The 72,089-nt window shown below is 37.4% G+C and overlaps 1 protein-coding gene across 4 annotated transcripts; it reads left to right on the plus strand.

Annotated features, from left to right (window-relative positions):
* The first annotated feature begins 13,932 nt into the window (after positions 1 to 13,932).
* GABRA6 (gamma-aminobutyric acid type A receptor subunit alpha6) lies at positions 13,933 to 35,964 on the plus strand. Of its 4 annotated transcripts, none has more exons than XM_057409862.1 (10): positions 13,933 to 14,087; positions 14,282 to 14,400; positions 14,678 to 14,745; positions 15,798 to 16,018; positions 16,120 to 16,202; positions 16,707 to 16,850; positions 17,272 to 17,424; positions 21,891 to 22,150; positions 30,731 to 30,988; positions 35,842 to 35,964. In XM_057409862.1, the coding sequence occupies exons 1-10, from the start codon at positions 14,050 to 14,052 to the stop codon at positions 35,890 to 35,892; spliced, it is 1,395 nt and encodes a 464-aa protein (XP_057265845.1). In that variant the 5' UTR covers positions 13,933 to 14,049; the 3' UTR covers positions 35,893 to 35,964. The 4 variants fall into 4 exon arrangements, with proteins under 4 accessions (XP_057265845.1, XP_057265846.1, XP_057265848.1 ...); XM_057409863.1 differs by lacking the exon at positions 17,272 to 17,424 and adding an exon at positions 17,505 to 17,657; XM_057409865.1 differs by having other exon boundaries at positions 13,933 to 14,047.
* Positions 35,965 to 72,089: the final 36,125 nt, after the last annotated feature.

Below are 72,089 nucleotides of genomic sequence, written 5' to 3' on the forward strand. Positions count from 1 at the left end.
CTTGAGAAGAAATGCTAGTCAAACTAGTATTTGTGGCTGTTGATAAAATGCTACTTGTCAGACAAAGATATCTGGAATTATTTGGTAGTCTTTGGTTGCTGAAACTGACAGACATTCAACAGTACTCCTACAGAAAGGATTTTTGACTGAAATTTAGCTGTAAAATCTGCCACTGACTTATAAAAATCACATTATTGAGGAAAGCTGGCAATTCCCATGAATTATTTGATGAACAATTTCTAAAGCTTCAGTAGATAAATGTTACCCTGTCAACAAAAGCTGTCCTGCAGAAGCACCACAAGATTGAATTGTACTAGGCATTGTAGAAGCTAAGATTATCAACAGACCTCTGCAAGCTAATTAATCTAGATCAGTAAGGCAGACACATAAGAGAAAGAAAGGATAGGGCAGGCAGTACCATCATGACCTAGGAAAAAGCAAAGGTTGTTTGCAATGGATTTTGACATTTAAATCTATGCTGGACAGCAAAACCCAGAAACATGGACATTCTCTGCAAAACTTCCACTTCACTGCAGCTTTCCAAGAGGGCTTTCCTGACCTGTGGATAATGGGAGCCCAGACAATAAGACATGTAAGGTGACCACTCTCACTAGAGCTGCTGTAGGAAGGACAAAGGTTTAGATTTTGCTCCTCTATTTCGCAAACAGCGCGATTGCTGGGACCTGGGTCACAAATGCTTCAAAAGCCTACAGACATTCCCCATAGGAGGAAGCCAGAAGTTCTCTGCAGCCAAGGTAAAACTTAAGAGCTCCTACAGATTATTTATTTTGACAAATGGATTTTAAGATGAAATAATATTAGAGTTTTTTCATCAGGTTATTGCTATAATTTGTCCATCATAAGTGTGGACTTTTATAGTAAGCTGTACACACAAAAAACTTTTACTTAGACCTGAGCCTTTATGAGACTATCCCCATCTTCTTATTTGCTATAATGTTCTCACAAGGCAAGATTTATATATGCTAATTCTCCCTCATGTACCAGTATCCTTGCTTTTATGTGGGCTCAAACATGTACTTGTAGGTTCACACTCAAAAGTGTTCTAATTAGAATAGTACATGCAAGTAAGGGCACAAATGAATATCAGATTTTGGGGTAGCTGAGGCTTCACAGATGTAAAATGATCATGAGTCTGCAGAGAGACAACATTTGCTTGGCATATAAAGGTGGACAGAACTCATTGGACACAATGAAAGCTGGCAAAAGCTAACAGAGTCAGTTAATCAAAAATTACTGCTACAGTATTTTTCAAACACTATTTTTAAATCAAAGCTACCTGGAATAAAAGAGCTTGGTGACAGAGAACTCTAGTCACTTAAACTTTGGGTAGCAATTATACAAAAACTAAGCACCGTAATACGCTGTACAGATAGTGGAATTGACTCCTCTGATGAAAATTTATTGGGCAGAAGCTGTTCTTTCTCCAATCTAGTTTCCATACATAGCATATAACAAACACAGTATTACAGTTTCATCTGTTCACAAATTATACACAACAGTTTTCATCCACTGATCATCAGTTTCATCCTTCGATCTCAAGGCACTTAAAAGGAAATCAATATCTTTCTCCCCATATAATCAAGCACTCGGACTTTAGAAGGCTGAATTTATGTCAGGACCTTAAGGCCAGTAAGAGCCAACACACTGATTAAAAGGAGGGGAATAACATCTGTATCTTATTATCTACAACTGTAATGCTTGCATAAAGAAATCATGTTTAAGATTCAATTAGAAATACCAATACTGTCAGAAAGAAAAGGCTGACATGTCTAAATGGAAACAATGTGCTTACAAAATAATATAAGCATTAAGCAAAACTGTTTCAAAATGCTATGAATGCTTTTGTGAGAAATGGAGAAAGGGCAGCTATAAAAACCGGGGAAAAAAAAAGTAAAAGGATACATTACAGCAAAGGAAAAAAAGAATTAGTATATTCACAGAAGCCTGCATGCAGAAAGGAGGACACTGATCCAGAAATAATTATACTGGGAAATAGGATAAAGAGGATAAAAATAGCTGCCATTAAACTGTTATTTTTCCTCCAGTTGTCCTATAACATTATGCTTTCATCCACTGCCTAAACTATTTTGACTCTGATAAATTACATGTATTATTACATATATGAAAAGATAGCAGAGCTGATTAAGATTATGAATTTATATGGCTATATATAAAAATATATTACCTACTATATGAGAGCTAATAAACACAAAGCTGCCAAAATAATGGAGAAAATGGAAACCTTTTAGGTGATCCAAATGCATACTTTCAGATGGATTTAATTTTAAGTTGCTGGGTTATTTCACAATTACCAAACTTGAATGAGACTAAAATTACCGATGATGAGCTGGAAGGAAATGAACATACTGGGGACAGGCACCATCCCATGAAACTGAAGGTTTTATGGCAAGCATTCTCAGAAATCTGCTAAACTATAACCTCACTTTACTGGAAAAGTATGGAATAGAATGTCCATGCTTATAACTCCTCCCCATTTTGTCTTACTATATGTGACATAATGCAGCTGTTGCCTTATACTTTCTTTCTCCAAGGTTCAAAGTAGCAATCCAGCTCTTTCAGTTACTGTGTACCTGAAGTCGAGAGTTCAGTGCCATCCCTTCATGTTGTTCAGAAAACCCAAGAATCTGTATTACATCTCTTCCTCCATAAGTCTACATAAGACCCAATGTTTAGGATCAAATTTCAGAATCCTTGTCTGGTTTTATTTGCAGAAGTCCTAATGATTATAATAGAAGATGGCAGAGTTCACTAAATAATATGAGCAGGGCTGGAATACTTGCTTGGAATAGCATCTATATCTGAAGAGGTATCAGAAATTCACTTCAATCCAACTGTTGACACTGTGTTTATTTATTTATCTCTCTATACCAAAACTGAAAGAAAAATATTTTCATTAGAAGTGTTAGCAACTTGAGAACCCTCTGATACTTTATCTATTATAATAAAATTATTCTAGAATATATTTCATTCTTTCACCATCTATCATGTCAAAGAACATCTGGCAAGTATCTGAAGCAAACAATTTCTCTATTTTTTCTCTCTGTGTCTTTCATTTCAGCCCCTGCCAGATCCCCTTTCTAGTAAAAGTTATAAATATCTAAAAAGCACTTAGTCTAATTAGTGTTTCTATATTTTAGAACCAGTGACAAATTATTTGTCAAGATGCTCATCTGAGATGCTCATCTGAGAAATACAATTTTATCTACTGTAAAAATAGGAGTAAAGAATAGTATATACAGTACCATAAATCTTTGAAGATAGTAAAAATCTGCAATAAATAAGAATTTTGAATGCTGTTGCAGAAAAGGGACAGATGATACAAAATTCTTAAGAACTGTGAAACTTTTAAACAGCAAATGATTAAAATATTAATAGATTATATGCTTTTTCTGTGCAATGCATCAAAGTAATTTAGGTTAAATATGTAGCAAATAACATGAGCTATCTAATGATCTTTTTGATGCATATAATTTTCTATACAAATAATTCTGCATTAAGTTTTTGAAATAAACCTGCATCTTTAAATTGTTTACTTAGTCATGATTTCATTAGGAAAGAGTACTTATAGTATTTACTGAAAACAATTCATGTTTCTATTGTGGTATTTGGCTTTATTTTTATCCCTACAGCTCTTACTGTTGTTTTGGGTAGTTTTTAAAAAATATTTACATGTAAATAATGCTTACTTTTCATGCTAGGAGAAGGTGCAAAAATAGATATGAACTTGTGTCCTAAAACTGTTTTATCACAGAATCAACTAGGTTGGAAAAGACCTTTAAGATCATGGAGTCCAACCTTTACCCCAGGAATGCCAAGTCCACCAGTAAACCATGTCACTAAGGGCTTCATCTACATCTTTTTTGAACACTTCCAGGGATGATGACTCCACCACTGCCTTGGACAGCCTGTTCCAATACCCGATCGCCCTTTCAGTGAAGAAATCTTTCCTTACATCCAGTCTAAACCTCCCCTGGTACAGCTTGAGGCCATTAACTCTTGACCTATGACTTGTTGCTTGGAAGAAGAGATCAGACACCTCCTGGCTCCATTCTCCTTTCAGGTACTTGCAGAGAGCAAGAAGGTCTCCCCTGAGCCTTCTCTTCTCCAGACTAAACAACCCCAGTTCCTTCAGCTCTTTCTCATAAGGCTTGTATTCCATGCACTTCATCACTAGCTCCACTCCCCTCCTCTGGGCCCACTCCAGCATAGTAATTGATAGTATAGATGGATAGTTAGTGAGGGGTCCAGAACTGAACACAGGATTCGAAGTGCAGCCTCACCAGTGCCGAGTATAGGAAATGATCACTGCCCTGGCCCTGCTGGCCACACAGTTTCTGGTACAGGACAGGATGCCATTGACCGCCTTGGCTGCCTGGGCACAAGCTGCTCATGTTTAGCTCAGTCAGTCAGCATCCCTAGGTCCTTTTCTGCCGGGCAGCTTTCCAGTCACTCTTCCTCAAGCCTCTAGTGTTGCATGGGGTTGTTGTGACCCAAGTGCAGGACCCTGGCAGTTTGTCTTGTTGAACCTTGTACAATTGGCTACAAGCCCATTGATCCAGCCTGTTCAGTTCCCGCTGCAGAGCCTTCCTACACTTCCAACACTCCCACCACTCAACTTGGGCTGCAAATTTGCTGAGGATGCACTCAATCCCTTCAAGATTGTCAGTAAAGATATCAAACAACAGTGGTCCTAGTACCTAACCCTGAGGGACACCACTAGTGACTGGTTACCAACTAGAGGTGACACCATTTACCACCACTTTTTGGGCTCAGCCAGCCAGCTAGTTTTTTACCCAGCAAAGAATCCACCTATTCAGGCTATGAGCAGCCACGTAATTATAGGCTTTATCTGAACTCTTCAAATACATGTGTCAATTGACCGAGATAGCTAGCTCCTCTTTATAGTGCAGCAGTTAGGGACAATCATTACAGAAATATACAGCAAAATAACTAAAAGGTTTATGTTTTCTGAAAGGCTTAACAACAGTTGTTAGAAAAGAAATAAGTGCAGCACATTGGAAGTTAATATATAGTGATTTAACTGCAATGTAACAAAGGTCATAGAGATTTTTGCAGTAAGAGAAATTAGTGTATTCGTTTGCTAGTCCAAAATGTTTGCAAACAGGTAAGCAAAATATTTGAGTATAAAATACCTCAGAAGGAGATTTACAAAGACAGGCTACATTTTTCAAGGCATTTGGAAGGTCACCCTCTTACAACATGGTAAATTTGACGCTACTTCAATGCAAGATAGATGCACAATAACAAATACATTTCAATACTACTGCAAAATAATGTGCAGGTTACGTGAATACAAAGGTTGAAAGAGAGAAAAAGCTGATAGCTCCATGGGTAAAATCTGTGATCTGTCATTTATATTGTTCTTAATGTGTTGGGAAAATTGAGACTAAAACTTTTTTCTTACGCTTTACTAATACAATTCATTAAACACACACCTTAGTGGTTTCTATAACACAACCATAAAGTCTTTCCTAACAGCTTCAAGCAACTGTTGAGAATGAACCTAATTAAGGAACACTTAACCTGCTTATCTTTAAGCAGTCAACAAGAGGAAAGAGTCACATGTCAAATGGGGTAGTCTATGTAAGCATACAAAATCATCTCCAACACAGGAGGTGAAAGAAATTTCAATATTGAGAAGCAAAGGAAAACAAGGAGAAATTTGTAAAGACTAGAAAAAATCCACCAGTAATAATTCGAGAAACCTTACCTCTTCCTCACCATCACCCTTTTGTTTTGGAAGAGTTATAACTGACAGTTATAATTACATGAAAATTATTTGCCACATTATAAGGGACAATTAAAAGCTTTTCATTTCATGTACTGATCTTAATACATTTCTTAAAAATGATGCTCTATAATTGTCAATATTTAAAAGATGTTTTAACTTCTGACTGCCAAAGAGCTTCCGTGAGGTGCTTGCTTTCTGTTTAACTGAGAATGCAGCTAATAGCACCCTCTCAAATGTACAAAGATACAAGCACATATGTTTGGAACTCATGCATTTAAATTATATATTTCAATTATATAACAGTTTCTGAGAGAATATATAAAACAGAGACAAATACAGATGAATTAATTTTACTAAAGTGCTTAGGTGAGTATCTACAGGGAAGTGACATAAATCCAATCTCTGATCACAGTCAAGGAGTGTGAGCTAGAGAGGATATTACTGGTTATCAGTGTATTCCACAGTTACTCTAAAGTGAATCATTAATGCTTTTAGTAGAATAAAATACATATTTAAGACATCCTGCATCTAACATGCATTGATCTTATTCAGAGCTACTGCAATAAATCAACACTTCTGTATTAGTTTGTTAGTTAACATACATTCCCAAACCAGTGAAATGTGAGATTCTGAGAGAAAAAACATGAATTCTCTAGACACGTAAAAGCAAGATAGAAGTTTAAGTGACTCTGAGTAAGAGGCAAACAAGCTCTCTCCTCTCCCCCCTCACCTTTTGTTGTATTTCACTCTTGGGTAAAAGCAAACAAACCTGCCTGAAAATGAAAAAAGAAGTACATTGTTTCACCTTCCTTCAGTTCTAAGAGAAGTTAAAGGTTTTTAATCATACTTTTTCAAGAAAAATCAAGTATAGAAATATCCATATCTGAGAATTAAGTTTTGCCTAAGTTAGAAAGTTAGCTTTATCCAAAAAATCACATGAAACCAGATTAAATTTGACTCTAATTCTCTACAATAAAATAAACCTCATTAAGTAATAGCTTGTAAAGAATTATTAAATACACATCTGAAAAGGGAGTTTATTCCTTTAGGTTGATTTCTAAATGTGTATGCCTGAGGAAGCATGCTCAAGGAGAGAATATTAACCAGCACATTACAATCTTCTGAATTACTTGTGTATTGTGCAGCCTTATGTATTCTTATAGAGGCAGCTTTGTATCAGACGATATTGAATGTGACTATGCCCTGCCTGTAAATCCTTGTTAGTCTACCATTTACACAACTGAACAGAAAGCCATCTACTACCACACAACTATTAAAAGCACAGCATGGACTTACTGAGCTTTATTTCATTGTGCATTTGGGCTGAGCATTTTCTCTAGATAATATAGAAAAGGACTGACCTCCAAAAAAAAGCAGAAATCTTGAGACCTAATAATCTGTGTTCACTGATTCTTGAAAGATGAAGAGCAGCAGACTAGAAACCATGACTGTTTCAGCTCCTGTTCACTGTAAAGAAAGAGCCACTACCATCATTACTATTATATCATCACAGGGATTGCTAATAGTTAATAGTGTTGAATTTACTAGGCTTCACACTAATTCAGATGCAGGAAACCTGCAATTGCCAGGACCTCCTACCCCAGGTGCTGTTGCTGGAGAAGGGTTTGTTCTCAACTGGAGCTTACACCTTACACCTGTGCTGGAAACACACCCAAACAATCATAGGACCAATGCTCAGCTGACAGTCACATACAGAGGCCTTTCGTCTTCTAAATTAGGGCTGGGACACTTGCCAGTGTAATCAAGATGGCCAAGTTTATGCAAGATTCAGAAAAATATAGAACGTAAAGTAGAACCTGCTTTGCCCCTACTATGACTGTCCTGAGACAAAGGATACTATTTTCTTCCTGATATTAACACTAAGCCTCATTTGTTAGTTGTAAATGGCTCTGTAAATATTAGTTATATTGAAATAATAATGGATGATAAACACCAAGTACAATTAACAATAACCTAGTGAATCAAATTTTTGTTTTCCATATAGCACCACTGAAGTATGAGAGAACATCCTCTTCTAACACAGGCTTGTCTTTCAAACACACACTACTGAAATAGCATAAGAAAATTGGGAACCTGACTACATAGATGAGATCATCTGGAGACCCAGTAAGGTTTCAAAAATTGAAGCATTTCTTCCCTTATTCACTTACAGGATGATCACTCAGCCATCAGCTGGTGGTGCTTAAAAAAAGGTGAGTGAAACATGTGGAAGCACAGGATGACACAGATATTACGTTGTATTGCTGTCACTCTCCTTTCTCTCTGCAACTAAGAATGGCAAACAGTTGCTGCCATGAACTAAGAGCCCTCTTGACAGTAAATATTCAAAGGTGGCTGGTACGGCAGATGGCAAAAATGCTGACAAAAGGAAAGGTCTTTCAAGTACTGAGGCAAGGGAGAGTTACACAGCTTATTTCTGTGTGGTTCCTACTATCTCTGTTTTGCAGTTTTTTCACCTCTATACAGCAGGGAAGGAGCCTATGAGCTTCAGTTTGGTTTAGGTTATTTGTAGATGGCATGTGTATGTAGAGAGAGCCATCAACTTCCAAGGAATGATTCAAGGATGCTTCACATTTCCCAGAAAGCTTGAATCCTTATGATGACTGATACAAATCACTAAAAAATAACCCAAACAGGAAACTACACAATATTTTTATCGATCTATACACCACAGAGCCAGTTCTATTTGTACTTCAAAATGTCATTTATATACCTGCACAGTAGGTGGAACAAGTACTAACAACTGAACAGCAGTCTGTCCTATATCCTTCAAAAATGTTTAATGAAGAATTTAATTAGCTACCCAGTAGGTCTGCCAAAAGCAAGCTTTCTTCCTTTACTGAAGTGTTTATGTTAGTCTGCACATTGAATAATGTCAAAGAATCAACCTGAAATTTGGAGCAATATGTTATGGTTTCTGTCTGGTTTTGATTTTTGATTTTCCTAGACATAAAAGCAAACTCAAGTTCAAACTCCTACGTATACAGACTCAAATATTTAAGTATTTAACATTTAACAATAAGAATTTATGTTTGTATATGTGTTTACGGGTGCACAACTCATATTTGTACATATCAATTAGAAAACAACTTTTCCCTGTGGTCGAGCTCTGTAGAGAACATGGATGAGTAGGACAAAGGCACCTTTATTGCTGTGTGCTGCCTCCATTCTGAGAGCTGCTCTGTCCTGTGCCAGCTCCTGTGTTGCAAGGTACCAGTGAGGCAATCTGTGAGCAGATGACTCATCCACACGGTTCACAGTGGCAGGGTGGGGAGAGCAGCATAGGTACCAATATGTGAATATATTGTCCCTGAAGATTTTTGAAGGCAGAGGAAATATACTGGAAGGGTAAACGGGATAAACACTGTCCCGTGACAGAAAGATGACCATGAAGGTACAGCAACCTGGTGTGCATCTCCTATACACAGAATTGTACAAGGATAAAAGTATTTTACCCATATCTCTGCTGTAAATCCCCTACAGAATTAATTTCCTCACCAGGACACAAGTACAGCTAGTAAAAAAAAAAAAAAAAAAATCCACAAAAAAACAAACCAAAATCAAAACCAAAACCAAAACCAAACGAAGCAAACAACCAAACCCCTGAAATGCAAATTTTTTTCATTAGGGCACTTTTTAAAGAAAGTGTCTATAGGTCACTCTAATTAATTTAGCAATTAGATCCACATCATAATAGCTTATTTCTTCTTATCTGCTTTGTAGATGCTGAGGAAAAAGAAACTGAGGAGTTAGGGGGAAATCCCTGTCAGGAGCTGAACTATTAGCATGTATCAGAGTAACTGCAAATAGAAGAGATTTAATTGCAGTCTTGTACCCTTTGTGCCAAATGTGTCACATTTTAACTTGCTATTTGCCACAGAACTTCTATTTTCATTTCAAAATTCCTGTTTCAAGAAGTAAAAAACACCTTTCTCAAGAAGTTTTCAGCTGCTGCAAAACTCATCTGATTTTCAGCAATAGTGTTCCCAAATTCATCAGAAATACCATCTTTCATCAGAGTGCTAATGATATCCCACAAGGTGATAAAATTAGCAGCTGGAAAGTGTAATCTTGCCACCACACTTCTCAAATCGCCATTCATTTTTCCAAGCTGTTGTCCAGTTCATGCCGCTTTCTCATTCAATTTTCAAATTGTTTGTTTATTTAAATGCCCAAAGCATATGTTACTGACAAGTTTTTTGTCACATAAACATTTTCATTATTGTCATGAGGGTTTTGGCTCCCAAGAAACTTCTCTTGCCTTCATGACCATATTCCTTTACAAAGCTTGTTCAGATCACTTACTTAAAAAATGATGATTTCCAAATAATTTTCTCAGCTATGTTTACTGGCCTGATAACCACAGTCTCATTAAAACTTGCTGGTAGTTTGATCTTCTCTGATAAAGGAATTTGCGAGCATTTATCTTCATAATTAGAAAACAAATACAGGAGTACAAAAACTTGGTTCAAAGAACTTCAAAACTGCTGAGAAAGGGAATATATCTGTTTCAGCCTTGAAAATTCCAAACCCACAAAAAGAAAACATGATTTACATAGCTTATGAACTAGATGAGTTATCAGGTTTTGAACTGAAAGTTCAAGTTAAACTAGCTTTAAAAAAAATCTATCCAAAGCCTATTTCAGCTCATGAAACCATTTAGCTCTGTGACAGACAGTAAAGTCCCTTCTACCACCTTTATCATGCAAAGGATGGTTGTAGCATTTTAGAGAGCAGGGCTGGAATATTTTGAATGACTTTTAGATTTTTTTGCCATCTCTGACTTCTCTGCAAATTCCTTACAAATAATATTGTCATGTCATTTTCCTGCAGGGAAATTCCAGACTGCAAATATGCAGCTCATTCAAACACTGCAGTCCACTTGTCCGTCCAAGTTCTCTGCCTTGCCATCTGAGATCCGTTCTGCAATGCAAGAACTGCTGAGAGGTGTTAGCTCAGAGGTGATCTAACAGTAGACAACTAAGGGAGTCCAGGAAGCGTTCAAGCTGATGCACATGTATGCTTTCCTCTGACTTCTTCAATACACACATTAAGCTGGATTTGCTTTAAACTCATATTGATTCCCTGCATTTGGACTCAGACCCAGCTCCCAAACTGCATTCCTTTATTTATGACATTAATTAATTAACTTCAACAGCAGTATAACAACAGAGCAAAGCCCAGGGCTGTGGAGCAGTCCAAAAGCTACTTAGGGACTGAAAGGGAATAGATGTGTAGCACAGAATCCCTTGCTAATTTACTTTGCTACTGCTGTAAATTATCCTTTTCAGGATGCAAGCTGGCATCAGAAGATGTGGACTGTGCTCCTTACAGTTTGGATAATTAAACATGCCACTGCTAGTCCTCACATTTCTGATGGCTGGGATTCAACACAACTGTCCAGTTAGAGGACAAGTGTCACAGTATGTATTTTCATTGTGAAGGCAAGTAGTGAATTGTTTACCTGTTAAAATCATCCCTTTATCTTGCCTTTCCTTGAATGAAAGGATAAACTGAGTACAGTGAACTCCTAGAACATTTAAATTCATGTAGTGGTTCTGTTCTCAGTTTTTTTTCTTTCTTTTCTCCACAGAGCACCTATCTTTCAGTCTAAATAAGTGTTGAAGTAGGCTTCCACAGATGGGCATATATCTAAACGCAAATTTCTTAAACCCTGTACTTACATGGATGCTTTATCTATAAGACAATCACAGATGTTCCAGAACAGCTTCCATACTGTAGGTCTGACCTGGTCCAAAAAAAGTAAATGTATTAATCTCCCCAGATTTCCAAGGGGAAACCCCCAACTATTCCATTTCTCTGACTCACACCCTAGTCTACTCTTAGTGAATGAAACAGACTGTTCGTCTTTATACACAAGAGAAGTCTAATTTGGAACAGGGGGGTATTGAACAAATGGCAGTTGTAAATTATGTGATTAACAGAAACTGTGTTCTTGTCTAATTCACAACAACAAAGAAAAGTGAAGTAAAGGAATTAAGGACTGGTTGGTGGCCCAATGTAACACTGGGCTTTTAATACTCAGGAGATGCTTATTAAAAGAAGCTGCTAAAATAAACCTTTTAAAAGAAGACAAATAGTATGGGTGCAATTAAGATGGGAGATGCTGACTGGACAAAGCATGGGCTTAATTTTAAAAAGTTTGCTCCTCTTGCACATTTTCTGAATGGAATTAAAATACTCCTGCTAACATTATGCCACGAATTCTTTTTCCTTTCATTTGAAAAGGATAGGGACATTATTCCAGCAGGAGATGTAAGGTAAGCTACAGAACACTGGTGTCTTAGAGGTGAACAAAGTGATCCAGTGGAGGCAGAAAAAGAAAAAAAAAAAACAAACCCACAACTTTAAAATGTTTTTATCTAATACTAATGGAAGCATATTTGCAAAAATGGGTATTAGTGGTGTTTATATGCTAACTGTGGTTTTAATGTTCTGAGAAGAGTGCTGCACACAAAAGCCTCAAACATCTCAGTAAGATCAAACATACTTGAAAAATTGGGTAAAGTTTCAAACTGGCAGGTTTTAAATCAGGAGCAGATAGAAGAACATAACCCTCTGAAGGTTCTTATTTGCTGATTTCCTTTTTCTACTGCTCCCTTTTCTACCTAGCATTTCATACAAGCCTTTGATTTTTTCATGAATGCCGCACTATTGTCTGTGAATAAATTCATGCAGATAAATGGTTTCAAGTATCAACAGAAATACATAACACTACTAGCTCATGATGAAGTCACAGAGATCACATTTGTGTATTCATAAAGCACCAAAGCCTCTCAAGAATTTGGGTTCACCACTGTTCAAAGGCAGAGCCAGCACTTTGTCTGTGTGCAACCAGCCCACCTATGTGGATTATATGCTGCTACAGCCCACAACAACAGGGAAAGGGACTCAGTGACAGAGGATAGCCTGTATTTTTAATCACGTTCTTATATTCCTTTGGTTTTGTAGCATCACAATCTCTCTTAAACACAAAACGTGAGCACAGAACCCCAGTGCTGGACTTCAGCAAGTCCTACTACTGAATAAATACATGACTCTCCTAGTTTCATGCAAATAGTTACTTTCCATTGCTGGATAATTAAATGTATTTTCTTAGAAGCTGGTAATGCAAATGTGGTTTATACAACTAAATTTTATGAAAACAATTAATTTCCTTTGGTCTAGTTATGTGTTCCTCTGCATTACCATAAGGAAAGAAAATTCACCCAATTGCTTTGTTTACAGTGTAGCAGAATGACATAGGTGCTACACCATTCATTGGCTTTATAAGAAGTAATAAGGTCACAGGAAAAGCTGGAGCAGCCTGAACTTCTTTTCCTTCAAGGCTGACTACATTAACACACTTACTGAAGGAAGGAACGGTAATGATCCAGTCAGTACTTATCGGGACAAAATTAGTAATGATCTACAATCCCAGTGGTTTAAAAGTAAGGAGCTCCAATTCTAACAAAAGTCCTAGTAATGCCCTGGTTTAAAGTCCGAGTGAAATCTGTGTATGTAACCCTCCAAAACAGCTTAGCGTTAAAAAAATAAATAAAAAATCAAAACAATTCCAAAAACCTGAACCAGACCCAACTTTCACTGTTCGGTGTTCACGTAGTAACGTTTAGATATTCAGGCGCTCTGTACATTTCTGCAGGATTGATGGTGAGAAGCTGTGTTGAGAAAGGTCAATAAAAACAGTAAACTGGAAACTGTAGGTTGTTTTTTGGCTTGTTTTGTTTTTCCCCAAAGTTCTAATGATGCAGAAGCTGCATAATAATCTCCCTGTGAACCATAAACATAATAAAAGCCGAGGCCATTTCTAACATAATCTCTATCAGCAAGATGCCAGCGCTTTTCCAGATTTCCTAACGGGTCCCTGCTAATTCCATGCCAAAACTAGCAGTGGATTTCTTCCTTTTAATCTCCCCTAATGCCTTATTCGATTATTGTCACTGCTCTCCGGCCACGCACCGTCCCTTCAGACCAGAGCTCCCCACCGGAGCAGTCAGAGGAGGCTGGAGCCAAAGGACACCAGCGGCTGCAGACTCCCCACCTCCCCATCCGGGCAGAGGGCGGCCGAGGGCCACGGGGAAGGGCGTAAACCACCTCACTCTGGGCATCCCCGCCCGGCGGAGCCCTTGGCCGGGAGAGGAAGGATGAGCCCCGGCACTTGCTCCAGCTGACGGGTCTGAGGGCACCTGAGCGTCCTGGCACATACCTGAGGTATGGCTCTGCTCATCGCCTGGGTATGCCTCGCTGTGAGGTGAGTGAGCTCCCCCCTACCCCCCTGAGGCTCCCTCAAACCCCGCCGCAGGCTGCAGGAGCGGGAGGGAGTCCTCTCCCACCTCAGCTGTCCCAGAGGGCCGGGCCCTCGACGGGCGCACGCCGGGCGGAAGGGCTGAGTCGCGGGGACGGGGGCCCGAGGGGTCTGACTGCGGGACTCGCCTCTCCCCGCAGTTCGGCGGCGGCGCTGGGGGACCAGGGCGGCGGGGGGGACCTCTACTTGGAAAACATCACTCGGATCCTCGACAAGCTGCTGGACGGTTACGACAACAGGCTGCGGCCGGGGTTCGGAGGTACAGGGAAACTCCCGTCCCCTCGGGGAGCCTGGCAGCGCACGGCTCGGGGAGGGGGGCACGAGAGGGGGGCACAAGCGGGGGGCCCGAGCTGGCGAGGGGAGGAGGGTCCCGTCCCGCATCTGGCAGGAGGGAGGCAGTGAAACCCAACAGCGGGGGGCAGGACGGAGTCCCGCACCCCGCCAGCCCCGAGCCCGTCGTGTCTTGATGGTGGTCCCGGAGCCGCGGTGCCTCGAGGGGTCCCGCTCCGCGCCCAGCGTGTCTCCGTGTCTCGCAGGCGCTGTGACTGAAGTCAAAACGGACATCTACGTGACCAGCTTTGGGCCGGTGTCCGACGTGGAGATGGTAAGGGCCCCGCTTGCCGCCCCTGCTCCCCTTTCCTGGGATTCATTATGGTGCCATCTGAGTTGACCGTCATTAAAGCAGATTACGAGGCTTAATCTTCCTGACAATCTCTCAGGCCCAACAGAGCGGTTTGTCTGGAACTGCATATAGATACTTCCCCAGCAGAGTCAGCCAGGGCAGCCCATGGCCCAGGCCCGAGCACGGAATGCAGCACTAACCCCAGGTGAGGGCACTGCTGGGAGGTCAAAGATGCCTCTTTAACCCCATTAAGAAGATTGTAAGCATCTGTGGCCCAGCACATAGGTTTGCCTGACAACATCAAGTCTGCATGGTAGGAAACAACCTAACATGTAGCTGCAGGGGCACAGTGCCATATCTGAAATAGTTGTTCCTTGTCACGCTGGGTGTCCCCAAAGTCAGGTAGCTGCAGACACAGGTTAAATCTGCCAATTACAGCTTTTTCCACCTCTCTTCATCAGGCAATCTAAGGGAAGGCATAACTTTGCCACCTTACAAAATCTGCTTTCAGCCAAGGTTTAGCTCCATTTCTTAATTGACTTTAGAGAACTCCTTGGACTAATATTAACCTGACACCATAATCTTACTGTGATGTGACTCATATCAGTCCTTTCTTTGTCAATATCCAAAGAAACAAGCAGAAGCACTGAGCATGTCTTTTGTTCCTACCAGTTAAACATTGGTTTTGCACTTTGAAAGGAAACTAAATTAGACATTTGTATTTTCTTAGACCTCAGTCACTTTGAAATAAATTACTATTTCTGAGAGGACAATGATTTTTTTTCCCTTATATAAAATTATTTGTTCACTCACTAATTTGTAGCTATTATTTAAATAAAAAGAAATTAGGGTATGTTTTTGTAGACTACTTTTTTTTTTAATAGCTACTTAATGGTAATAGGATCAAGTGTTTAAGTAGTAAATGAAATGCCATTGACACGTGTGGTAGGTTCTTTCATGGAGTTACTGTATATACAGTAACTTGGGACTGCTGACCCAAACACATAAGTCAACCACCTATTCATTTTCCATAGGAATACACAATGGACGTCTTCTTTCGGCAGACATGGACTGATGAGAGGTTGAAGTTTAGTGGGCCAACTGAAATTTTGAGATTGAACAATTTAATGGTCAGTAAAATTTGGACACCAGACACGTTTTTTAGAAATGGAAAAAAATCAATTGCTCATAATATGACAACTCCTAACAAACTTTTCAGAATTATGCAGAATGGAACTATTCTTTACACAATGAGGTGAGAGCCTGTTCTTTCGCTTTTGATTGACTTTTCGAGTCTTTCAGCAGCGTTCCCACATACCACTTTTTTTCATTGTCATCTACTATAATGTATTCTAGACTAACCATTAATGCTGATTGTCCTATGCGGTTGGTGAACTTCCCTATGGATGGACATGCTTGTCCATTAAAGTTTGGAAGCTGTAAGTTTTTCTATATCTTTCATTTTTTTATAGCAATACTAGAACCTTACTTTCTCTTCTGAGACTCAGACTATTCATAGGGACATGGATTTATTCACTGAAGGGTGACTGTTGTAGAATATTTTATTGTTTATTATTCTTACATATCTAGTTGTCAAAGTGGATCCTTCAGCAAGTCATAAAAGATGTGATGCATTTATTACATTTAGTTTTGCAAATATTTAGTTGATCTGTGGTAATTGATTTCAAAAGTATGTTGTAGAGCTGTGGTAATCTAAGTATGTGCTTCATAGCAAATTAAGAAACAAAAGCTGGTGTCTATCTGGTCCCACCTCAGCCACTCTCTTACTGTTGATTATTTTTGCATTTTGTCATTGATGAGGTTGGGAAATTGTTGGAGCAGGATACATGTTGCTGTAGATATTCAAGCCACACACAGGATCAGGTATTTTTTCAATTGTTTATAAATTACATAATAATTTAATTTCCCCCTCTATAATTCAGATGCTTATCCAAAAAGTGAAATAATTTATACATGGAAAAAAGGACCCCTGCATTCAGTAGAAGTACCACAGGAGTCTTCCAGTCTCCTCCAATATGACCTCATAGGACAAACTGTATCTAGTGAAACAATTAAATCTAACACAGGTAAGACGTAGCCATGTGAGAATTACTGACATTATAACCATCTTCAAAATAAATTTCAGTTCTTTTTCATGTAGAACGGAATTAGTCTAAATATCATTTGCCATTTTAAAAACTAAAATACTTGGAAGGACTCTAACCATTGTCTCTTTAAAGATTTTCAATACAGTCTCTTTAAACATACAGTTTTTAATGCAATTCTTCAGAATTTCCCCTGCCTCCCTTCCCAGTAAAAGCAGTACATAAAATGAATATTATTCTCTTCTGTTTCCATAAGGTCAGTTACTTTTTTTAATCAGCTTATTTTTATTATGCACCAGAAGGCCTGTAAGTGCTTTCCTCAGAACATAGCATGTTGGGTTTAAGCCAATAATTATTACTTATATGTTGCCAAAATAATGCTGACATACTTGTCTCTTAACAGGTGAATATGTAATCATGACAGTTTATTTCCACTTACAAAGGAAGATGGGCTACTTCATGATACAGATATATACTCCATGCATTATGACAGTCGTTCTTTCTCAGGTGTCTTTCTGGATTAATAAGGAGTCTGTTCCAGCCAGAACGGTTTTTGGTATGCTGCGTTAAGGTCTTTGAACAGCTCAGCATCACATATACCATTCATTCATTACTTTCATTGCTTGTTTATTTTAGGCGAATATTCACTTCAGCTGCTCTATTTCCATCTTCAAAGGAAAATAGGCTACTATCTCATTCAGACATACATTCCATGCATCATGACTGTAGTCCTGTCTCAAGTTGTGTTTTGGATCAACAAAGAATCTGTTCCAGCGAGAACCGTGGCTGGTATTTGTGTTTTGTTCTTTTATCATTCACTTCATTCACTGTATGGAATCCATTGCATCAAACAGCTACTGTAATCCAATGGGGACTGGAAAAGACAGCTAGTAGGTTTCAGTGAACAAAAGTAAATACTAAAATTAAACCAAATAATATTCGACCTGCTCACAAGAGTCAAAATTCTTTAATCAGAACATTTGGTTAACCAGACTTGTTTGTGGTGGTTTTTTTCTCCTCAATATATTTTCTGTATGCAGGAAGGGACAATTCCAGAGTAAATGTCAACTTCTCTGTTTTTTTAAGTGGTATTTTTCTATTGATTTATTAGCTTCTGAAACCAATCTGAGTTAAAGCTTTAGAAAAAAATAAACTACATAGGGTGGAATTAACCTCATCTGACATAAGCTACCTGATCTAGCACTTTGAAGTGCTCTCTTTTCCTTGTCTGCGAAGTTATCTAAACAACTAGCAAGGAATTTAGACAAATAAAGTAAGGTGAGATGCATCCTGTCCCTAGCACAGGATGGAGTTGTAACGTGAAAGGCATGTCCACACTGCAAATTCTTTTCAGTGGTTTGAATTAATGCTCTCAAAGCTGTGAGTTTTGTCTCCTTAATTTCTATTGTGTGCTCTGCTGTTAAATGGCACAAACTCTACCTATTGCAATATTGATAGGCTCTGCAACTGCACTCCTTATATTGATAGGCTCTGCAACTGCACTCCTTATATTGATAGGCTCTGCAACTGCACTCCTTAAGAGGTAACTTTCACTGACTGAATTGTTGTTTCTAGAAAAACTACGAGAAAAATACTGAGCAAAAGTAATAAAACTTATCAAAAACTTCATGAGTTCACTATCTATACACAAACATTTTGCAACCCTATGGGCTCTTAAAGTAGTATTTGTATTAAAAAAGTTCCCTTTATGAGACTTGTCTTCAGTGACAAAAAGGCAGCTGTATGTTCCCTAAGCATAAATGATACAAGTCTCATGATTAAAAACAAGTCTATAATTGTAGTTAGCAGGCTACAGATTTTTTGCTAATTTATTTCAATTAGTTTGCATTTCCTACTTGCATGGAATGGTATTCATAAAAACATTGCAGACTTTTAGGAACATGAAGTGAGCACAACTTCCTCAGGTGCCTCTGAGGGAAGATCAACACTTTTGTTCTTGAAATTCTCATTAAGATCTAGGATACAGTTTAGGATCATTAAGCACTTAAAAGTATTATTATCTGGCAATTGGGATTTCTTTAAATGCTTAAAAATATAAAAATATCAGGCAATAGATTTTCCAGGATTTTTTTTGCAGTCGAAGCATAACATATATAGGAAGTTTGTACACCAAACATGATGCCACCTGATTTGGCTTTATATTGCATCTCTGGACTTTACAGTTACATCCTCTCCATTTTGAGTAAAACATATTTGTTACCTAGTAGGCAGTGGAAGTCAGTTCTATATGCTTGAGTAATGTGCAAATACGTCTTTAGGTGATTCAGGAATAAAGACATAGATACCCCAAACAGTGGAATAACAGCTCTTAGATACCATACTGAAGAGTAAATATAGAATTAGAAACGGATTATATTTTATGAAAATAGTAAAATAGACACCTTTCTTGGTATCGTGAAAAATTAGTCATGGTGGCATTTTAGAAGAATATGTCAATCCTTGCTCCATTCTTACTTCTCCCAGACACAGTCTGAATTTATAGTCCTTACTAATTCAAAATCCCATGGATTCTGAATAGCTTCATCTAAGGAAAAGCAGACAAATTCCATATAACAAAAAAGACTTTCAGTCCGCAGCAGAAAAAAAAACAATAAACACCAGTGGTGTTTATTTAAAATGGAGAAGTCAGTATCCTTTCTGCATTATATTGCAATTGCTTGAATTATAAATTTTCAGTTTTACTTCTAAGTTCCCAAACTGTAAGTTTGAGAGAAGAGAAATTAATAGTAGAAGAATAACAACCATGTGCAAAAACCATTTTTCAGAACAAATTAAATTAGCAACATTTACCTCCAAAATGGATGCCAGTTATCCTTTGCAAGTAATATTACAATAAAAACTCTGAACATTTTTGCAAAGATAAATTAATGATCTACTCTTTACAGACCTGCAAGTGAAAAATGGGAGACAGAAATACTTGAAGAGGCACTCTTGTGTTCTTTATAATTGTGTCCTTGGAAAGAACAGCAGATTGCTGGTATTAAGTTCCTTATTTAATGTGGAGCTATGTATGTAGCTATGCATACACATATATATGTATATATATGTGTGAAGTTTTATGAAGCATGGCATTATCAGATATAACTTAGAATAAGAAGCATGTTTATTGGAAGTCTAATTTTAAGTATGCTCTGACTCCAAGTAACAATGGCTATTATTTCACATTTTTATGTGTCTTTATCTAATCTTTTTTGTTGCTAGAAAAAAGTTCATCTGCTATTTTGCAGAAAGACAGTAGTCAGCTTCTACCTTCCCAGCAGGTCACCCTGGGAATTTTAAATTAATATCTAGTCTCAGATAGCAAAGGTGTTTGTTTTTTTTTTTTGTTGTTGTTGTTGTTTCATTTTTTAGCAGGAAAAGATTGCATATTTCAATATTTGCATTATGTAACAGATTCTTCAAAACTTATCGAGAAGTGTTCAAAGTGGAAAGACAAGGGTAAACAATCATCAGTTACACAGTTTACCAACTATAATTTGGCATTCAGTTTGATAAAGTAGTTTTCCACAGTGCAGAGCATTTCATCAATATTCACTCCACATTGAGAGAAGTCTTATCTATATCTGCAATAGAATAGGAGTCCTATTCCTAAGTTTAAATTCCCACTGCAGTAAATTTTTATTCAGACACAGAATATATCATTTTTATTACTAACTAGCACATGGACAGATTCTAATCTAATCACACATCATATTGAAAAGTTAATTCTGGACCTTTGAAATTGAAATGTATCTCGGCACACTTGTATTCATATTATAAAATGAGCCTGGCAGATTTGGGAGAAGCAGAGATCCTACATGTTTTTATACCATCTCCTATTTGCATTTCATTAAAACATGTTAAGTAATGACATTGGGTTGTAGTTAACCTCAGACAGGTGGCAAACTACATCATGTGAAACAGTTGCAGAAAACCCTCTGAAAATAATCAAGTCACCCTGTCTTGATGCTGCAATATGCAATGACACTGCATCCTTTCCACTGAGCATCATTCATAGCATATTGATTCATCATCGCAACATGGCATTATAACATCTTTTACTTTCTCACCTACCCATTCCCAACTGCAGAAAAAAAGCAGAAGAGACTATTCTCCACCTTAATGCCTTTAAATACCATCAGTTTTCATATTCTAGCAGGCATAATTATAAGTAAACATGAGTCACAGAGGCTTATATGTTAATGAGTTTGTTCTTGCGCTTTTTGCTTGTATCAAGCAGCTGTGAGAAGTGGGTATATTTCCTACATTATTAATGTTATACACTTCAAAACAGAAAGAATAAATTAATGAATTCACTTGAAGAACACTATGAGGCCCACAAGCAACACCACCAGCTTTGTGAAAATAGATAAGCAGCTCTAGAGAAGTAGCTTTTCTGTCCTTCCATATTTGTAACTACAAGGGCTTTCAAATCAAGGTACTGTTAATGAATCTTAAATAAAGTATCCAGTGATGAAAGACAATAGCACAGAGAACCAAACTCTTGTTTTTTTTAATATTTGGACCATAGGCTACCACTGATTTTTAATGCAGAATTTGATTGATTCAGTGAAGGTTCTGTAAGCCATGATCTGTCTTGTGCAACAACAGGAGAAAAGAGGGGATCATTTTGGGGACATGGCAGTCTGTTAATTTAGATTTCTGCAAAACAGTCCACTTACTAACCCCTCAAGTAAAGTGTCTTTCATAGTTTGAGCCTGCGTTTTGATATGCCCATGTTTGTCACAAGTCTAAGAAGCTGCACCATGTAGTATTTAGTTATCTTAATTTTCAGTCTGCTCAGTGTATTAAAGTTTGTTCAGAACTTTTAGATGCTTAAGGCAGTGAATTATTCAAAAATACAAAAAGCAGTCTTGTTGTTTAGCTGCTTCGTAGGATGACAGCTAAAACCAAAAAGGAGTTGTTGGATTATTATTTTCTTTTTTTAATATTTATGAATTTAAGAGTAGCAGGGTTGAAGCATTGTTCTAATGCCGCCATTTTCTTTCTCTTCTTCTCAAGGAATCACTACAGTTCTAACAATGACCACCTTAAGCATCAGTGCACGCCATTCTTTGCCCAAGGTGTCCTATGCTACTGCCATGGATTGGTTCATAGCTGTGTGCTTTGCCTTTGTCTTCTCTGCACTTATTGAGTTTGCAGCTGTCAACTACTTTACCAATCTTCAGACTCAGAGAGCAATGAGGAAGGCAGCCAGGGCAGCAGCACTGGCAGCAGCACTATCAGCAGCAACTGTACCGGCAGAGGACGAGATTGTCTCGGTAATTGCTTGCTTTTCTGATAATAAGCATCATATAGGAAGAGGCAGCTGAAGTAGTGAATGCAAAACAATATTAAAATGATCTTAACCTGAAAGAGATTATGTAAGCAGATCATGTCTACTTATCAAAGATATTGTTCTTATTTGAGAAAATGAAAATACTTCATTTATCCATACTGTCTATTTAAATTTGAGATATAATTTACTAGAAAGATGTTTATTTGGTAAGATATTTAAGGAAAGCCATTAGGCTATTATCCATAATACTTCTCTTGAGCAATGCTGTAGGCAGTGTGGTCAGGCAGCTGTGGTTCTCTCAGTAAGTCTGAAGAATTTGTGGGATGCTGTACAATTCAATGAACATGTGCATTGGCCAGATGATTATGGGATCACTGTAGTACACTGGTACATACCATAAGTGGGTCATCTGAAAGAAGAGGAATTAGCCTTTATATAAACTTGGCATCTGTTATTTTCATAAAAATCTGTGTTGGTGGAAGCTTGGGGAAAAAACAAACAACAAACATAAATGTAAAGATTAAGGATAAATTTTAGTACGTGCAAAAGACAGCAAGGCTTTCTAATATCAAAAAAATAAAGTCAGAATTGCTTATAAATATTATTCCTTACATCTTGGGATAAATAATGAATGCTGTCTCACAACATATGTTAATAAATATATCACTGTAGCCCTCCTGTTTTCAGGAACAAAATTCCATTTTGAGAGGAATAACAGGATTTCAATGACCTGCAAAACCTTTGAGTCTCTAGTTGAATAAGGAAGTCAACGAGCTGTTGAGTATCATCAGGGCAACACCTTACCCACTATAAAGTAATTTTCCCACATTTGCTTATAAGGAGCAGTTAAAGTTAGAACATTTAGGTATATTTAACTGTTAAATTCATAATTGATAAGTTCCATATTATAGTGAAAGCAAAACTCCGCAGCATCTTGCTACTGGTCCTCATTGGAGCTAATCAGCAAATGTTCTTCAACTGGGAAGCACTGTGCTTGTAAGACACTGTATTTTGCTTACAATTTTATTAATATTAAAAAAATAAATCTGAAGACATTGTAAGCTATATTAAAATAATGCATTTTATTTTTACTAAATATATAAATGCAAAACCAAGCAAATCTTTACATATTTTAGCTCAGAACCACAGCTTTTTCATTTTTTTTTAAACCATGATTATGGAAAAAAAATACGAAAGAAAGGCCAAAAAATTTAGAAGGAGCTTGGAAACAAATATTTGCAAAACCTTGCACTGATTTTGAAGTGACAGCAGAAAGGCTGATTGAGATTTGCAATACTTGCAATGTTCACATCTGCGTTTATTTTAACGCTGGACACTTATTCAGATTTGAGTTAATCACAAGAAGGTTATCTAAACTAGGAATTTCTGTATGACAGGAGACCCATTCTCCTGTTTTGCCTAAGAGAAGCCCAGAAAGACAGTTTTGCTATGAAAGAAAATTCGAAGTTATAAACCATCCAGTTAGAAGCTGCTGCTGCTTGAGTGAGGGCCAAAACATCAAGATAGATGTATTGGCAGAATACTTTTTTCATTTCAAATTAACTATCTTTCTGAATGTCATGGTTTAAGCCCAACTGTAACTCAGAACCACGCAGCCGCCCTCTCACTCCCCACCCCCCCTTCCTCCCCCCTGCTCCTGGGGGGATGAGGAGGAGAATCAAAAGAATGTAACTCCCATGGGTTGAGATAAGAGCAGTCCAGTAACTAAGGTATAACACAAACCACTGCTGCTACCACCAATAATAACAATGATAAGGGAAATAACAAGGGAAGAGAACACAACCGCTCACCACCTGCCTACCGATACCCAGCTCGACCAAGCAGTGATCTAACTCTTCCAGGTAACTGCCCCCAGTTTATATACTGGGCATGACACGCTGTGGTATGGAATACCTCTTTGGCTAGTTTAGGTCAGGTGTCCTGTCTCTGGTTCCTCCCGGCTACCCCTCCTCCCTTTCAGAGCATGAGACTCAGAAAGTCCTTGGTCAGAGTAAACACTGAGCAGCAACTAAAAACATCGGTGTTATCAGTGTTGTTCTCAGGCTGAGAGTCAAAACCACAGCTCTGTACCAGCTGCTAAGAAGGAGAAAAAAATATTGCCACTGCTGAACCCAGGACACTGAAAGAATCAAAAATCTTTCAAAATAGTACCAAAAAGCTTCATTCCTCCTTCAGTCTAGTTAATTTTATGTAAAATCTTGCTTTATTCAAATTACCATTTTTTCACAGACTTTTATATTGTAGCCAAAAAACCTGTGCACTCAGAAAAAAAAGATAGCAGAAGACCAAATTCTATTCTACTGTACTAACAGAAGTAGGAGAAACTACTCAAGTAATGACTAACTGGTTTCAGTAAGAGAGACAATGGTCTGACTGTGTGCTCTGTTAACTGATGACAGCCCAGCATGCCTGGTCTAGTTCCAGGAACACCACTCTATTTACCTCAGTTAACTGAGAGCAGAATTTGGCTTGCTCTCTTTGTCAGCTGCAGGCAATCCCTGCATGAAATACAAAACTATGGGTGTTCCACTCCAAAATACGATGGCAACAAGCTGAGTAGTCATCTGGAACTTGACAGAAACCTGGTTTATTCATATGGTGATCAAGCTTATTCTAGCATGTCAAAAACAAATGTTATATATATGACACACACACAGACATATATAAAAACCACTATGGCATCATCTTTTTAATCCATTCCAAATTGTGTATTTTCTGTATCAATCATATTATTTCATCATTATGGGTTCCTTTGTCCAGGAATATCCTAATACTGGAAATATGCTGGGGGAGGGAAATTGGTGATGCTGTCTGTAGTACACCATTTGAAGTAATGCTCTGTGAGATGGTCAGGGAGTACTCACCATGGATCAAAAGACATTCTTTCTATGTGAGAGGGTACATGTAAAAGACAAAAGATTAGTACAGGGTGGTAGCTTGATTATAGTTATGTTCTGAAAGACCTGTTGTTCTAACAGAAAACAGCAAAGAGCACTGAAAAATACTGCTGGGAGAGTTTCCTTCTCCCTACAAATAGCCTTGTCCCTGTGTTTCAAAACAGGATTCTTATTCTATTTAATAACCCTGCCCAACTGCAGAGCAGCCTTATGTCACTTTGGTATAGGGGATTTAGTTTTCTATAATTGTGCCAGAATATATTGAGTATGTTTAATGAGTACCATAACATAACTGAAAGCAAAGCACTTTTATTTGGATTATCAACAATCCTTTATGAGATCATCCTGGAAACAGCTATAGGCAGGAAAGTTTTGACTGAGAAAACAGCACTTTCAAGAAATTAGGGACATCTTCCTGTGCCTACACAATTGGAGGTTACCAAGTATATTACTTAAAACAAACCTCAACTTTCAGTTACACTGACTTTTTGTCATCCCAACAAGGAAAAGTAGATGCTGGTTATTTGGTTCCAAGTTAAATATTTGTCTGATTGACAAAGCCAATGCAGGATAGTAAGGAAAGTTTGGAAGTAGCTAGTAACACACACCAAAATAAAGAAATTTAAGATGAATTGGATTTAGACATTTTTTGTTCAACATGGAAGTCTAATCCCAGTACCTTTGTGAAGGGGGAGATGAGGTACAAAATTATATTAAGTTAAATTCCAGAAAAACAAACAAATCAACCTCTATAGTGCTGTTTGTGTAATTCTGTCTCATTTAGACACTCAAAGCAGTAGTTTCTCCATGCCACACAAATTTAGCGAAGTAAATGTAGAGACAGGGGTAGTTCTGGACTGACACTGGTAAGTTTAAGAGCCAAACATTACTTTGAACATTTAAAACTGTTTAACATGGATATATTTTCTGACAGAGACTCTGTGCTAATTACATTATTATTTTCCTGATATGCTACACAGAAATGTTAGGAAGAGATTCCACCACACATATTCACATTGAAAATAGAATTACTAGGATTCCAGTCTCTGCCCTCCTTAGAACTTACCAGTTTTATATGACAGTGATTTTAATACAGTGGGTGCATAGTATATTTTTCAAAGCTATACTTTCTGCTTCTAATGGCTCTTCAGAATTTCCATGCAAAGTAAAACAGCTTTGAAGTAATAAGGTAACAACTTCTCCCACTAATCACCTTCACGTGATGGTTAGGTTATATTTTGAGAGGTGAATTTCAATCCCTTAAGGTTAAGAAAGAATTTTAACATGGCTTTCCCATGCTTTGCGTGAGTAATTTAACCTAAATGATTTAATCCTTTTACTAGGCTAAAACACAAAGAAAATAAATTTGCATGTTATTCCTCTTAATATTCCTAGTAAAGGACACAGGATTCCTAAAAGATGCTGTTGTGGTTTAACCCCAGCCAGCAACTAAATACCGTGCAGCTGCTTGCTCACTCTTCCCTGCTCCCCAGAGTGGGATGGGGAGGAGAATCTGAAGAAGATAAAACCTGAAGGTTGAGATAAGAACAGTTTAATAATTGCAATGAAGTAAACAATAATAAGAAATAAATAATAGAAAAAAAGAAAGGAGGAGGAATAAAATTCAGGAAACACAAGTGAGCACAATAGAATTGCTCACCATCCACTGACCATTGCCTAGCCCATCCCCTGTGCAGTGTTCAGTGACCCCTGGCCAACTCCCCCTAGTTTGTGCACTAAACATGACGTTCTGTGGTATGGAATATCCCTTTGACTAGTTCAGGTCAGCTGTCCTGTCTCCTGGACTCTTATGCAGTTGATCACTGGCAAAGCATGGGAAACTGTAAAGTCCTTGGTTTAGAGTAAGCACTGCTTAGCAACTAAAACATTAGGCTGTTATCAACATTTGCTAGCTCAAAAATCCAAAACACAGCACTGTACCAGCTACTAGAAAGATAATTAACTCTATCCCAGCTGAAACCAGGACAGATACCTAAAGGTAGGACTATTAATGATTTCTAAACTACATTGAGCTTTTAATTATGCAGAACATCATTTATAGATGTTTCCAATACACTGGGTTTGAATCAGATCCCACAGATGAGATGTGCAAAGAAATGTCTAAATTATAGGTTATAATGAATCTCTAGCATGAAATGGATACTTAAACTGCACAAGACTGTAAAGATTGATGCATCTCCCAAAAGGAGATCCTACCTAATGTGGTGAACTTCCCTGCTGTATGGTGCTGCATATGGATTGTTCAGTAGCTAAACAGAGTTTTTACAGATCACACTATTGAATCTAGGGGCTAAACTATGCTTAACTCCCTCTTTGGGAGCTAAGTCATTAGCATGCAATTTTATGTGTACAATATGAATGGTTGAAATTTTATCTACTAATGATACAGACAGGGAAAAAGAATGTTATATATTTCATTTACTATTCTGCCATGTACAGACACTGAGCTTTTAGCCTAGTGTTTTTTGGTGTGTTTTGTGATATCAGCAAATTTCGATACCCTTAATCCAATAATTTAGAAAGAAAAGGAGGAATAACACAGTTTTCTGTCTAAACTTCTAGAGTTTATTCTTATGAACATTTTTTTACTACATTGCCTGCAGGAAAGAGAGACATAAGTGAGTAAAAGGGTACATTACAGGTACTCATTTGTTTACTTAGCCAGTATCTGAGTGCATATATGAGATACTCATGTTACTGCTGGGTCATAAACTGAATTGATAGTGGAATATGTATTTGCAGTACAAAGGAACAGAGAACAGTAGAAAATTTTACAAATATGAATTACAGAAATCTCTTGAGGAAAAGAAACATAAGTACAAAGCATATTCATAAATCACTATTAGCATCCATATAAAAATCAGAAAAAGCAGAAAAAAATGTTTATTCCAAGGTTATAGATATGCTGTATTTTTTTTAAAGCTGGAAGCCAAGCAATTTGCTGAAAGCCTCCTGAGATATTCTGAGCAAATTCTAGTGATATTGATGAGAGTTGTGAGTGAGCAGCACCTTTATAGACAACATGCCACTGCTTTGTGAGCTTTCCAGAGGATCAGATAGCTGAGCTGCAAAAGACTATATCTTATTTAGCCCGTATACGTACCAGTCTTTGTCTAGTCCAGTTTTATGGCATCTCACATTAAACAGTGATCTTGCAATCTGTTCTGTGTCACTGGGTAGTCGTTCGCAATGACAAGTTCAATTGCCTGATTGGATGAACATTCCACATGAGTACAAGAGTACTTCTCTGAATCAGGATTCAGTAACTTAACAAAATTCATTATTTCATTATGACACAGTTGCTCTTTCTACTTGTAAAACAGTCCTTAGTATTTGAGTGGTTGGCTATATAAACTATGTAACATAGGCTACTCTCTCTGTGTTTTGCTAAAGTTTCATGATGTCATTGTAGGCAATCTTCATCAAAAGGAAAAGTTAAATCTAAATGTAGTAGGCAAATTAGTGTAGCTGCTGTTCAGAACTCAACTGTAATAAGAAACTACATGGCTTCCTTTCACTGCCTTCTCCTCTTGTTTTAGCAGTGAATTCCAATGAAAAAAATGAATTGTAGCTCTCGGGCAGCAAGTCTGGTCTACAGACAGCTAATACGCTGAGAACATCTTTACACAGCTAAGATAAATTTGGACTTAAAATTCCATATCCTGGGTAGTGGTAGACAGGAAAACAGTCCTGATGCTGACTTGCTGGATGGGCACATGAGGGTGTTAAAGACAGTGTAAAGAACTGCTCAAGAACTTTCTTAACAATTTATATCGACTAAACCATCTCCTTAGCAGAAGAGCATGACAAAAAGCTCTGGTTTTACTTAGACAGTGAAATGCACTGATCCTTCCTGAATACTGGAATAGGCTATTTTAAGTAATAAGAAGTTATCATTATCACTCAGTTGCTAGAATGGACCTAAACTGGCCCCAAAGTGGGAGCATAATCAAGTTAGTGCACTCCCCAAGTTCTGAGGATACACTGACTCCAAATGTTCCTATCTCCAAGTTGAGATGAAATCACGTTGAAATAATCCTCCTTCTATAGCAAAACCCTCTTCTACAGGAATGAGATTTAATAAATATTATAAATAAAATAGTGACCACGATTACACTTTTTCCAAGTGTCTATTCAGATGATCACAAAGTATTTGCTACTTCTACGTTCTAAATGCAGTCAGTACTGAACATCATCCACAGACCATATGCTACATCTGTTCTGCCTACTTTTAACTTCATCACCTCAGTACAATAACTCCTGATTCATGCTTGAGTGATCCAGAGCAGAATTTGACCCACCTTATACCAGAATATTGCAGATAAAAAGGGCTAAGATTCACCTTAGCACTTATATTTTTAGGAACTACTCATTCTCCACAAAAGGTCAAGCTATCTTGCAGTAAAGTGAAAAGCAGCTACTTTACAACTCCTACAATTCAGCTCAAAGCAGGGCATACAAGCAAAACAGAATAGCAACTGTAATGAGAGCCCAGGCTTGGTTTGTCAGTCTGTTTATACAGTGGGATTATTATGATGATTAGCGCAAGTGGACATGAATAACCCTCTTTCTGTTTGTGACACATCTGTAGATCATCCTCCATTTAAATCTGCCTGTTGTTTGCTGTTACTGGAAAACACAAAAACAAACATCTGTGTTCCAGATAGGCATAGCCCCAGAATATGAATGCTACTTAATATCTATCCTAAACATGGTACTAATCATTTAATATGTAGATGGCAAAGTGGATGAAGGAGGGATATGACAAAGTCAGGTAATTACTTCCCCCCTTTCTTGCCCTCCCCCCACTCTCGGAGGGACAGGAAGGGAGAATCTGGAAGTGTTGCTAGGTTATAGAGGAAGAAAAAGAGCAATATACTGCTACCACCAATGATAATAATGATAAAGGAAATAACAAGGGAAGAGAATACAACACCTCAGCACCAGATATGCAGTCTCCCAGCTAACTCCCAGATATATATGGAAAAGTCATTACATACTTGAAAATTAAATTTCACACTAGGAAAAAAACAACAAAACAACATAGGACAATTTAGCATTCCTGTCTTAAACACCTGTAAATTTAGCCCCTTTCTTTTCATGCAGCAGTTTTCTAGTTCATCAGAAGATAGTTTGGGGACTAATAACAGTGCAACAATTTGACTCCATTCAGTGAATGTCTACTGAAACTCATCAATGGGCTCACACAGTGAAGACTGAGCTTGAGCCAGCCCATATGTGCTGTTTTGTTTAAACTTGATTCGTGTCTACAGAAACCTCAGTCATACCAATATACTACAATTTAGATAGACCATTATCTTCTTTTCCTTTTGGCTTCATCTTTTCTTTTTCTTTCTCTCTTCTAGTTTCTGGTTTTTACCCTGTTAAATAAGGAAAGCACTTTTTTTTTTAACGTTTTTACAGCAAAGCTTTAGGCCACAAATGTACCTCTGTATATTTGCATTATTTCTATGATTTCTTTGGGTTGCTCTATAGCAAAGCAGCAGCAATAAAATCAGGTTGAGTAAAAAGGTGGAAAGAAGCCTAATGATCACAAAACCTAAGACTGTATCCAAAACTCACCTTTTTCTCCCCTTCCCCTTTTCTTTTTTTTTCTTCCACAGCATTCTGACTCCAACTGTAACTTGAAGAAGCGAGTAAACTCCGTAACATCTCAGGCAGATCAGTCTCCTGAAGCCGGCATAATATCAAATAGTGCATCCCAGTATCAACCAGCATCTGTTCCTCCACCTGTCCCACCACCACCACCTGTTGGAGGCACAAGTAAAATAGACCAGTATTCTAGGATCCTCTTTCCAGTGGCATTTGCAGGATTCAACCTAGTATACTGGGTTGTTTATCTTTCAAAAGACACTATGGAAGTGAGTGGCAGAATTTCTGAATACTTGCTTTAACATGTAGTATGTTTACTTGACCAGTATTATTTTCATTGTTCATTTACTCCTGAACTCCCGTTAATTGGTCCTTTCTGAACAAAGGTTTCTTTAACAGTTTTCTTTTAAAGTTTTCTTTAAAAGATCAACTGTGGCTTCCAGTAGTAGTGGCACTCAATACAATGCAGAAAGGCTATTTGAAAATGAGATATGTAAACGCTTATCTGTCTGCCACGTTCATGCACTGAGCAGAACACATTGTGTAAAACAATGTACGATGCCATTCTCAGCAAACAAACTAATCTTAAATCTTCCATTTCTTAATCTTCCTATCTGCAGTAAGGAATGGTAGAATTATCTGTTGAAGCAATGCAGTGAAGGAGATAAGAACTTCAATATCTCCTACGGTTTGCTCAGTGAAGTAATAAGATAACAGTCTCCCCAAAGAAGGTTGTTGTTCATTATAAATATTTATACAGTGTGAAAAATTGACAACTACAGTATGCAGTTTGTGAATCAAGAGGTCCTGGGTTTATGCACTTCAACACTGAATTTCCCCATTTCTTCATACATCTGAACTGTTTTATGCAGATAAAGCTGCTAAATTATTTTATTAAGTTTGTTCATATCAGGCAGAGAATGATCATGTCTTTAGATATCCGTAATGTGCAGAAGAGATGTGTGCCCTGCAAACTGAGCATGTCTAGAATAATCAGTCAGTAATTAGTCATTAAAAGCTTGATTCTTGTATGTTTTAATTCTCTCTTTTTCCCCTTTTGCCTAAATACAGCTAATAGTGTCCCATTTCCTTGATAAATATATATATATACACATATATTGATTTTCTTCATTGCTATAAAGTTTTTGAATCTCACTTTACATTGCAGTCATTATGATTGGAACATTTAGCTTTATTTAGGACAGTTAAAGAGATAATGATGGTATTTAGATAGTACCAAACGCACCAAGTCCCTATATCAATAAAACCAGAGGCTGGCAATCTGGGAGGAGTGGTGAGCAGACTGTACCATTATTTCTAAGATTAGAGATAAAGGAGGCCAAGGGAAATCTCATCGACAGCCAAGAGATGGTGCAGTTCTAAGTAAACAAGACAGTGCGGATAAGCTGATTGGTGGCATCTTGCCTCTGCTTGAAGCAGAGGCTACTAGCCTCTAATTTTGCTGATTTTTGCTATTAAATGTATGATCTGGGAATTGCTGTCTCTCAAAGATGGAGTGTGCTGCCAAGCAGCTTATCTATGAAATCAGGAGCGCAGGAAGATAGGAGGCACTGTCTCTTACAAATGTTCCTGCAGATGTCTCTCTCAAGAGGTCACAGCTGCTAACTCCCGGCCATTCAAAATCTGCCCAATGCTAAATTTAGCATTTATGCCAGAGTTACTGATCCTGCTATTAAAATATTGACTATGTGTGCGAATTACTTATCTCAATCAGAGAAGGGAAGTATCTAAAAAGCACATAATCATTACAGCTTCTGTTTAGAAGCCAGTTCCTCAGCTTGTGTAGCTTACCATTACTCCAGTAATTTCATTCAACCATTCACATTTTGGATCTAGAAATATTTGGAACACAGTTGCAATTTCCCTTGGTAGTGATGACATATTTACGTTTAACCTTGTATATTAATAGTTATAGTAGAACTAAGCTTTTAAAATACTTCTAAAGTCTAGGACATAGTGGCGACTATATTTTTAAATGCCACTTTTGCAAGCTAAAAAAACATGCTCAGAAGCTCAGAAATTATGTTTTGTAGCCTAATAGAATGACAGGAATCCAGCATTAAGATTCATAAAACAGGAAAGTGTTGACAGTTGGGGTGTTTTGAATTATGAAGAATGTAAGCAATTATATAAAATGTTGATCAAGCTCTTCATAAATTACGTTTTCTTGTTTGTCTACTCAAGTTGTAACTAATGATGACTGCGATATCCATTGCTAGGTTTCTAATTCAATATGTTGTATTACTTTACCAGTTGTTACTTTTAAGGAAACCCAGGAGTATTTTTGCTTTAAAAATATATTAATAATATGTAAGCCTTTTCATTCAAGCAAAGATACAAAAGTTAGGTGAACAAAGCATGTCATGCTTCATGGCCAGTTCAAATGAATCACAGGCTCAAGTACAAAAGGCTAAATATTGGTACAGTGTTATTCAGTTAAGAAATTTATTTTCATTTAGAAAATGCATTTTGTGCATATTAGCTTTTCTTGAGTTACTTATTTGTGCTCATTTCTCTTTCTGTTTAAAAACAAAATGAAAAAAGAATATAATCAGTTCATTGAAATAGTCAAATTGCCTGTGCAAAAGGTTTTGTAGTGCAGCTTTCTAGGATTTTGATTAGTGCAGTTTGGAGTGCAGAAAATCATTCAAAGTCTGTCATTGTGGAGATCCCTAGACCAAAAAGGTGCCTGTCTTTGGATGGTGCATATAGAATAAATCAAGAAGCATGTTGTAAATCTGTAAAAGCAGGATTTTAACACCGGAATCACAGGTAATTTTCATCTCATTATCTTCTGGCCAGACTCTTCCTTTGACTATGAAGGAAGAGGAAGAATCATTTTTTTACTTCCACTTGCGTGTTCTGGATTCAAAGCACCAGCTAGAACAAACAGGCTTGTTACTGTAATGACAGTTGCATGAAATGAGGAGCTCGCTCCTAAGCTGTTTGGTAGTATTTCTGTGCACTAGAAAGCAGTTTTCTTATGCCTTACATAATGGGTTGTATGGTACAGAAAAAAAGAAGTCATTAGTGTGCATTCTATCTGACAGTATTTACAAGAACCTTGGGACCAGAGTACTTTTCAAAGTGCTCCTTGGAGTAGCTTTTTCTTCACCTTCCATTTATTTATATAATTGTCTTTGGACAATCAGGTTAATCCCCCTTTCTGTTGCTATATGTGTAAATTAAGGGTGTGTTAATTACACAGAAGTTTTTGGATTTGGAAGTCTGTATAATGAAGAAGGCATTTCTAATAAAATGCATGCCTTTAAACATTTGGATACTATTTTTAATAGTAACCAGGACTAGGCAGATGACAAGAGTATCTTGGACTGAACTCTGTATTAGTACTTCCAGATGTATGAATCAAGTCCAGCTTAGCAAACACAGAAGTTTAGTAGTAAATTTTCATTATAAAATTAATCTTTTGCTACATTTTAAAGTAAATCAGCAACATCTGAATGAAAAAAATCCCACACTGAAATTAAGTGCTTCAGCTGAATACCTCTTATATGTGTATGGGGCCTTAATATTTAAATGAAAGGTTCCATTCTGCAGTGGAAGAAATGGGAAAACATTCAGTAGCAGTCATTGATACGTGACTTGATACATGAGATGTTTCACTGTAAACTGGTTTACACATGGAATAGCAGTAACATTGCAGAACAGCAGTTATATTGCTAAAAGTATAGAAATGAAGTTACATCATTCTCTGTCTGCATTTTGCTAGACAGCATGTTGTTGGAACCTGATGCAACCAAAGGACACCCAAAAGAAAACAAAAGGAGGTACTTGAAAATTCATGCAGGAAAGAATCTGCAGCTGAAATACCAGATGCCAGTTTTCAGACGACAGAAAATGCTGATACTTGTATGATAAGCCTCCCTTCTCTCAAATGGTTTTATAACTGTAATGCTGACAGATGCTTAACTATTACAATAGTTTATAATATGAAAAAAAAAAAAAGCATTAGAATTACTCTAAGAGGACTTAGTCCCTCACTAAGGTCAGTTTGTAATTAATTTAGATGGAAGCTGTGACATTCCCATGATTTACACATGCAAAATGGAACAGGCAGGTTTCTATGGAGCACATTGTGTGTTAAGTACAGTAATATCTGTCATCCACAAAAAGCTCTATACAATAATAAATAATACATATTTGTCTAGATTAGCTAAGCAGAGAAGTTCTTGACAGGAGAACACATGTATCTGGCAAATGAGAAAAAGTTGTTCTAGATTTTTATTTTATCATACATATTTTGGTTTTAAATCTTGCTAAATCCTGGAGCTGAATACTAATTTCTGACTGTGACCTTGACAGGTGAATTGCATACTTAATTTATTTTAATATTTTCTTGATTTAGAATGCAGAGAGTGCCCTTTAAATGAGAAAAATACAAGTACTTTGTCAACCTTTGCAATATCATTCACAATGCATATGCTGTTCTCACATCTTCTTACACATCTTTCTAAAGTAAGCTCTCCATTTTTATACATAACTTTATGTTAAAAATTTTAATGTAATCAAACACTGAATGATGGAGTGAATCAAACTGAAGAAAGATATGATTCTAAAGTTTCAATGATAAACTGCTGAAAAACAAGCAGATGCCAGCCTTTATGTTCGGGAGCAGAGGAAGGCACAACATCACTAAATGTGCTGAGTGCTGGGTATTGGATACAGAGAATGCATGGTGGCAGGAAGAGACATACGTAAGTTGAAGGAGAAAATGAGATGCTGATGATTCAACTGGGAATAAACAAGAACAGAGAAAAAAAGAAAACAAGAACTGGAGAAGTATGTTAATACTTCAGCATGTTAATATTCATAAAGCTTGCAGTACGTATTGTTACATTAAGTTTCAGTTTAAATACGGGAAAAATTAAGTTCAGGAGAAAGTAGCCACTGCCATACATGCTTACAATTGAGCTTTGAGGATCCAGGCAATCAATTTGAACTTCAAATACAAAGAGGATTCTCCCTTGTAATGCAGTCTGGTTTTAAGTCTAATGAGACAGTTAGAAATGAGGTGATTTTGTTGGTTAATTCAGCTGTCAACAATGCACAGCTTAAACTTTTCTCTAAACTTTTCTTCCAGTTTTTTGAACCTACTGCAATGCACTTTCGAAGTGACCTAGAGTCCAACTGAAGAACAGCTCAACATTTCAAAGAAATCAGTGGAGCTCATGTGGAGTTGAAGGATCTCCAAAGGACTTGTCTACCCACAGGTGCTCTCCATTTTGAAACATTGGAAGTGTTTATATTGGACATCACCAGGAAACAAACTGGACAAATGAAAATGATAGAAACTGTACAGGGTTCTAACAATACTTTAAGATATCTTACATTGATTCTGCTGTAAAAGTTCTTGTTAATTTATTTTGTTCAATTATCAAAGAATGTGCATTTGATATAATTCTGTTTTAAAGAGTTAAATGTTTACATTGATATAAAATGTCAATGACAGGATTATTTAATTTTTTTTAATGCAATAAGCATTACTAAAATAAGCCTGATTCTGAACTGGTATAACTGAAAGGTTAGGTTTCACTGAAAAGTTAAGAGTTGCACTGATTTGCAGCACTTAAAATTGACTCAAAATAATGATAAGAAATCCTATGAAAGGAGCTGCAGTCCCATCATGTCTTCATAAGCCTTTCACAGAAAAGATGGAGGACGAATTCCAATTTTCTTTAATTTCATTTTCATCTCCTTTAATTTATAACAATATTTATAAAGAACAAGTTAAGAAAAAAGGAAATAGAAACCGGTTTTTATGCCCCTTACCTGGCTTGTTATAATAGTGTAACATCTTCTGCTGTGAGTGAGCATGGACACAACCAGACTAATAACAAGCAATTTCTTGGCAGGACCTAGAAATACATGAGATGTAAGGCAGTTTTCAAAGTCTAAATCTGAATAGACAGAAAGAGGCAGCTACCTATCAGGCTGAATGCAAGTCCCCAGCTACAGGGAGCTTCCTGGAAGCAAGTCTTGATAACTAGTTAGGGAACAAGCTTCATTTTATCAGCTGATTCTACTGAATTGCCCACAGCAAAATCCTAGAAGTTTTATCCAGAGACAAAGTGCTGTCAGCATATTCAGAGTTTATAGGTAATAGTTTGTCACACGCCACACAAAGGATTTCTCATATTTCATAGTCATCTATTATTTTATTGTATATTCACCCTTCATCTCCATAATCCTTCTGAAGAATGTAACTAGGAAAGATATGCCTAATCAAATCAAATCCCAACCAACTTTGTTGTGTGTATAATGGACACTGGGGGAAGTCAAAAAGACACAAGGAAGTCTAACATGCAGCCAGACAAAAATTAAAGACTCCTATGTTGAACTTAATTTTAACACATTAAAATTAAATGAATTTTAACAGAAACTTGAAATGCTGCATTGATTCAGGAAATTTGAGGTATTTTCCTTTGTCTAAACATATATCTTAGTGGCTGTGACAAAGTATTTAGGTGCAAACACACTCAAGTTGTCAACTACTTTATTTGCATTACAACACATTCAACTGTCTGGTGACAGCTGCAGCTGTTTTCCTCCTCCTATTTCAAGAGGAGTATATACCATTTACTAGTGCAGTAGCTGGACTGAACACGTGAGATCACTTTTTGTACTCAGTGTTCTTTAACTCTGAAGAGCTTATTGGGGAAAATTTAGGTAGATTTGAGTCAGTAATAGCTATTGTTTGCGTCAATAATAGCTATTGCTTGCACAGACATGTAATGTTTGCAGGTTGCTTTTTCTGACTGTCTGCAGGCCAGTACGTTTGGACATAAGTGCACTGAATTTTATCTTCATTTTGCTTTGAATCTAAAACTGTGACAGTTTTTCCCATGTTAAACTCTTATATACTATTTCTTTAAAAAAGAAAAATGTATGGGCACTGGGCAAGTATTTTATAATCTGTAAATGCATCTTACTTTGCAAAAAGTATGCTGTAGGGAACCAGAGGTTATTTTTGAGTATAACTATACTCATTCTTGCTTCACTTACTGGTTTTCTATTTCAAGCACATTAATATCTGTAAGAGTTGTTAGAGTACTTTAAAACTGGTTTATGAACAACATGAAAATGTTTAAAATATGAGAAAACAAATGACATTGAAGAAGTTAAATTTTGTATCCCATCTTTGTTTAAAAGAAATATAAATTTGAATTTTACAACAGATGCAGAGTTATTAAATAGTAACTATTTCCTTGGGGTGTAGTATTTCAGTGTATAAAATAGTGGTAAATTCCTGATTAGGAAGCTGTATCAGCCATTAAAAATGTCCTAGCAATTCTTGGTGTTTAACAGCATATCTCAATATGACCACAAAGACTGCTTACCTATTTTAAAGGAGCTTTCATGTGGAAAAGCTAGATGTGGTTCTCCACATCTCTTCAAATGGTAGGAAGGGAATATATATTTTTTCCTATCACATGCTTTGTAGAGACACAAGTGTAATCAATAATAATGTTAATAATGTCAATTTATATCTTAGAATAAATGTAATTACAATTAATGTCAGTTATTAACAATCCTGATTATAGGTTAGGTTAAACAGTAACCAAGCATGCAATACAGTAAGAAGAACAGATACAGAGTAAAGGGTTTTTTATATCTATATTTATGTATACATATATATACAAACATTTCTGTAGAAAATAAGTTCCATATATTTCTCTAATACAAATTTAAAGGAAATTAGCTATTGATTTTTTTCAGTATTTTTTCCTCTTTTGCAATAGGAAGAGCAGGAGGTAAAGTTGCTGTAAAATGGGAATTTGTATGTGCAAAACAGGACACTGCGGGGGAGAAGACAGCAGTTACCTTGAGCTATTGCACTCTGGTAATAAATTATTCAACACTGACCTAACTTTCTATGTATCCCAGTAGAAAAGATACTCTGGTTTTAGCCCACAAACCCCTCAAAGGGACAAAGTGTATCTTAAATTCATCTTTAGTGCTTTCTGCTTGCTCAGAAGTGCAAGAATTAGAAGAACTAATAACACAATTACAGAATTATGTCTTAGTACAGTAGAAACCTCAATTACATATTAGTCTTATTGATCTGTGGGTTTGTCCCCCCTCCATTATTTTTTCATAATTCCTAAACCAAATAATCCAGTAGTTTTAAAATACAGAAACTATGCAATGGCACGCCAGATCAGCCTTCAGATCATCTATTACTGTGTTCAAAGGACAGCCTTCACCAGAAGCTAAAGCAAGAGCTGGATAAACCCCAAATATGTGAAGATGAAAGTCCTCAACACTCTTGATATAGTGTACTGTCCAATATTTTGATACTTTGATGCATCCTGTCATGTTACTAGCAAGGCTTTTCACTTTGTACGTATGCAAACAAAATTCAGGTGACTTCGTCATTGCTTAGTTCATTACCTTCTTGTTTTTCTACCAGTTCATGACAAGAAGAGCGTTCCTCACCTGCCTTCTTTACAGAAGTCATTCTTGAAGGATTCTCCTCCAATCTGTAAGCAATCAAACTCCACATAAATGCTGTCCATCCCCTGGCTTTATGGAGAAACCTGTGAAGGAAAAAGTCCTTATCCACCAGCAGAATGAGTAAAGACTTGGGGAGTTAACTATTGTGTTCTGCATCACTGCTTCAACAAAATCATCACTCAGCCATAGTTGGAGTGTGATTGCGTGCAAAGTATAGAGATCCACAGTTCATTTCCAGACAGCAGTTTGATGCGGTGATACCAAGTCTCAGCAAAGTATATCAGAAATAGTGACAAAGGAATACTACTCAACCATGCTTTCCAAAATGCAAGTCTTAAACGAGAAAGTTTGACCAACAGAAACAAAGGAATCAAAGAAAAAAAAACCCAGAAGCATCCACATAGCTGTAAAATAGGAAACAGATTTCTATACATCTTGAAGAGTCCTTAAAAAAACCAAAACAACCCCCAAAACCACCAAAAGCAAACAAACAACCCCCCCCAAAAAAAACCACCCACAAAAACCCCTCAAACCACAAATAACCCACAAACTATTATCAATCCTGTCCAGAACTGAAATATATGTAGTCTTTCAAACACAGTTTAGGTGAAACCCTCTCCCCCACCCCACCAAACTCTTGTATTTGATGTACTTATATAAAAGACAACACAATAAGTTGCAGAATCATAAACCATGTAATATGCATTTTTGCCAAATCACTTTGCAACACATTTAGGTTGTTATCACAGAGGTCACTAGTTGACATTATCAATTATGAATAGACTATTTTTTCTCAATAAATAAGAGTAATTTTTAATAATTTTAAGGTACTAAATTCTTTACAAGCCTTAAGGCGTAAATAAGCATTCTTTAGGTCATATATAGTTACATATTCAAGCCCTGCTGCAAAAGCTTTTCTCCCCACCTAACACCTGCTTTATTTATAACAATGTTTTCATAGAGTAGATAGATTAAAATATTTTGTAATTTAAAACTAAATAAAACTAACAAACTGTTTGATGGAATACTTCTATCTAGCATTCCTGTACATTAAAAAGCTTCATTACTATATCCGAATGCCAGTTATGCTTTGGTTGAAGCTAGGAAATATCAGGTGTTAGAAGCTGACTTTTCTTAAGTCTGTAACTCCAGTGTGCTCAGCTAAACTACATGGAGATATGGTGTTCCCAACAGAGATGAGGGGAATAGTTACAAGATTTAAAAGTGGGTTCTCAGCAAAGAAGACACAGATTCTATCTGTATGCAAAACAAATCATAGTAAAACCCAAATACCAAAGCTCAAACTGTGCCCCTTATTGACTGCTCTCATTCTCATACCAGAAATATGTTGGTATGAAAAAAAGATACGGGTTTTGTCAATAAATGTAAGCAACGTGCATTCTCAAGTTTTAGTAAAATACATTCCTTATGGGCTAAAACTTGGTATACTTCCCCCACAATTTAGATAATTAAAAGTTTCTGTTTCCTTTCTGACCCATTCTTCACATAAAAACTAACAGTAAGTGCTTGGTATGAGATGTCTTCTTGCCACTCGCATCTATTCAAAAGTAAAAATCATTTTTCTTTTGAAGTTTCATCACTTTTAAATTTTACCCAAGTACACTTAACTCCGAAGCATTCTTCAGCCTTCTCACTTGTTTTCTGCAGGTTTTTGTGAACTAAATTAATCTACTTGGACAGGTAAAACTTTTAGGACTGAGCAGTAAACGACTATCTGAATAACTGAAGTTTATATAGTGCTACCGAATTACACCAGATCAGCTACACAGCCCTGAAGGAGTAGCTGAATAAGTATTAACGAAGAGTAGGTTTAGTGCTATGAATACATACATGAGAAATCCAAAGTGCAGCCTCTGAATTACCTACTGATCTATTGAATTAATTCCTGCACTACATGCTGCCAAGAGCAGAATTCCTCTTTTGTTAAGTAATTTAATTCATAACAGAAAATAGAAAACATTATTAAAACAGTAAAAAAAAATACTTTGCGTGAAATCTCCCAATGTGAGAGCCAGGGCTCAAAACATGGACTGAGGGCAAGACATTACCTTATCTTTATATCTGTAAAATACAGATATAGCAGGAAAAAACAATAAATTTAATGTTACCTTTGGATTTGTCTGAATTTTACTTCATTCAGTTACAGTTCTAGGTAGGTTTTGTTGTAAAGAGTAAACTGCTGAATCACTCACAGGCAGAGTTAAGACCTTAATAACACTGAATATTGTCTCTGTAAAACAGAAACATTTCCAAGCACAGCAACCACAGTATTCCTGTTTTCAAATTATTACTTCCCAATTTAAGAAATAACAAGCACATCACCTTTGTAGTCTTGGATCTGCAATCATTCAGAAATTTATACTTCAAGTATAATTTGTCTACCAATTATACTATATATGTCTCCCCCCAGAATGTTCTTTTCTGATCATCCGGACAGAGCAATGGCTGACAGAAGTCAGTGTGTGTGACAGCTGGAATCAAACTTCATACTTACAAATTAAAGTTTATTCAGGTAGCTTTCTAAATCAACATGACAAAGCAGTAAGTTTTGCCCTGCTACTTTAAGGGCTTTATTCTGATGTCACTTCCAACACCATAAAAGTGGAGTAATTCTACTGAAGCAGAATGAATAAAACCAAAGTGAAAAGAAATAACTGAGACTAACTAGTGCCATATTTAAGAAGCCATTTCAAATGCCAGGGTCTAAGCCTATGTGACAGCTTAGTTATAACAGTGCTGTATTATAGTATTATATTATTATATTATGGACCTACCTATTACAAAAATTACATAAATTCATTTACCATAGCTTAAAATGACTTTAAAAGACCAGCTGAAAAAAACTACTGCAAACTACTGTCTACAACTTTCAGTAATTACATGAATTAAGGCAAATGTATCCTTAAATGCTATGTTTAGGAATGCCTATTGTAGCTTTTTTTTTTTCCTTTTTAAAGAATGAAAACATAAAACAAACCATCCTTTATGTGCTCTATGAAGGCAACATGAGGAGATTATAACAGTGAATAAAAAGGACAAAACCCTTAGGGGTGCAGGAATTTAGAAGCCAGAAAGACCACAGATGTCTTTATAGGAAGCTCCATATAGAGTGTACCTATTTGTACTTCTATTCTGCAGGCATACAAAAATTCTGCAGCAGAAAATCACTTACTATGTTTGAGATCTGTTCATTAACAGCTCTTTACAGGGCAGTCACAGGAGTATTATTGTGCACTTGAAATAAATTAAAACCACTGGGTAAATGTGCTCTATTCAGGACCAATAAGCAGCAAACAAAGTCAAGTGAGTTTAAAACTCAAATTCCAGCTGTACTAGAAGTTAAAAGCCACATGACTCCAACATCCCACCTTTATTTTAAGACTGGAAAGTAATTTATTCACTCACAAGGTATTGTATCATTGGGGCCTGATTGAGGAGTCATGACTTTCATAAGTAAGCACCTTAATGTTCTCAAATCACCAGGAAAATACTCATCTCAGTGATGTGCAAACTAATACCTTTTGTCTCCACAAGTTCCATTTAAAGGTGCAGCAATCTCAAAACATCTTCCAGTACACCCTTGCAAGAAAAAATAACTCCTGGAGACACTAAATTGAAAAAAGTAATTGAAAACAGTTCTGATTTTAACGCTAAAAGGAAAAAGCAAAACTGGATTTTGTTACTTATATATTTCTGCAAGGGACAGTGTGGCCATTAAAATTATTCAAGCAAATGTCGTTTGTAATGGTCTCTGAGAAGGTATGCTGATGATAACAGACAAAGTGAGGCCCATATTTACCATTTGAGTCATATTCCTTATTGACCACACTACTCACATTCCCTTAAAGGCTGTAGAGATAGTAAAGGTGTTGGCATGATTACAGAGAAAATATGGATCAAAGAGCAGTTCTTTTTATGGTGTGAAGGACAGTGGGACTTCCTTTGCACTATTTGAGTGCAATCTGAACGCTTCCTGAAAAATGTACTTGAACTGCCATGTCATGATTTGTGAAAGCCAAAACATCACATGAAAATTAGGATAAAAGAAAGGGGTAAGCAGACACCGTTCAAGCCAGCACAACTCTGCCTGACGTGGTTTTTTGGGGCAGGGGAGGGCAGAAAGGAGGGGATAAATATCTAGATACAGTAAACAATTTACTCAGAAATTGTCAGAAAACTGTCAGCTTTCCTCTGTCAGTTCTCACGTTATTCTGCATACATTTCTACAGAATTAAATAAAAACTCCATAGGTTAGGTCAATATATGGCCACCAACAGTGACACCACTGATGTGTTATGCCCACTTACGCTATTATTAGTACAAGTGCTTTCTTCAGACAGAGCACAGGTTCTAAGTAGGGTTTTTATTGCTGTGCAGTGCAGTGTGTCCCATGCCAAGGCTCAGTTTACATCTGCATGACAGGACTGCATAAAGGCTGGATGGATTCTCCAGCAGGGATTAAAAAATGTGTTCTTGCACTATAATGCTTAAACGTAGAACTAGACATAAAAATTATCCTACCTTACCTCCCTAGGAGATTTTGGTCATCACAGATTAAACCAGTACATTCATACAAATTATTTTGTGATTTTATTAAAATCAAAAAATTAGTCTTCCAAATCAACTTTTTTCTTCATTGTAATCCTTCTGGGTAAAATGTGTTAAATTTGGGTCTAAGCTATATCCCCATCCCCACCACAGCATCCCTAAAACAGGTGGATGATGTGCCACTGAAAACCAAACCAAACCACTCTCCCATAGGCAAAAAATTTTGTTTGTTGAAAAGACCAACTGAAAAACCTAATGACCTAATTTCAGAAAATGGTTATAGCCTGTCTTAAACAGTCAAAGGTCTTCTGTTCTAGATACTCCCTGAAAGGGAGTGAATGCTCTATTACTGACGATGAGCTGAAGCTGACTGAGATGAGAGGGTCATGCACCTGACCCTCCCACAACAGTGAAAGTAAGCACCCTCAGCTTACTTCAGCCAAATTATCATGATGAGTCTATCTAAAGTTCATTTCTGTCTCAGAAGGTAGGTGTTCAGGGACACCCCAGTCCTGTGAAACTGGCTGGTTCACACACTGCCACATGATTGGTAGTGTTCAAGGCCAAGTTGGATGGAGCTTGGAGAAACCTGTCTAGTGGAAGGTGTCCCTGCCTGTGGTGGGGGGTTGGAACTGGATAAGCTTTAAGGACCCTTCCAACCCAAGCCATTCTATGGATTTTGTGATTCTTTGGTTGCTGAATATCACAGCAGTTAGCTGTTTTTCTGGTTCATTCAAATAAAAGTTATATGAAGAATAGCAAACTCTGCTAGTAACTCGTAGGTTTATATGTGATACATATGGTTGTGGCTTTTCTGAAAGACTGTAGCCATCACCTGCTCTCATCCACTCAAGCCGTGGCAGGCAATCTCAGCATTTCCTCATTTCTATAAAAGGCAGTTCCCACAATCACATTCTCACTATTTCAAACTGCACTAACATAATTTTCTTCCAAAGTATCAAGCTTATTTTCCTTCATAATGCCACCCCCCAAAAAAAAAAGTAACAAGAATATTACTCTATATAATTATTTCATCTACTTTTCACATTTAAAAGTCCTTCTACACATGGCTGAGTAATAAAAATCACTACTTTATGACATTTTTGTCAGCTGCTGAACACATTATTCAAGAATATGTATTACTGCTGAACCAGTTCTAGAAAGAGTGAAACAAGGTGTACTAAGTAGCTTTATCATGCCTTTTGTTTTTATAAACTAAAATAATCTAGGAGTGTGTTACTTCTTTAATACAACATGCTCTGTTCACTTTAGGGATAGTGTACTCTTGTTACAAAGCACTTTCATAAATGCATTCCAATGAGGAGGCTGGAACAGATCTCCTGATGGCTGTTCTAAAAGCAGAAAGAAAGCAGTCCAGAGTATGGTGCCATCCCTGTAGCTAAGGGTACCAATAACCCTATGCCTAAATCCCACAGCCCTTCTTGGGTACACAGTTCCCTTTATTTTACTGGAAGTGCTATGGACACATTTCTGCAGAGAAATGATGGTACATAATAACTGGAGAAGCTAATTTAGCAATAATTACTTTGAGATCTTCAACAGGCCTTTTATCATTTTTCTACTAATTTAACACCAATTTGTACCCAAGGATAACAACATAGTTTTAATAGGACATATCTGTCATATAAACAGTGTTTTATGTCCACCTTAGAATGCACAACTGTGGAAGAGAATTTACCTCTTTGGTATTATTTACATATAGTACTGTTTTCCTTGGGCAGAGTGAGAGGAGTCCCTAACTTCCATAGCATATACAGTCAGGGGGCAGGGAAGAGGAAGGGGAAAGAGAGAGAATACTTTATTTAAAATCCATCACTATCTTAACTATTAAGATGTGTATTATCTGCCACTAGAAACTTATCATGTGGTACCTATGATACTTCCAATGAACTTTTCTTCATCGGCACTATACATCTTAAGTCTTCATTCTGTTTCAGTCCTTACCTTTACTCATCTTATAGCAGGTTCAAGAAAGAAGATTGGCAACTTAAAAGAGAATAGGTAAAGACATATTAAGTTTTCATAAAATAGGAAAAGGCCACTAATAAATCCCAAGATTCTAAGAAGTGCCAATCCAATGCATAACTAATCATGGAAATCTGTGAAAGTCACTTAGTGATCAGATTCAAACACAGACATTTATAGCAAATCAATATTAATTTACTATTACATAACCTTGTACATGCCTCAGATCATGTGGATGTTGTCGCTTTGTTTTACAATACACTAAAAATGGCTCAAAGATACTTTTCCACAACAGTTTCTTCAAGAATTTATTTCTACCATTTAACTTTTAAATGCTTTGATTAAAATGCTTATGACATCCCTGTAATTTATAGGGCTTTTATTTACCTTCTAGACACACTTGTGTTTATCTGTTGTTTCAGTGTATGCAATTAAGAACCCATAATGCATGGTTTATTGACTAAAATGCCAGTTGTTCCCTGGAACCCAGTGTTTCAGGTCAATAAGAGAGCTGGTGCTCTTCAGCAGTAGAATTATGTTAGAGTGGTTTTCCTTACTGTATGTGCCAGGCAAATCCCCAAATTAATTAGCCTCATGAATAAATAATTACACTGAAATGTGTTATTTAAGAGATGTTTCCAGTCAGAACAGTTGCACAGGCAAATGTGCTGAGAAGCCTCTAAAACACCTCATCGTGCTACAGCTGGATTAACAATTGGAATTAAACTCTTCAACACTGTTTAGATGAATATTGCACATATAAAGTGTGTACTAACCTGTGGTGAACAGGCTGAAGAGAAGAGAGGTGGGAGAAAAAAAGGGTACTTTTTAGCAAGGAGCAAAAATTCGTTTACTGTAAAAAATAACTTAGTGGTTACAAGTTCATCAGAAACATCTTTGTAAGTTTTAAACATACCAAGGCTATCTAGTTCTAATACTGTGATTTTATGTTATGTAATGCAGGATATAAAAGTGCATTCAAGTATGTCATGAAGCAGTGATGAGTCAAAAGTTCACCACTAAGGTATCTGATTTTCAGTTGTGTTGAGCTCCCAGTCAGCCAAATAAGATCAAGTTAAATTGGGTCTAAATAACACCTATTGACTTTACTTGGTCTCTATGATCGGTATTTTCTCATGAGAAATATTTAGAGAAATAACAAAATGGATTTGTCATTTTCTATTGCTATGAGCAAAGTGGCTTTCTTCAGAAAGAGACTTGGGTAACTTACTTGCCTCAAACATCACTTTGCAAGTGACAAGGTCCAAGGAAATATTTCTTTAAACTTATCTTTTGTACCTTGTTTTGATCTATTTGGCATCCATTTTGCACATTTCTTAACCAGACTGTTTTATACTTTAGGTGTAATGGGCATTCTAGAGAAAGCACTTTTATACCCACAGTTTACCACTCATTTTTCCTGCTTCTGTTTAGGTACATTGAAAATATCTCCATAATGCTAACAAAATGGCAGAAAATATTCTGCAGTCATCCTCATCTACTTCTAAATCTTTAAGCAAAAGTTAAACATAGGACATTTCACTCCCAGTGTGAGCACATAAGGACAGTGAAAATAGAGCATTAGTACTTTAATTCCTTAAGTCTTATGGGGGAAGAGAAAGGGGCAGGAAATGGGAGAGCGATGGCATCATCATACACACATGAAACAAACAAATAAAACCACCAAAACAAAGAAAGTTCATAAAAATCTGATCTGGGAATCAACAGCATTGCGGAATAAGTTATTTCATCATCTCATATACTGCTTCTGAAGGGTGACTTTCCCTACCGTTGTAGGAATGGAGCAGGTAGTGAGCTGTATGATAATCCTCAACATCCATGTGGAGAGCCCCCATGGCAGTATTGTTCTGCCATTTGGAGTGAGACAAAGAAAAAGGGTGCAAAACCCAGTATTTCTAAGCAAATCAGCCTGTATTCAAAATTTCCAAGCCAAGCAAGGACTATTTGGGAAAATAATTCTCAAGCAATTCCCAAGCTCTCTAAACAATTCAGGTTACAAAACATTACATGGAGTTTCTTGAAGAGAATAGGGTTCCTGCTTTAGGCTCGTTGGTCTTATATTTCCATCTCATTACTTCCTTGCAACAGCTGCAAAATTTGCAGTTGCCTACTAGAAGCTAAAAACTGGTATAAAAGTCCTACTTTAATTAACAGAAAACAACGTTCACAGAGCTCAGGGGGCTTTACTCATTTTGCTAAATATAAAAGTTGTCAGAAGTGCTTGTTAACATGAGAGGATATTTATGGAAACTTGTATATAAACATACGTTTCAGACAAATTTTCATTTTGTGCCCTTATGAAAACAACATTAGGTACTAGTAAAAGAGGTGCAAAGACTGAGGGGTGGTTAAACACCTATTTGCTAGCTCCATTCAGCAGTTCCGAGATTTAACTGCCACATTTTTCAAGCATTAGAAGCAGCAAATTTCATATATTCATCAATAACTTCTAACATAATGTAGGTCACATTCACTGTATCCTTACAATAGGTCACTTTCTAAAGGCTCCAGCAATGTCAGGTTCATTCACCCATTTCCATAGGGCATGAGAACCCCATATGGATTTGGAGGAAGCTGGCTGTATAGTTCAACACCTAGTTTCCAATGGCACAAGAGAAAAAATGTGAAACTTTCAAACCTAAGTTCTGCATTCTATTGAATTACTTTTAAGTAATTATAATCTCTCTCATAATTGGCTCTGTTTTCTGTTTCCTTCCCTTCCTGACAGCTTTTGGTATGTAATTCTGAGAACTTGCATTTGTTAAAACTATTTAAAGATGAGATTACCAATGAGAATACAACATCCCATGCAAAATTATACGTGTATTAAATATAATAGTAATTTAAACATATTGTAATGACAGGTAGCACCAGACAGTGCAGTTAGACGTAGTATTACTTGTTCATTTTCAGCTCTGAATGACTTATTTCATAAAATAAAACGTAATGATTTGTTTTGCAGTCCAGATTCTACTGTCACTTGTTTTGAAAGAAAATAGAAGAGTTCTCTGATTTTTTTATCTTTACCTTTTTAATAGGTGGTCTTGGTATGGAGTGACAGCCCCCCTCCCCTGCCAGCCATAAATTAATGTTTGTACTATACTTCTTGATTAAACAAAAGGAAATAAAAAGCTATGCGCTTATTCTGTTGATGAACATCTGTTCAAGGCAATTTTATGCACATTCATGTCTCTTGTTTAATTTGCTGGGCGGGTTTAGCATCACTGAATTCTCTCCCCATGGGAATACTGTACCTATTGATATTCAGATAGGCTTGCATGGTTCACCCCTCACCCCATTCAGCATATCCAAATATTGAGAGCTTTCTTTAACCACGACCACACCTGTAGCTGCACTGAATGAGAGTAAGCAATGCCCTTTGTAAAAACAGCATTAATTATGTCTATAAATCAGATAGAGGAACGCAAATTAATGTCCATTTTGGAAACAAGGGGCTTTGGAAACACTAAACTTGAAAGATTTAGGTCCAAAGTGCCTGAAGTTTTTTCATAATATGTATCTTTAAAATTAGAGTAATCATTTAAGAACTTTTTTTTATTTTTCTCCCTTCCCTGTTTCACATCAGCTATTATTTTTAGTAATAGGTTTTTTTCGGATGAATTTTCAAGGTAACTACTTAATTTTACACCATTCCTGTGAGGTTAATGCAAAATTGTTGGGTTTTCTTGTTTAGCTTTGTGGTTTTTCTTTATTTTATTTTGTCATTGGTTTTGGTTTTAACTGATGAGAAAACTAAGATGTCAGAGTCACCAGCTCCATATGGCTTTCAGCACCAGATGCACTGGAAAATTCTAACTCTCATTAATTTCATTTGAGATCGTAGGTACAACTCAGCTGATACAAGACATTCAAAATTACAGACCGCTTTTAAAGATCTCAATGCAACTTTCCAAGGTCAGATGACTCAAGTCAGAACAAAAAAGAGAATTTACGTTTCCTCCTCTGTGGCATGTTTTATGATTACCTATAGACTAGCTATAACCATACAAGGAACTCTGAGTGCTGTACAATTGCAAAATAATACATTTTGCAGAAGGATAAAGTCCACCTGCTCTTTTTTTAGCTGGAATTTTCCAACCATCTTTTGTTTGCAGGAATTCAGGTTTTGCTGAATTCTATTTTAAAGAGACAAACGAGAGCACTCACCTGCCCAATAGCAGGATTTGCTCACACATTCAAAATAGTGAAGACTTAATGTACAGTTTTCAACCACAATCCAGGTACAGGTACAACAACAGGGACCAATTTTCAGTTAATGAAAGGAAACCAGTAAGATGCAGGATATTACAGTACATGCACTAACCCAGGATTGAGGGTATTTACATTTGTTCCCCGATGCTGTCAAAAGTCTTACATATGACCTTGAAAATTTCACATTCTCTGTGTAATTTACATCCACACAAATGACTTCTGTCCTTTCTACATACATTGTTAACTTTTCAAATCATGGTCTGCCTTATTACACACTTAACACAGCAAAACTTGCCAATTAAGCACCAAACCCATCATTGTTCTCTGGGTTTCCACAATATATAAATGCACTAAGAATAATTTGAGTATTCCAAATCATGCAAGTTGATGTCAGGAGACATTCTGTCTCATTCTCATTAAAGAGAATGTCAGGAGCCTCTTCATCCCACTTATTCTGCAATTGGTGAACATTCATCCACCTCACTGTGGGTAGAAACACCTCTCACTTTCAGAAGATATGATATTTTTATGCACACACTTATATGCAGCTGTTAAGAATGCAGTCACATCATTTTTTATTCTAATAGTGGGAGTACATAATCAGTTCAAGTGCTGCACTGGTGAGGAGAATTCAAGACAAATTATAAGTCATAGATAATTACTATTAATAGAAAATATGCCTCAAGGAGAATGGAGTTATTAGATAAACATCATTGCAGTGCTTAGTAGCTCAGGAGTGGATAAAAGAAAGGAGAATGAGCTGCTTTGGGATTCCTCCACCCTGTCGTAGTTGAAGGGAATTTTTCATTTTTTTTAAAGAATTCTCTGTGTTCCTAGTCACATAAATTCAGATTTCATTTTAGAAGAAGCATAAGAAACTACAGAACGGTGCCATTATGAAATAGTGCAATATTTGCTATTGTTACAGATTTAAGAGCAACTTGGCCAAAGCAAAGGTTCACTCTTACTCTTCCACACCTCTCCTGCCTCAACTGATCATGGTCGAACCTCCTCACAGCAACACTGTTGAAAACAGGAATTAATTATCGAAAGCAAGATTTTATGTATAGGACCTGGCTGCTTCAATTTTAATTTGCATAGAAGTAACATAATTTGCTTGCTGCATTAAGTTTCACACCTTGTAATGGAATAAATCTTTTCAAACCTGTCCTCCTTCCTCTCAACCATATTGCAGTTGGACAGCTGGCTGCCATTCTATCAGACAGTACATACTTTTCCTATAGTTAGTATTAAAAAACCCCACCCAAACAAAAAACCTAGAGGAAATATCCTTTCATCTTGAAGCAAAGTCACACCAAGCCACCTCACTTTCAGCTCTGAATTGGCTGGCTGCTGGAGCACACTACTGATTCACATCTCCAGTGGGAGACAAGATGCCAGAATGGCAATGTATTTGACAGCCTGAAAAAAATAAATCAATAGCTTACTAACAGATACCCTGAATTGTCTCAATGCTGATAAAGGACAGGTTATTAACCTGACATCAGAAAGTTTTAACATTGGTGTCTTTTCATTATATTGTCCAAACTATTGAAAAAAAAAATAAATCCTTGTTTAAAATCTCTTTTACAGAGCAAAAGAGGAAAGAGAGCTCTGCAATATTTCTTTTTTCGACATTGTACGTATCTGGATTTATTATAAATCGTCCCCCCTTCTGTAGCTAAAAGGAAACAGACTTTTCACCAGCTGTTTTTAAAAGTGACCTGCAGTTGTTTTAGGCTAATCCTTTTGTGCTAATCAAAATCAACATGTTTGCTGCAGACAGGAAGGGTTTTCTTCAGTTTGGCCTCTGCGTAATGAGAGGAAAATGGAAGGCAAAGCAGGAAGATGAGGATTGAGGAATACATGTGTAGGCTTTCCTGGCCAATACAGAAGGACTACCATAGGAGGGTGTCTTTGGTAAGCAACAGTCATCCTCAACTGCTCTGTTTGCTTGTTCAGTCGGAGTAAATAGAGCAAGATTATACATCATTTCAATTCTTAAAAAGAAGTTCTTTTCTAATTAAGTTCTACCCTTAAAAACACACTTCCAGTATTTCTGGCAAACAGTGACCTCACAATTCATAATAACTTTTGACAAATTACCCTGATTTCACACTGCTCTGCAGTCAAGGACTGCAGAAGTGAAATGTCTGGCATTTTCTAGTCTCTTTGCCCATAGGCAAGTTAAGCATATAGAATATTTCCCATAGAAAATTTCCGTCGCTTACAAAGATTTCACATTTCACAGAAGGCTGATACATTATCGATTTACAAGCTCCATTCAGTGCAATTTTTGTAAAAGCAGAAGGCTAGGTAATTGTAGAAACAAACATTGTACGGGGCATCTAGGAAAAGTAACATTACAAGTGCTCATGCTTGGAAAAATGAAACCATTGCTTCTTACAACACTGATGATGTGCAGCTCACAGAGAGTGATGCAACACATGCTGGGAAAATGCTATATTCCACATTACCCTCTTTTAAACATTGGTTCTTTCTGAAAAATACATGGGGAAGGATTCACAGCCTCCATGAATCACATGTACATCCAAATTGTCTTTTTTACCCCTGAAGTGTCTCATAAACCTTTTGCTCTTTCTTTCCACTCCACTTCCAAAGCTGGGTAGGGTGTGTAACTGAGTTGGCTGAAACAGTGGGGAGCTGATTTCTAAGGGATATTGGCCAGCACAAGGTTGTTAGAAGCTGAGGAGGAGCATTCAGGCAGCGGCAATGCGAGAGCTGGCACAAGCACTCTCTTCTCTGTGTTTTGTGAGTGAAAAACAGTCCCCCGGGGATTTACACCATGAATCACAATCCATGTAACTGCTCGTTTGAGTCTGTCACATTGTATGTGACTCCCCAGACACAGTTCTGTGGCTTTTTTATCAACACATTAACATAAGCTCACAGACACGAAACTCCCCCGTTGTATTGAGAGACAGTGACAAGTTTGGCACAGTCTGATCCCCCTGTGTGTAAAGACATGTCTCGGAAGGGACATCTGTGAACTCAAGTGGGAGGCAATGATGGACCTCTCCTGCCAGCTGGCCAAGGGGCAGCATGGATGTCAGTGGTGAAACATCTGCTCTTCCACCTGCAAAAGTCATGGTGGCAAGCTGCTTTCAGAGCAGTGGGGGAAAGATAAATGTATATTTTCTAATTATGTAATTGCACTCTCCTGCCTATTTTCCATTTGAGAAAGGGAGCAAATTGGCACAATTAGAAGTTTTGCTTCGCTAATACACACGTGGATCAAATGGGAGTCTGCATTACAGATCAGAACCAATAGTCAAAATAATTCTGACCTACTCAGTGTAATGACAAGATCTAGGATGTCTAGTAATTTGATGCAAAGAAGCTTAATAGTGCTGTAAAAGAAGAACTGACATGAGGAAACATTTAAAGCGAAAGGTGAGACTCCATGATACATAAGATTTTTTTTCCTTTTATAAGTTACAGCAGACAGTAATTACATGAAGTGTCTTTGAGACACTTCACTGAAAACAGGGTTCATCCGTTTGGAAACCACTGATAGCTTTATTTATTTGTTTATTTATTGGAGACATGCCAGAGCAGCCATGTACATCCCTGCTTGTTGCTTTCATTGACCACAAGCAAACCTGTACAGAAGTTTCATGGTGCTTTACACAGTTTTACTCTTAAATCCTTGGCATTCTGCACTATGACACTGGCTAGGTGCACAGATAGGTACTCCAAGTAGAACATGTAGCAGCTGGTTTTGGCCCTTCTCCACCAAAATATGGGGCACTGAGAAACTCTTATTGCACTATTGGACCCTTAAATATTTCTCTATACAAAATATGAAGTAGAGAAGCGTGACAACAAAGCTCAAGCAGCTTCAGCAAGCCCTCTCAATCACAATGCGATGTTCAGACTCTGTCCAAACAGCAACCTAAAATCTGCAATTGGTCATTCCTATAATCATTTGAAACCAAATGCTATATTAAGAATAGCCACATAGTAATAAATTACTTCATTCATCCTTTTAGTATTTTAAAAAACAGGTTCTAAATGAGCAATAGTTTTCAAGTAAAAGAAAACCTTTTGAGACAGAAACTTGGGCTAATAAAATACAGAAGGAAAGCACATCGTTCTTTCTGCCAGTGCCCTAGTTCAAAAGTCTGAACAATGTGCACATGTAGAGAAAGTGGAAGGATCCATAACAAAAAAAGGTGAAGCAGAAACCATTAGATAAGGACTTAATATTTCTCAATTACTCTACCCTTTGAATCAGGGGGTATCCACAGTCAAATCCATCTGTGGAGCTGAGCTTGTCAGAAGCTCTCAGAACCAGATTTTCAAACTCTCCATTGATGTTTGGAGCTGCATTTCCAAGAGAGGACAGCTGACAATGAAATGCTGCCACTAAGACCATAATACTAAACTTTTCTTTCAGGAAAAAACAAGCAATGTAACATATAAAAATAGCTACAGATATTCTGGATTGTTTTGCTGTTGTTTTATGTTTATTTTGTTGGCTTTCTTAAAGATGGGAATATCTCTTCCAAAACCAATGTTTGAAAAGTGTTCTCACAAGGCTGACTAAAATTAGAATGAATAGAACTAGAATAAACACAATTTCATATTAGTTTTCATCTGTTATTATTTTCAGCTCTCCATTTAACTGTGAATGATCATGAACAAAATTTGTTTCTCTTACTAATGATACAGTCCTCTTACTCTTTCATGTGGGATCACTCAGATTGAAACACACTAATGAGGCTTTCAGAGCTGAGCTCCTATTTCCCACTTTCTTTGAGCATTGCTTCAGAAAGCAGATTTGCTATTCATGGAAGCAGAGAAAAGGAAGAAGCTTTAGAAATGAACCCAGGACAGTTCCAAGGGATGATCCTTAGGATGCACTGGTGCCTTGTAAATCAAGGAGGCTGAGGCAAGATGATGAATCTGAACTACCTGCACCCAACTGCATTCCAGCAGTTCCTAATTAGTAGTTTTTCAAAGCTGTACAGCAATCCTTAATTTATACAGAATCAGGGAGGTGATGAACAGTACAAACCCATGCTACACCTAATTAATTCTGCTGTGAACCCAGCACTTCCAACAGGCTGAGAAGCAGACACACACGATGAATAGCCAAGAAAGTCTACAGGAGTTCACTTGTGCACAGCAGTGACAAAGCACTCTCACTCCAAACAAAAACAAACCCCAAAACAGTCAGGCATATACCTTGTTCCTTAGTAGGTTTTTGGTCAAGACAAAACAGAAGTTAGAACTATGATGTCGTGTTTTAAGTAGTGTCTTAAGACAGCAAGAGTTGATGTATTAATAAGAACCTAAACAAGGCTAAGAAGCTTTTTCTACTCCTAGTCATACACTGCAAATACATTTTTAAAGCTAGAGTGATTAGAAATCAAGAAACCTACAGTAACAGAAAAATTGAGAACCAGAAAAACTTACTCAGAAAAAGCATTAGAAGAATGCCGTTCCAAAAATAGGACAAACCCCAAAACCTGCAAATATTAACAGGAAAGCAGGAAGGAAAAAAAAAAAAATAAATGAATACCAAACATCATTCCAAAGCTTGAGAAGGTGATTTCAAAGGAAACAGGGAGATAAATGGATGACAACATGCATATGAATGAGCCCAGAGCAATTCTCAATTACAGTTCATTATCATTAACCATTTGAAAAGTAAAAACCAGATAAACAACTCAGCCTACTCCAGCAGGAGTTGAAAATTGCCTGGCAAGAGATGCTTCCCTCTCAGGAATTCTAAGTAAAAGCAAAGAGCCTCAGAATGTAACACTTAGGATTCAATTCAGATAATGAAAAAGACTTGGGGAAAGGGGAATTGAGTTGCATTAGCCAGAAGGACAAAAAGTAAGTCGCAGAGACAACACACTACTCGATATTCCAAATGCTCTGTTAAATACATCCCCCCCCATGCTGGCTCACATTAATACTCCAGTCTGAGCACCGGGTTGCACTGCAACTCCCCTGACCTCTCCACTTTCATTTAACCTTCTCTCACACCCAGCCCTGCTCATTCTGAAATAATGCCCTGTCAGCAGGTTTTGGGCTCTGCTGATTGTTTTCTTGGTGCTCACTACTGTGAAACCTTCCCTGAAGACTGCTGACTAAATACAATTCTCATTCAACTGCATACATGATGGGGGCCTATTCACGGCACACACATTATAGGTTCAATGTCAAGAATTTCTTGCCTTGTAAGTAGAAAACAAGTCACCTGCCTTGTTTGATCCTGAATTAAGTTTTGGAAGGAACAAGGATATCACAAGGGGACAGGATTTAGAAACTAAAAGAGCAAACTAAGGCTGGCAGAGAAACTTTGGGAGGCAAAGATTTACCATACTTGCTGAAAGGAGCACAACATGCGCTATTCATCACACTAAGGTTTTAGGAACTTCCCTTCTCCTCTCAGAACCTGTGGCTGACCACTGTGATAAGCCTAAACCACCACTCAGCCTCCTTGGGAAAACTATCTAGAAACTGATAATTGCAAAAACCCTGAAGGGGTTTTAGTGACCTTCTGAAGCTGGAAATGAAGGCGTGGAGCATGCGTTGCTCAGCAGCTTTTCATTTCTGTCATCTACACAAGCAGGATGTGCTCTTCAGAGTCTGGCATTGAGTATTTAAGTCACAGACCAGATGAAGCACCTACAGGAAGGTGCTGGCGCACTCTCAAGCAAGTTGAGAATGTGGCACACTGAAAAGGTTCTCAGAGCGCTGCCTTGGAGTCAGCTCCTCTGCTGACAAGAGGGGTGTAACTGTGCTTCTCCAGGGAGAGAGAGTGCCCTCGCTTGAGGCATCCTAGGAGGATTTGCCTTGTGAATGCTGTGAGTATCCCTGTGAGGCATGACGCTTCATGCACCATCTCCACTGCCCCAGCTGCATTGCCCATGCATGGCAGGGCCCCACTGTCATGGCTCAGGCAGCGCTTCCACATCCAAGACTTCATCAATAGTGTAACCTGCTTCAAACCCCTTTCTAAATCTATTTCATCTGTATTAAAAAGTAATTGTATCTACTCCAAAGCTTCTTCAATAGACAATATATTAGCTTTTCTACCAGGCTATGGACCACTGCGAGGTGGGACCATCATGACAAACAGAACTGTTTCTGTCAGAAGGACATATTTATGCTCTCTCTCTTTTAAAGGTCCATCAAGAAAACAAAGGTAAAGAGGTAGGCAAAGAAAGAGAGATCTTGCATTAATTCCATATTAAAACCAGAAAGCTTCAATGACATTACTTTTACTTATTCTATCTTATTTTCTTTTGTTTTCCTTCATTTCAAATTTACACTTTTGGTAAATTTTATCCATTCTATGTAGTTACCCTCTTTTGAAGTTACAAAATCTTCCACTTTTATAGCTCCCTTTTCTACAAAGCAGGAAGGCATTTTGCTAGCCTCCAAATTTTTTAAAGACGTTTATAATTGGAGCTAGAAAAAAAAATCATATCCTGCCACTGGGTCAGTAGTGGAAACATCAGTGATTCCCCTGAGGTCAGAAACATTCAGTATACCTTTTCTGAAGTACGCTGCTTTAAAATTCTATTGCCATCCATCATCTAGTACAGAGAGAATAAAGCATTTGTTGAACACTAGATAATTACAGTTTCTAGGTAGGTTTTAATTGTTAAGCTGGGAGTTTGTGCATACCAGCAGAAACAAAGTGGATTAGTTAATGACACTATATGAGGAAGGTAAGAGACAAAGAATTTGTTTAGGAGTTCCTTTCCAACAGGACACCACAGTTCTTGCTCTTTGCACTGAAATTAGGCATTAATCCTCTTCTACACAGTACAGACTTCACACTGCTTTTTTTCCTGGTATTGCCTAATCCTAGTCAGAATTTTAAAATGAGTGCTAAAACCCACCATTTTTAAACCTTTTAACTATTGAAATTAGACAAATTGATGCCCAGTTCTACACAAATACTTCCAGAACCTCTAACTGAAAATTTTAATTTTTCAAACTTTTACTACAGTAAACAGGAAATGTACATTTATATCGTTGTTCAATTTGCATTTGGTCACTAAAATCTAGGAATTGTATCTTGTCATCAAAAGCATTTTATTAGTTTAACAATATCCTTTCAGAAAATAATTGCACAACAACTTCTGTGTAGTACAGAAATGTGATTATTTTTTAATTCAGTGCTGGAGCATTGTGTGATGCTTTCTTACTATTTCCCAAAATAATTATTCTTTTATTTTCTTGAAATGTACATGGTCACTAAAGGCTTTGGGAAAACAGAGCAGAAGTAATTCATCTATCTGGACAAAGAACTCCAAACTGCAAGATTTCCTCATTTCTGTAGACATCCTTCAAACACTTGAGAGTTAACCTATCTAAGCTCTTTGACTGAGAAGGGCTCTAATGACATATCTTTTATCAGTTAACAGCAGTTCTTCATTCAAATGTCTTAAAGGAGGCAGAGTTAGGGTAGAAATTAGGGAATAGAGAAGCACACAACAATTACAAGACCTATTCAAACATCTTATGGTACCTCCCTACACACCAAGTCCACGACAAGTGAGAAGAAGGTTCTAAAATTACTTTTGTAAGCAGAATTTTTTACCTACAAGTATCACCATTTTGTATTTGTTCATTAAGCAATTTTCCACTTCATTTACAGGAGACCTACACAGATTTACATAACTCACTGGCTTCTCACATGCTAATGAAGTTTCATTTACTCTTCATAGTGGCAGTATGATTTTTATGACATCTGGTAACATGGACACATCATAAAATCCCTTATCAAAGGCCCTGAAGTAGCTTCACCAACAGCTACTATTCTCCTATTCTTAAAGTCACTTCATATACAACATTTTCTTACCCTCCAACACCCCCCCCCCAGCTTTGATTAACAAAGTTTACTATTAAAAACATCTTTTCCTTTATTGCTCAAAATTACAACAATGCTGCACTGTTTAATTTCTGAAAGACATTCCACTGTAACATCTACCATTTAAAACTTCCAGCAGACTACCAAGCCAGCAAAAGTGTCACCATTCATTTCAATAAGCACAAACTGTCAAATTCATATTAAGAAACATATATTGCTGATGTGCCAGTAAGCAATGTGATTATGGGGGTATTTTAGCCATCTACCATTTCAGTGCATTGCTACTGCAATAAAATACTGGGTTTAACTAAATGCTTTGATGTCATCAGCATCCATGAAAATGGAGCATAACGAATGTATGAATGGGAGACCTCTCCAATCTGGAAGTTAATTTGCATGACATTATGACCTTGTTTGCATTGCGGAATATCAAAATATTCCTTTTAGAAAACACTGGCATTTTGAATACCCAGGAAATGCAGTCCTGAGATCTTAACAGGTAATTAGTTATATTTCAGTTTCTCCAAATTTTTCCAGATGGGTGTAACATAAAACAAAGGAAATTCTTATTATGGGAGAAAGCGTAGGGTTTTTTCCTTTATATTCCTCCAGGAGAGGTTTTATGTGTATTAAGGGAACAGTATTAAGCTACTGTCAGTCCACCCCGTTAATATTGCACTACATTCTGGAATTATTCACATAGTACCATTTTCTCTAGGAATTTATATTGTTCGGGATAAAATTATTACCTGTATTTTCAGCTTCATAAAAACCTGAATACTGTTTTTATTATTATATTCATAAATAAATATAATGAAATAAGGGAGGAATACACTTATTTTCATCCAGCAGCACAAAAACTTCAGCACTTACAGCTGTAAGGAAGCAATAACAGTTTATTACCCTCAAAACCAACTAGAAGTAAAAAATAAACTGGGTGCAAAGCTCTAGCCCTTAGTTATTACTTGCTTTGTCTTGCAGGGATTGGGACCTGAGCAGGTTCTGTCCTGCTGCCCTCCCCTTCCAGATTGTTGACTTCAGGCACTCAAGCCCAGAGATGCTCAATTGAAAGCAGTGAAAGGGAGCCTGTGGCCAAGAAAAGACTGAGATGCTCTGGGCTCCTAATGATGGCAGCAGCTGACAACATTCTCAAATGGATCAGCTCAATCTGTGCCCCATCCTGCATTAGATGCTGGCAAACCTGACTTCTCCAAGAGGCAAGCAAAAAGACGTACAGATGTACACTCATGTTTGGTGTTTAGGAAACTGGTATTTTGATGCATCATGGAAACCAAGCTCCAGAAGTTTTGGGTAAGTGTCATAAATCCTGTCATTGCATATGAATAGAAAACTGCTGGTAGAAAAATATTTGAGAATTCATCATGAGGTTTGGAATGCAGCACATTTTCCCTAAACGCCCAGCTTCTGGACTGGCTGTTCGGAAAGCATTCATTCACAACATAGCTTAAGTACTCCAAACTCTACTCCAAATTTGGACATAAATATCCTTAGGGCAGGAAAAAGATTATCTAACGGCAGTCCACAGCTAAAGACTTCTATTTTCATACAGAGCTATCTACTCCTTCAGAAAGCACCCAAGAGCTACTCCTCTGTGCTAGAAAATGATACTTATTAAATCACAGTCTGATCTCCTAGAGATACAGAATCTTCCAACAGCTAGTTTTCTACTTACTCTTTTGCTTATATTCTCTCCAATATGTTACCATACTGCTCTTAATGGAACTATTCCCAGAAATACATCTGTGAGAGCAGAGACAAGTGTAGTCAAAAATCAGCTGGGTCATTCACAGCCCTTGAATTAGAGGGGAATGCAGAGCCCAGGGCAAGCCCATGAGCACACATATCCCAGTCCCTGGAGCATGCCCATTCCTACCCTTTTTAGCTGGAATTCACACATCATTCAGACACACAGCACACTACAATCTCCAACATCAGTTATGCATCTGACATACACCAAGATTTTCTCCAGCTATGCAGTTATTTCATCTGTAAAACAAATATCAGCTCTCTTTAGGGAAGAGGATGGGCATTTCATTCCAAAATACAGAGGACAAACTGGAGGAGAAACCAAAAGCTCTTCTCAAAGCAGTGCATGTCTGATGCCAGAACGGTGGCCCTACCCATAACCATGCTGCTGACAGACCTGCAGGGGAGTGCAGAGATGCACCATTCTCTCTGCTTTCTGTTGTTGCTATTTTCCCTTTTCATTCCTCCTATATTGCTCTTTCCGTGCGCTTCTTGCCTTTGCTGCTTTCTGTACTGTTTAGACCTTGTCCAAGTATCATAATTATTTGACTCATATCACTTCCTCTCTGAGGAAGTACAGAGCCTAGGCTATTTCCTCTGATCTTTACCTCGCAGTTGACTCAGTTACCATCATGTGCTAATTGGCTGCAAAAAGTAAAAAAAGTATTCTTTAGTGACTTCATATTCAGAAGACATTGCCAGTGCCACAGAACCATGAGTCACACGTAGGACACAGAGCTTTCAGTCAAAGAAAAAGAAATCCTTTCAGAGACGAGTTCTGAAATCTCTGCAGAAGTTTTCTGCACTGGCTGACAGCTTGTGCCAGCAGGTCTGAGTTTATGTAAAAAAAAGTGATATATCCAAAACACACCACTTCACAGCACAGACATTACCTTTGAGGACTGCTGGGTGCATAGCAGAAGCACACACTGGCTATATCTGAACAGAACAGGAGGTGTGATTCATGGCATATCTAAAAGTGCTGGTCTTCCCCCATCATCTCAGAAGAACTTCAGCCTTTATCTCCATTCCTGCAGCACAAGGGACAGGAAAGTTGGCCAGGAGGATTTGCATGTCAATTTTTGCCATCGCCTAGGGACACCTATGCCCAGGTAGTGCTGTGTTCTGCAGTTCAGGCATAGTCCACTTGACTCATTCAAGCAGATGTCATTCAACTGCTGCAGTGGACTAAACACGCACGTCGTTTCTGACTTCTGCTGCAACATCTGAAGGATAAGAGTAAGACCTCTTTTATTATTTTTGATGGGGGAAAGCAGTTCAACCTGAAAAGGAGCAACTAGAGAAAATCCTGCTAGATGACAATTTAAAGAGGATCTACAAGATTTGCAGATAAACTACAGAAAGTTTGCCGAGTAAATTTCCAAGAGTTGGATGCTTTGTAAAGCCTCCGAGGTCCTGTAGAGTATTGACCCAGCTACTTTCAGAGAAAATACACTCTGACTGAATCAATCCATTTGAAAAGATACCTTGAACAGAGTGCAATGTTATACTCTTTTATCAGTGACCTGAAAATGGAGTCATGGCTACTGCTTCCTTCAGTGCTATTGAAAGCATTATACTCACTTCAGATGAAAATGGGACAAACTAGATGGGCTGTAAGGGCAGCTACACCCTGAAGCAGTTTGCGTTTGGCTCGCAGGTATGGCCAGCACGCCTGTTTTACTAATGTTCCAGGCAGAGCCCAGGGACTTTATAAATAATTTTTGTTTGTTTTTTTTTTTTAATTACTGAAACCATAACTTTCAGACAACTACAAAAATAATCTGAAAAATTTCAGCCATGTGAGTATTACGTACTGGCAAAGCACTTTGAGTTCAGTCACACATACATACCCATATGTAGATTTAGCTTTACACAAGATTATAATTTAATGCATTTAGAAGGAGAGATTACTATTTTCTGTTAGAAAAAAAGACCTATCAGTCATTTCTTCCTTCTTTGCCTATTTTTGCAAACAGCATAGTTGTGTCTGCTATGGACAAAAAAGAATATCCCTCCTTTAGCAGCAGATGGAGGCTACTTGAGTCTGTTTCAGAGAAGGAAATATGAATATCCTTATTTTTAATGTGCAGATATTTAATTCCTTCTGCTGAGCAAATCAGTCATCAATTTGACTGTTCAGTGTACAAGCTAATCCTAGACTTTGCCTATGATAGGCCTGTCATATCAAAGGGCCAGAGACTTAAGATGGTCCTTGCTGAAAAAGATGTAATTTCAGATTTACTTGGACTCACCCAGTAGCGCTGTTGGCAGGTTACATCACAAGTTTTTTTCTTTGAGTCAACACATTTTATCAATATACTGCATGTTATTTTCATGTATTTTTTTTTTCCTTTTCCTTAAGGAAATAACCCCTCCATTTCTCTTCAACCTTTCATAATTTTCTTCCAGATGGTGGCAATGCACTTTCCCCAAAACTTTCCACCAGAGGAAACTTTTAGAGAGGTACACTAGTGTGCTTCATGGAGTTGTGAACAAAACTCAGCTAGGAAGGGTGTGCGGGGAGCAAACTAAAGTCCTCCATCACCTTCCGTTATGACTTAGAATCACTTTTTAACAAGGGAAGCTTCATAAACTTGGGATACCTTCTGTTTTGATTCAGAGACCTTTGTGAAAACACCAATTTCACCACTCTGAAGGGTACATGAGCCTGAGGAGGCAGAAGCTTCCTCTGAGCATCAGTTACTTCACTTGAGCAGGTGCATCTGATTTCAGACATGAATTATGCCCATAGTCAGATAACACATCTGAAAAGTAGATGCTCTGTTGCCTTCACATGGCCATCCTCCCCTCCCCCAAAGCTTATATATAGCAAGAATATTTGTGTGTTGTGAATCATTATACTTCTTTGAAACATCTAAAAATACTGTTGCTAGAGGAAGCCAGCCATTTGAACTATGTATATTTAGTCTTCTCCAGCTGCTGGAAATGCTGATAGGATTTGAATTTAATCAGAATTTTGGTTTAGGCTGCAGGTTTTTTTTCTTAGCAACAGTTGCTACGCAAATTATTCAGAGAGTTTCTGCTGCAATTGATGCTGGATAGATTTGGAATATCAGATTCTTAAAAACCTTTGCTGTAAAACACCCCAAGTTCTTAACCTTTTCAAGTGCTGAAAGTTGACAGCTGTATCAACAGAATCACCTGCCCTTCCCTACTGCTCTTCAGCAGTGAAAACTTGATGTTTTCTTAATAATACACAGAAAAATTAGAGTTTCTAATATTTCCAGTGCTGCACAAGAGAGCAACTGAACAGAAATGAAATTGTGCTTTACTCTTTCATTACCACAGACAGCTCAGTCCTTTGTAAAGGAGAAAACACTATTCCTGTCTAGGGGCAGTGCCAGGCTTTGAAGCAAAAAAGGGGGAAGAGCAGAACTCCCATTTAGCATTAAGTCTATTAATATATTTGTGAAGTTTGGATCAATTTTGCATTCACTATACAGATAAATAAATCAAGCCAGGACTAGGTTAAATCAACTGTGTTAGAGCTGCACAGTAGAATTAGGAATAAAATAATCCTGAATTCCCAGATTTGCAACACTCCATCAAGTCTTTAATAATGAACTACACTGTACTGATTGTCTTTCCCAGGTCACCTCTTGGAGGTGTTAAATTTCCAATATCTGCTACTATATATTTATGCAAAAGCATCTTATATAACCCATATTGTTCTGCCAAGAGTGGCAGCAGGGGAACTAACCTAATGCTATCACTGCCATTTAGAAGTATGTACTAGATATGGGCAGAGTTCTGACAATATTTCAGTCCAGTTTAAGCAAGGTTTCAGTGTTTGAGCTCTTCACTAAGTCAGAACTAAGGCCGCATACTCAATCAGCACTTTCCTTTCTGCTTCCAAAAAGTGTATAAAGATTTTGTGTTCAGCCTGAAGTGAGAAAATAGACCACTAATAGTTTGAGATCACCCCCATAAGGATGTCTCTAGAGCTACAAATCTGAATAACCTTCTCTTAACAGAGGAAAAGGATGATTTAAAACCAAACTTTTAGGTCCCTGAGAAGTTTTGTATAACATAAGCAAATTATCATTTTGCTTATTTTATTTAAATGGGGAGAGTGTGTGTGGGAAATAATCACCAGCAACCATGATAACGCCTAAACTTGTGCAACACACGAACAGATGTGAGAACTGCAGGTCTGTGGTTACATTTTGTATATAGCTACAGCACTGATCAACTTAGGGGAAGCCTTAGTTTTTAGCTGGACTCAGTAGCAAGTCCAAGCCACATCCAGAGGAACAACTAAAGTGATTGATGTGAGGAAACACTAGGGGGAAATAAAGTAGCCCTGCCAAAGCTTAACCATGGAGTGAAGAGTCACAAGTTCAGAGGGATCTTCAAAAACTGAAAAGAAGCTGGAGTACTTGGAAAATTTCCCTATAAATTATAGTTCTATACTTCTGCTGGGGATATTGAAATTGTATAACTGCAGAGTTTGAGTTCAATCTCCACATGCCCTTCTGTAATCAGTGATTACTTCTGCAAATGTCATACTGATTAATCAGATTCTCATTGTCAGAGAATTGTGCATTTCTGTTTTGTATAAACAATCAATGCACAAGAAGTCCTTTTCCAAGGGCACGACAGGCAAATACGTTATGTAATACCTTACATTAAAGAAATAGAAAGCATAACATTTGGGGCCTTCTAGACTCTCCGGCTAAAAACAGCATATTAGCCAAAAAAAAAAAGGACATTTGTTGTTGTGAAGAGGATAATCAAGATTTCAATTATTAAGTAATGTATAATGGAAACGAATTCACAATTTAGATACATCCTCAATTGCTGTAATCCACCATGTCTCAGTGCACACTAACTTAACCTATGAAAGGTGAGCATTTTGAACGACATGTTAGTGAGCACCATACAAGCCTTTTGTATAGGCAGCCTGGGGAGGAGGAGGGGGTAACATGTATTGCAGAACTTCTTTGTGAACCATTAGCAATGAATTTACTCACTGAACTGAACTAAGAGACAAAATGCTAATAAAAGCTTGCCTTGGGCAACAACTTTTTTTTTTTATTTAAGAAATCCTGTTTCTATTTCCATCATCTCTGAGCATTACAGAAGTTTTCATCTTACTTTATTCACAAGAACATTTGTTCCTGTGGCAGAAGAGCTGCAGTACCACACTTGGGGTGAAAGCTCTTACTTGGCATGTCTGCTGTTTTGAGCTAGATCCATCTTCCCTTGTGTTAGACATGGTGTAACCAGTTCCACCTCAACAGGGAGTTTAGACTTCTTTCAAAGACACTGGGGAGAAGCAAGTTTATTCTAAGTAAAATTAGTCCCATTCTGGGGAAACTGTCAGAAATAGCAGACATAAATCACATCCTAGAAGTGAGTTTGTGAGGCAGTCTGGCTGACCAGCTCACATGTAGGCACCTGTTTGACAGCAAGTTAAAGTTAGATGAGGAAAAATGCCCATCATTCAAGTCTGCAGTCTTAGTTTTGCGCATATCTGACGCCACAGCCTATGCAGGAAGTTGTCAGACAGACCAAGTATTACTATTTTAATCATTATTTTTGAACACTGGGTATTACCAGACAGCTTCATTCTTTCCTCTGCTTATTTCCAACATCAGTGAAAAAGGCTTCCTTCTGCCTCTCTTCCATTATAGCTTTAGCGATTAAGGTATTTCTGATATTTTCTTTTCCTCCCAGGAATAAGAACAGATGTCTGAAGTTTTCTTGTGCCTTTTACAGGACATGCTTCAGAGCCAGTCATAAAATAGGGCCTTTCAGGTCCATCAGGTGCATCACCAAGCAAAAAAGGAAGGGGGAGGAATATCTTGTTATATTGAGTGTTGTAATAAAATAGTCCCATTCCACTTAAGGAATAATAGCGTTCTCTAAGTGAAAAGTAAAGAGAATCACTACTCTCTGTTCCTTTCAGAAGAGTACCCACTACTTGCCTGGACAACAGTAGGGAAGTTATTAAAAAAAAAAACTAAATTAGTTTGGCCATTAATGTACTGGCCTCTTTTATATTGCACACTATATGATATGGATACCTAATTTTATCTTCAGTATCATTCCTAGAAACACAATGTAAAAACCATGAAAATACTACAAGTCTATGCATAGTTATAAACGGTCCCTTCCAAGAGTGAGGAAAGATGAAGCTTTTATGTGAAGAAAGGGTTATCATTATAGACTATATTTATTTAAATGTTTGTTCATTTCTGATTTCTTGTAGCAGTTAAAGTGAACTATTATCATGAGTTAGATAGAAGACTATATAGATCATTATGATGACACTGCAAATTTAGAATTCTTTTTATGACTTTGCTGTTAGACCATAGGTTACTAAGATTCATTGACAGACTTGAAAGCTAAATTTGATTTCCGGCTGTCAAAGACCCTTCCTCCTCCCCACCCATTGCTTAGGTAAGCTTTGTATTTTTCTTTTTCCATAGCCTCAGCAACCCTAGACTAAGAAAACTAATTGCTTTGCTGGTTTTGAAATTGCTGCGAGCATTCCACTGTAGAGAAGCTGCTTTTCTAAAGCAAACATATATATGGGTTTCTGAGATAGAAAGGCTTCAATTGACATCAGAGGGCTTTAGAATTGCTTCTTACTGTTTACATACTTTTTAACAAGGCTGAATTCCCTTTGTAGAAATCATTAGTGCAAAATTCTTTAGCAGACTACATTGACTTCAGTCATTTCAGTTGCTGTTTATTCTGAAATGATTTAACATTCAAAGCAAATGAAGGTCTGCTGCAGTAAAAAGACAACTTCTTGCTGTGCAGCTCTGTGCCACTGCATGTAGTAAATACAGATCAGACAGTACAACAGAATTATAGCAAGAGTGATTTGAAACATAGCCATTTCTCTAATGTTCTTACTGACCACTACTGCTTGTTATGCTGATAAAACAGCACAAAATCTGTGAGTTTTAATGTCTCATTTCCTAGCTTTTCTTGTAGAAGCCAGATCAACATATCTGACCTTAGTCTCAGAGCAAAATGAAAAGCCAAAATCTTATGTTCAGTTAAGGAGTTAAACACATTTCCAATTAAAAGCTATTATTTTTATAAATCTATTTCTAGTGAGAATCCTTTCCTTATGACTTCTAAATCCATAAGACAGGTTTGGAACAGTGTAGTGTCAGATCTTACTCCAGCTTCCACAGGGTATTAGAGGCAACTCAGACTGATGTGATCCTGTCAGCTCTTATAAATCAATTAGCAACTAAAACTTTCACCAAACCTCCTTTCTGGCAATGACAGGGTCAGCCAGCCGACCCTGAAAACCATAACGGGATAAACCAACAATCCTAATTTCACAAACTCAAGGCACACAGTAATGGAGGAAGACTGCTTCCAAAAACAGTCTCATATCTATTCCCTTTGTACAAGTGCACTTCCTCAGCAGCCATCAGCTACTGAATTAACAACAGACCTGAAGAAATCTCCCATTTTCATACCAGGACTAAATTACATTATGTTCAAAAAATTAAATAGGAAAAAATAAAACCACCCAAAACATTTATGTCTTCTGCATATGAACTATTGGATTCCTATTAAAAAATCTCCCAAAGACTAGTCAAGCACCAGGCAATGATCAGTGCACTCAGTGTTTTCAATATTTGAAAACCCTACTGCATGAGTTATGAGCCAGACTTTGAGCATAAACCATGGAAGTTTGATACACAAACGAAAGTGGGAGCCAAGTGAGCGCATTTTCATCCGCATTCCTCCAGCACTAGCTTTAGTTACCTGGAGACAGCTGGCATGGTCACACACAACCCATTGTGGTGCTTATAGCAGCTATGAAAAAAATCAGAGCTGTAATTTGGGGGCTTATAGGAAGGGTGTTTGCCTACTGGACAGGACAGTGTTATCAAATAGAAAAAATAAGACACCCTCAAACAATCAGGGGTGGCTTGCAAAAATTGTTTCCTTTTCATCTTCAGTTTCTTTAAACAAAACCAAGGAAACTGATAAAAAGGAATCCGACTCTGCCGGGAAATTTCAGTCTTCAATAAATGTGCATGTGAGAGACTGGGGGGTGGGGGGATATTCTCTGAATTATGTTTTGAACATCTTTAAATGTAACATTTCCTGTTATTTCTCTGCTCTTTAAACTGCTTTTCCAGAAGAGGCTGCCCTACACTTGCTAAATTCCACTTTAATCAGCAGGTGTGTCTGTAACCAAGTAGAATTAAAAAAAAGAAAAAAAAGGCTAATCAGTCAAAATGTATATAATCAAATAAAGAAATCTCATAGAAACTCCAGGAGACAGTGTCTGGAGGTGATTAATAATTAACATTCCCATTTTCAAGGAAGTTTTATTCTTAGATGGAAGATTCCATCTTCCTCACTTGCTTCAATATCCTGCTGCAAACAGAAGTGTTCTTCCCAAAATTTATAACTCTCAAATAAGACTCAAATGCATTTTGATAACAGCACTTGCTTCCTAGAGGTTAACGTGGATATTGTTGCCTCCCTTGCTTTATGTATTTCAAGGGAGATTAAGCTGTTCCTATACAGCATGAACACCGTTCAGCAATGGATGAAATTATAAACACCGTACAAACATTCTTGCTTGTCAAAATGGCTTCTACCTTAAACCAATACCCATAGCAAAACATTTGCCACAATGTCATTCACAGTTTCCTCTATTCTCTCTCATTCCATGCAGATATATTTGAGAATTAAGACTGGAAATTAAAGGTTTTGTTCTCATTCTAACGTAAAATAAAAAGTTACAGGTGACGTAAGGAACACTTGATATGCAGTAAAGAAATGTAGGAGCTGCAGTATTTCCCCCCCAGAACAGATTAACAGAATTGCTGTAAACTATTTCTGTCTAAAAAGACAACTCTAGTTTACATTTTCTAGTAGACCAATTGTAGTTTAACTATCCAAAACTCTTTAACGCTTAACTCTATGACAATGAAAAGCACAGCATAACTTCCAGCAGTAACCTCTTTCAAAAAGAACTCATGCACTTAAACTGCCAAGTGAATTTAAATACCTCCTAACAGTAAGAGAAACAGGAATTTCCTGTACCAGCGTGAGCAGGCATTAACCACAGGAGTATCCTCTAGTCCAGCTCTTACACACAGAGCACATGAACACAGTCTCTGCTAGAGATCTCTCTCAGGGGCTCTTACAAGCCCCTTGTTAAAATACCACCACCAAATTGAAGGTAGGATTGATTTCCCCATCTCTGATGGAGCGTGCCCCTTTCTGATTACTGCTTAATCATCCCTGCTAGAAATAACTTTTTCCTCGGGCTTATGAAGAGACTTCTGAAGAGACTCTCTTGCTTTCAGAATGTATCAGGCTGCCCAAATGGCAGGTATTTTCAAAGATGTTTCCAAAGAAGGATAACCTCCCTACAAGGTCTTTACTCTTCTGCTTTACCCAGCTCCAAGAGCTGCGCACTGCACCGGCATATTAGCATGCACAGCATCCTTTTATGAAAAAGCATAAACATTTCCAGCAAGGGCACTCCGTGCAAGTTTGTCTGCTAAGTGGCTTTGCCTTCTCCTTAAGATATGCTTAAAATAAAGCAGTTCTCAGCAAAATAGATTCCCTGCTATTCCTTTCCCTGTGGAATGTATTCAAAGCCAGGCCATTTTTAGACCCTTTCCATTAACTCCTGTGCGTTTGCATCCAACCCCTCCATCTTTTTATGGAGGGAAGATCTTATTCAGACTAAGCAACAGCCCCATGCCTGCACTTCACTGTACATCACTGCAGCACCAGCTCCCTCCGCTTCAAACAGCCTCTGTCCTCTGCAGGCAAAGGTAATTCCTGGGAAGCATATATATGTCATTATTTCAAACTCAATACTGAAAATATTGGTGATCTGATGGTTACATATGACATTGGATTAGGCTTCAGCATTCCTGTTGGATGTTACATTTTACTTGGAAGAAATAGTGGGAGGAAACCTACTGGATCTGTTTCATTTTTACATATTAATTAGCAAAATTAAAGTGCCAAAATATTTCACCAAATTCTTTCAGACTTTTCTATGAGCTATAGTTTCCGGAAGGGTAAAAAACCCCAATTTGCTTTACTAACATATCAAAGAATATTATAGGGGCTCCCCCTTTCTTGCACTAGGAAGAGAGTGTCTTCACAATTTCTTGTGGTTAAAGATAAATAAAGCCCTCTGATATGTAGCTACAAACATTAAATAATATAAATTTATATTAGTTATTTTTATTATTTGGTATTCACTGCTACAGATCAGACAGTCATACCAGTTTGCTTTGAATTAATCAAAGATATAAAATATGCATATATATAGCTAAATGTACATACACATACAAGTCCACATCTCTTTCAAAGAGTAGATATTGACCAAGACTATTCTGAATATCATTTCTTCCATGCACAGTGGCAGAACAAAATCTACAATTTAATTTATTGAAATTTTGTTTTGAGCTACTTAAGTTTCATCCAGCAGAAATAACCATTTCTCACTTTGTCACACAGTATGGATTCTATACTGTTAGTTCTTAACTACAACTTCAAATATTTAAAGTCCTTTACACAATTCCTATTAATTTTATATTTGCCATTTATCTTTCACATTGCACAAAAGATGTAGCCAGTTAAAAAATTCATATTTAATAAACAGAAGCAACAGAAGACAATTCAAGTGAGAGAATATCCAGGTTAATGCTTCAGTTTAATAAAATACTTAAGTATCAGCTCCTTTGAGTTCACTGGAACTATTTATGTACTTTAATAAACCACATGCTTCAGGCCAAAGGCCACAGAACACTATGGCTATATTGATAACTAGTTTGGAAAGACATCACTTTCATGCCCACCTCTGGCCCCAGCTCAGACTTGAAGTAAGTGAACGGGCTTCATAAACCCCACATGATGTGATCTCCAAGCTGACTGCACAGAAATGAATGCAGCTCAGCCACCAAGGGACACTGAAGCAGAACAAGGCTTTGCCCCCTGTCCAGGGCCTGTGTAGCTGTCCCAGCCAGCACAGCTAGAGTTACAGGAGAAGCAGATGGAAAACATCAAGACACCGTAGGTGTCTCCTCCTTCACTACTCATAGGTGCTTATACTTGATTATGCTGAGCAAAGAATAGGAATGAGACGAGCAAAGAAAAGAAGCTTAATGAAAACTACCTTTTAAAATACTGACACCTTTTTTTAAGCACGATAAATATAGACAATACAATCTCTGGCAAAACCCCCAAACCTGCAAATCTATAGTTAGCTCAGCAAGTGAACAGCAGCAGAAGCTAAAAATCAAAGTGATGGTATATATTTTCAAGAGAACTGATAAATCATTCATCAGCCTTTAATTATTGTACTCTCTAATCACAGAATCAAGCAATAAGCATCTCATATCCAAATCAAACACTTCTACCTGGTCATTGACTAAAACTGGGAAGCACTTAAAAGACTTTTGTTTTAATTATAGACA

The sequence above is a fragment of the Pezoporus wallicus genome, unplaced genomic scaffold (genome assembly GCF_028554395.1).
Source record: "Pezoporus wallicus isolate ANWC-B61680 ecotype Strahan unplaced genomic scaffold, APGP_CSIRO_Pwel_v1 contig_4309, whole genome shotgun sequence".
Taxonomy (NCBI): Eukaryota; Metazoa; Chordata; class Aves; order Psittaciformes; family Psittacidae; genus Pezoporus; species Pezoporus wallicus.

Bases quoted from the DNA above. Each gene is read 5' to 3' on its own strand.
- GABRA6 (XM_057409862.1), top strand. From the start codon at position 14,050: ATGGCTCTGCTCATCGCCTGGGTATGCCTCGCTGTGAG. The intron at 16,203-16,706 runs GTAAGTTTTTCT...TCTATAATTCAG, and splicing joins TCCATTAAAGTTTGGAAGCT to ATGCTTATCCAAAAAGTGAA. The intron at 30,989-35,841 runs GTGAGTGGCAGA...CTTTTCTTCCAG, and splicing joins TTTCAAAAGACACTATGGAA to TTTTTTGAACCTACTGCAAT.